At 38.7% G+C, this 50,615-nt stretch overlaps 7 protein-coding genes across 7 annotated transcripts; 5 read left to right on the forward strand and 2 right to left on the reverse strand.

The window, feature by feature from the left end:
- Positions 1–178: 178 nt before the first annotated feature.
- Positions 179–1,009, reverse strand: J4E78_011037 (uncharacterized protein; the record flags this gene model as incomplete). Its single annotated transcript, XM_049371611.1, has 2 exons — positions 179–870; positions 925–1,009. 2 exons carry the CDS (start codon positions 1,007–1,009, stop codon positions 179–181), a joined length of 777 nt encoding a protein of 258 aa, XP_049216667.1.
- Positions 1,010–1,608: 599 nt separating this feature from the next.
- Positions 1,609–4,717, forward strand: J4E78_011038 (uncharacterized protein; the record flags this gene model as incomplete). The annotated part of the gene is made up of 2 exons (XM_049371612.1): positions 1,609–2,843; positions 3,226–4,717. The coding sequence occupies 2 exons, from the start codon at positions 1,609–1,611 to the stop codon at positions 4,715–4,717; spliced, it is 2,727 nt and encodes a 908-aa protein (XP_049216668.1).
- Positions 4,718–7,724: 3,007 nt separating this feature from the next.
- J4E78_011039 (uncharacterized protein) lies at positions 7,725–9,222 on the forward strand (the record flags this gene model as incomplete). Its single annotated transcript, XM_049371613.1, has 2 exons — positions 7,725–8,234; positions 8,284–9,222. 2 exons carry the CDS (start codon positions 7,725–7,727, stop codon positions 9,220–9,222), a joined length of 1,449 nt encoding a protein of 482 aa, XP_049216669.1.
- A 495-nt stretch (positions 9,223–9,717) lies between these two features.
- J4E78_011040 (uncharacterized protein) lies at positions 9,718–12,601 on the forward strand (the record flags this gene model as incomplete). The annotated part of the gene is made up of 3 exons (XM_049371614.1): positions 9,718–9,723; positions 9,751–9,843; positions 9,917–12,601. The coding sequence occupies 3 exons, from the start codon at positions 9,718–9,720 to the stop codon at positions 12,599–12,601; spliced, it is 2,784 nt and encodes a 927-aa protein (XP_049216670.1).
- A 2,253-nt stretch (positions 12,602–14,854) lies between these two features.
- Positions 14,855–16,386, forward strand: J4E78_011041 (uncharacterized protein; the record flags this gene model as incomplete). Its single annotated transcript, XM_049371615.1, has 3 exons — positions 14,855–15,004; positions 15,055–15,900; positions 15,961–16,386. The coding sequence occupies 3 exons, from the start codon at positions 14,855–14,857 to the stop codon at positions 16,384–16,386; spliced, it is 1,422 nt and encodes a 473-aa protein (XP_049216671.1).
- A 3,119-nt stretch (positions 16,387–19,505) lies between these two features.
- Positions 19,506–20,091, forward strand: J4E78_011042 (uncharacterized protein; the record flags this gene model as incomplete). The annotated part of the gene is made up of 2 exons (XM_049371616.1): positions 19,506–19,967; positions 20,026–20,091. 2 exons carry the CDS (start codon positions 19,506–19,508, stop codon positions 20,089–20,091), a joined length of 528 nt encoding a protein of 175 aa, XP_049216672.1.
- A 250-nt stretch (positions 20,092–20,341) lies between these two features.
- On the reverse strand, positions 20,342–21,983 carry J4E78_011043 (uncharacterized protein; the record flags this gene model as incomplete). Its single annotated transcript, XM_049371617.1, has 3 exons — positions 20,342–20,690; positions 20,737–21,748; positions 21,797–21,983. The coding sequence occupies 3 exons, from the start codon at positions 21,981–21,983 to the stop codon at positions 20,342–20,344; spliced, it is 1,548 nt and encodes a 515-aa protein (XP_049216673.1).
- Between the last annotated feature and the right edge of the window lie 28,632 nt (positions 21,984–50,615).

Genomic DNA, 50,615 nt, shown 5'->3' on the forward strand with positions numbered 1-50,615 from the left:
GGGGGGGGGGGGGCGGCGGGGCGGAGGAGGAGAGGAGGAGGATGGGAGGATGGGAGGATGGGAGGATGGGAGGATAGTGGATCTCGTGGTAGTCATGATATCTGTCTCTTCAAGTATGTCTCGCAAGCGCGGGTGTGTAAATCAAAGAAGCTTGTTCATTGCTGGAATGTAATAAGCGTTATGGAAGCTGGACACCAGAGAACTCAGCGCAAATCTCCAGCAGCTTGTCCTGTGCTTTCTCATCCTCTGTTGCTTTGTGAGGTGTGCCTTGTCGCTTGCCCGGGTGGAAATAGCACCCGCTCATTTTGGCCTTCTCTTCCTCCCCCTCAGCAAGCATAACGTAGCTTTCCACCGCCGCATCAACGCTGCCTGGCGCCGAACTGCCACCCATCTTGGTAGCCACCCAGCCAGGATCCAATGCATTGCTTTTCACGTCAGGCCATCTGCGGGCGAAAGTTTTGGCAAGCAAGACATTGTGCAGTTTGCTCGCGCAGTAAGCCGCATTCGCGCTGTATCCGCTTTCGCCACGCTTCTGCCAGAGAACATCGTCTAAACTAGGTGAACCCGATTGATGCATCTCCGAAGAGAGGAATATCAGGCGCTTGGGACGCGTGATTAGTGCGGTGAGTACATATGGCGCGACGGTGTTGACGGCTGCTAAGGCGGGAATCCCTTCGTGCGTCTTGCGGAATGGGCCTTGGTATAGGCCGGCGTTGTGGATTACGCAGTCAAAGGCTCCGAGTTTATTGACTTCGTTTGCCATGTTCTTAGTCTCTGCAAGGTTGGACAAGTCGCCCGTCACGACTGTGTCAGCCCCGGGACAAGCTGTCGTGGCGTCCTTTGCACGTTGAGCGTTGCGCGCATGAAGAACTGCATCGCATCAGCGCCTGGGTGATGTTTAAGACGGGCATCTTAGATACATACCAACAGAATGTCCATTTGCGACGAGACGTTTGGCGACGGCTGATCCGAGACCGTCGGAAGAGCCTGTGATAAGAATGCGCGCCATCGTGTGGTGTGTTTCTAGGTGGTCTAGCGTTCGCAGGCTTGGACAGAATCTTGAAACCCGTGGGCGTGGGGAAGAGGCGTGAGCTTGATAGAAAGTGGCTATTGCTACGGCCGTTATGGCGTCGTTACGTCATGCCACTACAGAAACGGTGGATACGACGCGCTCGCACTCACAGCTCGGAAGTTACGAACTCCCGTGCCTCTCAGAGTGGACATGGCGGGGGAGGGAGAGTTGGCCCCGGCGAAACGCACCAACCCAACAGCCCGCCCGTCTCACGCCAGGCAGCACTCCTCCATCGACACTATTGGAGCACGATAATGTACCTTAATTCATCCCATGTCGGTGCGGCGCATTAGCCAGTGCTTATTTGCGATAAGCTCGTCGACTAGGTGCGCCTCGTAGCGATGTCTGTGCCAAAGAGCTCGGGTTTGACGCATCTCGGGCCAGATTGATCTCGGGTCAGGCGTGCCTCAGCGCACGAAGGCTGAGCTTTGGACGCCTTGGATGCAAGAGCATCACAACTTCAAGGTATATAAGTAACGTGTGTCGCGTCCATCGATATGTCTCAACACATCATCGCCAAACGACTCATCAGAACCATGTCTCTCGCAACAGCTCCCCAACTCAAAGTTCTTGTCAACGGTGCTGGCATTGCAGGATCAAATTTCGCCTATTGGCTCGCCAGAACAGGTCTGAATGCCTCCATCACCGTTCTAGAACGCTCGCCATTCCCTCGGCCCACCGGCCAGTCCATCGAGATCCGTGGTCCAGCCATCTCCATTGTCGAGAAGATGGGCCTCTTGCCAAGCGTTCTTGCACGCAACACCACGGAGGAGGGCACACGCCTGATCAACGCACAAAGCAAGATTATCGCCGAGTTCGGAAAAGGCGGCTTCACATCCGAGTATGAGATCCTGCGATCCGATCTATGTGGCCTATTCCTGGATGCGTCAAAGAGTATGAAGAATGTGAAATACGTGTACGGCGACTATGTCACAGCGGTACAACAAACAGACCAGTCGGTGGACGTGACCTTCGACAGTGGAGCAACAGACAAGTTCGACCTCATTGTTGGCGCAGACGGCTCAGCGTCACGAACACGCTCCCTTATCCTGGATGAAGAGACGCTCAAGGGAAGTTACAACTTCATCGGGCAATACGTCGCGTACTTCAGCATTCCCCGCCAGGAATCCGACACGAAGCACTGGTATTGGTACAACGCACCAAAAGGCCGAGGCTTGATGACGCGACCGCATCGCAACGGCAAGACGATTGGGTGTTACGTCATCATCACAACGCCAGCACATGGACACTACGATCCCCTCGTCGAAGCAGCGATGGAAGGCGGTCCCGAGAAGCAGAAAGAAATCCTTCATACGTATCTCGACGATGCGGGGTGGCAGGCTGAGCGCATCCTCGCCGGCATGGACGCATGCGACGACTTCTATATGAGCCGCTCAGCATACGTCAAGCTTCCTACATGGACAAACAATCGTGCTGTTCTTCTTGGCGATGCAGCCCACGCCACATTCGGTGTTGGCACTACCCTCGCTGTCGAGGGCGCATACTTCCTCGCAGGCGAACTCGGCAAGATAAAGTCCACCGACGATATCCCAGCGGCGCTCAAGCGCTACGAAGAGACGTACCGTAAGGTCCAAGGTCAAGGTGCGGACTTGCCGCCTGGCTTCCCTCAGTTCGCTTTCCCTCAGACTGCCTGGGCAATCAGGCTACGCGACGCGCTCGCATGGACGTTTTGCAAGACGAAAGCGTATAAGTTGTTGCCGGAGGACAAGCCGGATGATTCGAAGCTGCCGCCGTACGAATGGGTCGCTGTGTGAGTAGGGGGCTCTCACGTGTTTTCTTGCTTCACAACAACGATACCAAATGCGATCGCTCTATTATCGCCATCCTTCTCTCTATTCTATATGCGCTGATTAGCAGACACAAATACACCACTGTAACTACCCATATACTCACAGCCTACTTCGCTGTCTCTTCCATGATTCTTTGCGATATAAAGGGCTTCCTGCGCTGTCTCGATATGAGCAACGCACTCTACAACAGCGCTTTGTTACTGCATCATCCTTCGGTTGTTCTTGATAGCACCTCCATAGCCTGGAGCCTTAGCAAATCTAGCATCAGCTTGCGATGACTCTCACCGAACTTTTTCCTGGGACACATGCTTTGATCGCATTACTACCAGAGACGAGCCACAGCCTAAGGATGCCTCTGCTGTACGTGTCGACCCGCCTCACAGAGTGGCCCATCTACCAGTCTTTATATCGCAACATCTACCCAATATGCTTTCTCTTCGTCTTTCTTCTTCGCTACACCCGCGTTCTTATTAGTCTATACGGCACCTATAGATACCGGCCTACACCTATACCGCTCAACCCCACGTACCACATCAACGATGTCACAGTCATAATACCCACCACAGACCTCATGTCCGAAACACTGCATCACGTTGTCCGCTCCATACTCAACCAAAACGTACCCAAGCTCATCATCGCAACCGCCGGCACACAAGCCGCAGAACAGTTTCGCTCTTTCCGAGCTTCGTTCCCAGAGAGCAAGGTCGTGGTGGCCCATCGCGTCAAGGCCTCACGCCGGGAACAAACAGCCCAAGCCCTCAAGCAAGTCGAAACGCGGCTCGTCATTCTCCAAGACGATCACACATACTGGCCCCAATCCGCGCGCTTCATCGCTTCCGTGATCGCACCTTTCGAAGACACCAAAGTTGGCGCTGTGAGCGCCGACCTGCAAGCTCGGCACCGCGGACACCCCTTCTCCTGGCCCGGATTCTGGAACTTCATGGGCATGACCTACCTGATGCGCCGTTCCTACGAGTACCGAGGCACCTACGGCATCGACCGCGGCCTCTCAACGTTACCAGGCCGTTTCGGCGTCTTCCGCACGACTATCTACGCATCGCCCGAGTTTCTCAACGGATACCTAAACTCCTACATGCCTTTCAAGACCGAGCCCCTAAACTCCGATGACGACAAATTCCACACCCGCTGGCTGATTGAACATGACTGGAAAATGGGTCTGCAGGCTGGTGCCGATAGCGTCATGACGACAGAACTGGGCGAGTGGCCCAAGTTCATGAGTCAGGTACTTCGCTGGACTCGAACGACTTGGCGGAATAACCCGGCGCAGTTGATGGGTAGGCTGACGTGGGTGCGTCATCCCTTCATGAGCTGGAGTCTGCTCATGTGGTTCTTCCGTCAATCGCTCACACAGGAATCGTGCATGTATATGACGCTTCGTGGGACGCTGAAGCAGTACGGAAAGGCTGATTACTTCCCCATCAGCGCATCTGCGCTCACCATCTGGATCTTGTCGTTCAAGTTTGTCAAGATTCTGGAACACTTTCGCAAACATCCTCGCGATGTTGTGTATTTCCCCGCGTATCTTTTGTTTGGTCATTTGCATGCGTTTGTTAAGGTTTACGCGTTGTGCACTTGTATGAATGCTTCTTGGACTACGGCGGAGAAGGTGAATGGTAATCTGGGGAAGGGGAAGATGGAGGACGTAAAGACAGAGGACGTGGTAGCGGAAGACAAACGCAAGGAACCGGCTTCGAAGCGGGTTGCTTTGGATGTACCACCAGCTGTTCAAGATCGGCCGAAGCGGCCGGCTATGTTTGTGCGCAGGTCGCGGTATTATTCTCAAGCGCCTGGAGTGGGCGGATGGTTGGGTTGATGACGTTTGGGATTCTCCAACGTAGATTATAGTCGTGAGGATCTAGGGGTTTCAGCCGTGTGAAGACTGCTTTGCATCCTCGATTGAAGACTTTCAAGCGCCTGATTCGTATCAATTGTTTGATAGGGTACATCATTTATCTATAATCAAGCATACATTGGACAGTATCAGCCCAAGTTATCGGTCCAAGACGCTTTCTGAGTGCCTCGCGGGTCGTAGCTGAATCTATAGTACAAAAATGCTGTCACAGCATTCAAGACAAGAAAAAACACGCCGGCTCCCTTTTCCATGCGCTTTCTGTCCTGTTCGTTATCAAGTGCTCGAACAACTTTGGTAGCCGACGATGTAAATTTCAGGCAGATCCCAGTCCAGGCAACGACCATCAGGGAAGTGAAGACGTCGTGCCACACAATCTCAAGACTCCCACGCTCGATGACCGGAGCGATGAAGTACGGGAAGAGCGGCAGAGCAATGAGTAAAATCAACAGGAAGCCTGGCAGAATGACTTGTTGAAACTGATCTCGCTCGACAACCTGATCACGTTTGAGAACGCTGTAGAGATATACTGGCACGCAGAACGCTGCTCCAGATATGGGTACTACCAGACCACTCCAACGCAAGGTGCTTTCTTCAGGTCGGCCGAACGCATCTCTTGTAGCGGCAGAGGCGAAGTATAGGGTGAATGCTACGGATGCAGCGATAGAGATGTAAGAAAGACTGTCTGCCCCTGACGAGCTTATGGGGTCTTCCTTTTCGCTGGACTTAATCAGATCATCGATCTTCGGCCGGTGCCAAGTTACTAGGAGTTCGATGGTCAGGAACGAGGCCAGAAATAGACTTGCAAACGCTTTCGTCCATGGGATCCCGCTATAGCCGTAGAGTTTGACTATCTGTGAAAGGGTCACAGCAAAGACCACAAGACGAACATATCGATTCCTCAAAAGATCTGCGAGATCTCCTTTCCGAGAAGGGTCGCTGAACTCGTCTTGGAAGCGAAATCTGAGTAGTCGTATTCGCGCAGTACGTATGCGAGCCTTCCAGGGGTCTTGAGTCTGATGAATCGGCGGACTCAAGAGATAGTATAGGAAACGCCAGATTATTAGGCCAGCATCGATAGCGCACATGATGGGTGAGCTGCGTAGCTCAAGATTGACGTCGGCATCCACACCACATACAGCCCCAGCTGGCTGTCCCATGGAGTTCACAGCGAAGGCAGCGATACCCCAAAACGCGGAGGCCCAAGTTACATATTGCGGCGACTGCGTCACTTTGCACGAATCGTCAGTCGAGACAACACTTTCAGTTCATCCGACTTACTGATCAATTGACACGGAAGTTCTTTGCAGGGACGACGCTAGAACAGGGCGTAAAGCAAACACACGATGAATTGTATACGAGGAAGAAGTATCGCTCGAGGATACCGTTTTCAAGAACACCTGAGAGCATCATCTCCTAAGACTAATGCACTTGTTTCTAGATCCTAGGACAGATGCGCCGCTACTGCGAACAAGATGCGTGCTGAAGACAATCAGCCGCATTAGCTCTCAGCCCCCATAGAAGTCAAGATCTAGATCCAGGGCGGAACAGGAACGAGTACAGCCGACAAAAAGCAATCCACGTGGAACAACTAAATCATTGGCTGCATGCTATGATTCGCCGACTGGACTCGCAGTTGTGCGTTCGCGAGACCGCATCTCAACGGACCTTACCGTGCATGCCGTAGCGCGCAACACGGGGGGGTCGACAGGGCTGTAATATGATATCATTGCGGTGAAGTGCTGTCAGGGGCCTATCATCTGATGTTAGCCTGACAGCGGCCTGTCGCCATTGAAATCATGACATGAGACGATAGGTGTCAAACAGGAGATGGGTAACTCAGGAGACATCTCTTACACGCCCATCACATGAGGATACCTATCGCAACGGCAATAGGGGTCACTCCTGACTGCTTTTACATTGAATTCTGGTGAGGTATGCTAAGGATTGGACGTGCGCAGGCCCGCGATGGGTGAATGTTCCACATTTTTCACTGCAAGTACACTCAGGAGGTGCAGCGCGGCGGCATATATATGTGTCCCTATTTGCAGCCACCCCTGACGTCTCTACTGTCGTTGTTGGCGTCCCTAGTGCTGCTGTTGCTGCTGTTGCTGCCTTCTTAACTTGAGATGGAAAGAGCCCTCCACGCTTGACAGGCCCAAAATTTGACATCAATCACGCCCCTGACAGCCCTCAGTCAGATATCACCCCCCTGACAGCTTTTACTCATGACACGACATTAGGGAGCTATCACAACCAAGATCAAACGACAGGAAATTTGGTTTTGCAGGTCTATTATAGCCCTATCAACCCCCCCACGGTGCGCGTGACGGTGGCCTTGTGATGGGCCTGTTATCGTGATGGGCCACCCCGCCACCTTTTGCAGCCCGCGGAATCAAGGTTGTTTGAGCTACGCAGGATAGAGCTGAGTACACCAAAACTTGGCAGAGTGATCTGTAGACCTATGCGATAACGTCTGCCACCTAAATCTCTTTGGTGGAGCGATCTTGCGGCCGCGACTGTTGTACGTAGGTGGACGCTCTGTGGAAGGTTTGTGAGCAACAGCCTGACCACGCACAGCAGCAGCACTACCACCACGCTTCTTTGTTGTTCTTGGCTGCAATTGACGTTATGCCTTGCGCTTGCTGGTGTCGTCCAGCTTTCATGATATTTGTCTCCTTACGGGACCCGACATGTCGGCTAAATCCGTGCTCAATCTCTTCGGCGCAAGGGAATCGTGGGGTACTAGTCCTCCGCATGTCTGATACGAAGTGTATATAGTAGCATCGATCGGAGGAAACGGAATAATATAGGACGCGCAAATCACCACACGATATCGATGAAATTTGCGCCGGATGCAGATTGAACGATACGATGAACAGCCTGTTTAAGCCCCACATCTCAACCGCAATGTATACTTCAGCAAGATGCTCTTCGTAGTCTTACTCAATTCATCATCATTGAACGCATCATGTATTCTGTATTGTCGCATCTTGTGGCCCTTGCGGCCATATCGCATGTCACTTCGGCAGTCTCTCTGGAAAGTCGCCAAGCGCAGCAGAAAGTCACCATCGACCTGACGAAGAGATACCAGACGATCGACGGCTTCGGTTTCTCAGGCGCATTTCAGCGCGCAAACCTCATCGTCAATCTGCAGCAGCCCAAACAGCGCGAGGTTCTCGATCTACTCTTCAACACGACCACCGGCGCTGGCTTCTCAATTGTGCGCAACGGTATTGGCTCGACACCCAATAGCAACAGCGATTTCATGAACACGATCCTTCCCAAATGCCCAAGCACACCAGCTGAAGTCACTACTAACTATAGCGGGTACGTCTGGGATGCTAAGGATAGTGGGCAGTTGTTCCTCAGCCAGAGAGCACAAGAGTATGGCGTCAACACCTTCTACGCGAATGCATGGAGTGCGCCTGGATGCATGAAGACGAACAACCAAGACACCAACGGCGGCCAGCTCTGTGGTGTACGTGCATCCCCGAAGTTCCCTCATCGCGTCCGCTAACCTGCCCCAGGTCTCTAATACCAATTGCCGCTCTGGAGATTGGAAACAAGCCTACGCGAATTACCTCGTCGCATACATCAACTTCTACGCATCCGCCGGCGTCAAAGTCACACACCTCGGCTTCCTCAACGAGCCCGACTTATCCACCTCGTACGCCTCAATGCAATCATCTGGTACCCAAGCCGCCGAGTTCATCAAAGTCCTTCGCCCCACACTCGACCGTGCGAACCTGACTTCCGTCGGCATAAACTGCTGCGAAGCCACAGGCTGGAACGTAGCAACCCAACACGCACAGCAAATCGCCTCTGCCGGCGCCGAAAGCCTCGTCTACGCCATCACCTCGCATGAGTATACTTCGCGCATCAGCGGTACCATGCGCACCGCCGCTCGCGTCTGGCAAACCGAGTACTCAGACCTAAGCGGCGGTTGGAGCACAGCCTGGTATTCCAACGGCGGTGCCGGCGATGGCTTCACCTGGGCCAACACCGTCTTCAACGGTATCGTAAACTCCAATCTGTCCGCGTACATCTTCTGGGAAGGCGTCCAGGACCGCGCTACGAATAATAATAACAACGAGAAGCTTATCTTGGTTGATGGCCAGAACTACCAGGTTAGCAAGCGGCTTTGGGCTTTCGCGCAGTTTCGCGTCGTTAGGCCGGGTGCTGTGAGGGTGGGGGCGAGTGGTGGGGCGAATGTCAAGGCTGGTGCTTTTGTTAATGGGGATGGGAGTGTGGCGGTTGTGGTTATTAATTCTGCGGCGAGTGCGCAGAGTGTGGGTGTTGCGCTGGCTGGGTATCCGGATGTGAGGGCGTGGTACACCGATAATACTCACGATATGAGTGCCGTGACGGTGGCTGTGGGGAGTGATGGGACTGCGAGCGCAAGTGTGCCAGGTAGAGCGATGATCAGCTTTCTGTTCAAGAAGGCTGCGAATACGGCGATGTCGTAGAGTAGTGGATGTGGAGAGTGCACTGGCGGTTCGCGGGGCGGGCGCGCTAGGCGCTGAAGCCCCACCAAGTGAAGGCGCCACTTCCGCGTGACATGAGCTGAGGTCAGATCTTCAACCTCGAACAGACACTGCGTTATCCTTCGCCTTCCATCACTTGCTATGTGCCTTCGTATCTGTCCCGTGGAGTCTGTGAGGCCCCTCCAATACGAGCCGGCACGCTCACGGCGCGCTGAATGAAGCCAAAGCGGCTTCTCGACCCCGCTCACAGCTCGGTCCTTCTCCCCCAAGAATCGCGTCACACGTTATCGCATCGTATTCGCACGGCAACATGGCTATCTTACAATGCGAATCAGATTTTGTGAAAAAGTTCGAGCAGTCACCGCCATAACGGCCAAGGCTCGGTCCGCAAGAAGCCTACATTTCTCCGGTCGTAATCCGCAATGGGGAAAGGGGCCGATAGCTAATATTGAAAAGTGGACACCATCTACCATCTCCATGCTGGTGTTTCTATTTCCTATCCACACACAGGGCACATTGGGCAACCTGACCGTGCTATACGAAGTGCGCATGAACATCGACATGTCCCGAAAGCTTCCAGATAACGCTACGGGCTTGGTCTTCGTACAGATATAATGGTCATCATGGCTGCGATGCCAGACACGCATCCACACGCTCGCTTTTGACAATGGGAAAGATCTCATGCGCCATCGCGGCCCTTGTTCTGGGTGCGCAAGTCGCTGTTTCAACGCCAATCTATTCTCGACTTCAACCGAATGCGATTGTACAACGAGCTGCAAATGACACGCCTGTGGCAGGCGGCATCATGCCCGGTGCCTACATTGTCGAGTTCGCGGATGACGATGAGACACCGGAGTCATTCTACGCGTCTCTTGCAGCCAGCGGCGTACAGGTTGAACCTCGCATGGACCTGAGCTTCCGTTTCTTCAAAGGTGTCTCGTTCCAAGTCAAGAGGTCAAGCTCCAACTCGACTGGTGGGGACTTCTTGCGTCAGATGAAGGCAAAACCCCAGGTCGAGAACATATGGCCGACGCGCATCACCACACGTTCAGGCGAGGAAAGTGTTGCAGTACCCTCCCAGCAGAAGCACACCAAGCGGCAAACCACCTCCGAGCGTACATTCTCTCCCCATGTCATGACCCAGGTCGACAAGCTGCACGCGGAAGGCGTCACCGGCAAAGGTTTCCGCGTCGCTATCGTTGACAGCGGTCTCGACTACACCCACCCAGCACTCGGCGGATGCTTTGGTCCGGGTTGTCTGGTAGAAGCAGGGTACGACTTCATCGGCGACAACTACATACCAGGCAAGACACTCCCTGAGCCCGATGACGACCCCATGGACAATTGCGGTGGACATGGTACCCACGTTGCAGGCACCATTGCCGCTCAGCTCGAAGGCAACGAGTATGGCTTCACAGGCTCGGCTCCTGGAGCAAAGCTAGGTGCATACAGGATGTGGGGCTGCACATCGACTTCCACGAACGAGATCGAGCTGATGGCATTTGCTCGCGCTGTCGAGGACGGCGCAGATATCATCTCTTACTCCAACGGCGATGAGTCGGGCTGGGCGCAGGATGTACGTGCTGTCATCATCTCCCGTATTGTCGACTCCGGTATTCCTGTTGTGATATCTGAAGGCAACGGCGGAGGCCAGGGCATGTTTTACGCTTCTACACCGGCAACGGGGTACAGCGTCATGGGTACGGGAGCAGTGTCCAATACGAAATTCCCCACGTTCCTCGAGCGAGGCTCCTACACGACTGGTGCCAATGCTACCAGCAACGGCACGACCGACTTCGGCTTCTTGATGGGTGTACCTGAATTTGCTGCCGACACGACACTCCAGCTGTGGTCTGCTGCCGATGTAGATGACGCTTGCAAGCCCTTGCCCGATGATACGCCAGATCTGAGCCAGCGCATCGTGCTTCTGGAGTTCAAGGATGCAAGAGCAACCCAGTGCTATCCGCAAGATCAGGGCGCGAATCTCGCCGCGAAGGGTGCACGATTTATGATCTACTATGAGCGCAGCAACCTTACGATGCGGGACGAGCCATACGTCTACGCCGACGGGATCGAAGGAGTAGTCAAGGCTGTCCCATACGTTGCTGAGCGTTGGCTTTCCCTCCTGTCGCAGGGCAGCAACGTCTCCGTGACAATACCCGCGAATGGTACCCAAACGCACCTCGAGGAGCTTGAGAACAACGAGACCGGCGGATATGTCGCGGGTGAGCTGAGTAGCTGGGGCCCAAGTTGGGAGCTGAGCATGACGCCACAGATTGTATCACCCGGAGAGAACATCCTCAGCACGTATCCGACGGCTTTGGGTAGCTACCGCGTCATGACTGGTACCAGCATGGCAACGCCGCTGGTCGCAGGTGTCTACGCAATGCTTGGTGAAGTATACGGCAAGTTGGAACCAGAGCGCCTTCGCAGGATCCTCACACACACGTCCAAGCCACTTGCATGGCACGACGGTACGAAGGCATACCCCGACATCCTCGCTCCAGTCGCCCAGCAAGGCGCCGGGCTGATTCAAGCGTGGAACGCTGCCCACACCACTCTTGAGCTCGATGTCGACAGTCTCATGCTGAACGACACAGAACACTTCGTCGGCACCCGAACCTTCAGCATAAAGAACACCGGCTCCACCGACGAGGTCCTCGACTTGGGCCACCGCAAAGCCGTCACAGTATACACTTTCCAGCCCAACGTCCCCGACCTACGTACAGGCGTGTTCCCCAACCCCGCCGTTGAGTCATGGGCTACTGTCTCCTTCTCCTCCGACCGCATCAATGTCCCCGCTGGCCAATCCGCCAAGGTAACCGTCGACATCACACCACCCGTAGGTGTAAACGCAACCCTACTCCCCGTCTACAGCGGCTTCCTCAGCATCGGCGACAAGCTCCACCTACCCTATCTAGGCGTCGTCGGAAACATGCGCGACGTGCCCATCGCAACGGCCGACAGAGTCTACCTTGCGCAAGGCTACTCGCCCGCGCCTGCGAACGTATCCTACACCATCCCACGACCAGACCCACAGAACCCCCCAATGACCGACCGCGGTGACATGCAAAACACACCGAATGTATACGTCGGCACCATTGTAGGATCGTCGTTGGTGCGCGTCGAGGTTGTGCAGGGTGACAGGGTGTTGGGCGCGTTGGCTGGTTTCCCCCAGACGTACGTTGCGAGAGGTGAGGTGCGCGCGTACTTTAATGGGTTGATGGCGGATGGGACGGTGCTTGATGAGGGTGAGTATAGGATGAAGGTGAGTGCGCTGCGCATCTTTGGCAATGAGGAAAGTGAGGAAGATTGGGATGTTTTTGAGTCGGTTAGTTTTAAGGTGAAGTATGCAATTTAGTAGTGTTGTGATGTGGGTTCAAACTGAATTGATACGTTCTGAGAATGTCTTCATTTCACTCCTTCTACTTTGGTCAGCCTTGAACATGCACGATAGTTTGCAAAGTCCTGTCGCGTGGTCAAATGTCAAGGACAGCGGTTCGGATAATGTACACTATATTCCCCCAACGGGTAGCGATATCATAGGCGTGTGGACGCGGGCTCTTGCTCGCCCGCCGTGCAGATAGACTATTTCCAGCGCGGCAACGCCATGCGCGACTTTTTCTGGAATATTACGCCACGGCCCGAAGCCATACCCACGGCGCCGCAACACCGCGCTCAAGCGACTGACGAACGGCTTGTATCGCTCCGGAACTTTCCTTCTCCGCAACTCACCCGGGCGTCGAAACGCGCTACATCGACCACTGCCGGCGGTATCACGTCATCCTCTGCGACAACTACTGGCTCAACGCACGCAAAGCTTTAGCTGAAGGCATACCAACGCGCATCCTCTCCCCGCATCCTGTTCGACCCCACAGACTCTATCCGATGTCCCAGCAGCGGGAATCGCGAGCGTGGACAACGGCCTAGTCTCCGCTCCTCAGCCTCCTTCGCGCCATCTGGTACAAGCCGGCGTCAGTCTTGGCGTAAGGGTCGTGCAATTCTGACATTGAAGGGCTACGAGGTGCGATACATTGTGATCAGCGGAACCAAGGCCGTTGAGAAGAGCGCACGGCGGAGCAGCGGAGGGACACGATGCGCAATCGCACTGCGAGCAGGTATGACGTCGAGCGGATTAGTGATGGCGCCTGAGGGACGCATGTCATGTCAGACCCACTAGGGCTTCGCACGCTGCCGAGCACGCTACCACACGTCTTACCTAACGACAACAGCTGCCCCAGATTGAGGCTCTGCGCTACCATCCGTACCTTGCAACTCTTACCTAACGACAATGCCTTTCCCCAGACTGCCGCTCCGCATCCTCCGAAGTCTTTACATAACAGCAAATCTGCCCCGGATCGCGTCCGCAGCACTGGGTCAGCCCTGGTGTCAGCTTGCTTCCGTGCTGCTTCAACCTGCTTCCAGAAGCCGTGCTCACCGGAGTGGTTGCGTAGCTGCTTGTCCTTTGGCTCGGGAAGGTAGTCGAGTGCGGAGGAGGCCCGTTCTCCACGTGCTTCCTTCCCGAGTATTCCTCCGATACCCTCATATCCAGCGCCAATACTCGGACTTATATCTCCAAGTTGCGCAAGTCTCTCCGCGTCTTGGACGCCCATCGCAATAGATTCCTGGAGTTTGATACGACCATGTATCAGCTTGCGGCATTGCGATATAGCATTTCAGGTACTATACCAGCACACGACCATCTCGGGACTGTTGCGGTTTGGTTCATGGTGTAGCGATACAGGGTCGCATGACAGCCCTGAGGATCTGGATGCTCAAACTACACCTGTAGCGTGCCTGTGTACCATTGCAACCTGTTCACTAATGCGCCACTTCCACGCGACTCCGACCTCCTCTATATGCGCATGCTATCTCTGCAATCTCTTCGCGCACCCACGCATATCATCGATATTGACACAATTCATTCGAAAACGCGACAAGAATGACGCATTCTCGTTATTTCGCTATCTCGGAAAGCATTGTTGAACAGATCTCAGCGGACCCTCGTCCCACAACGTAGGCCCAGAAATCCACAAAAGATAAGCGTCTATTTCACTTGGTCCGAAGTGCTTCGGCCCTGTTCCGGTCCTGGCGCGCGTGCTTGTCGTCGCGCGCAGCAGTGGTGGGCGGCCTTGTCGCGAAGCTTGCCCACGCCACCTGGGATGCCACGACCGATTGCGCTCCCCCAGAGTGCTCTCGAACGCGCTCAACATGCACAGCGCGGGCGCTTGACACTGGTGACATTCGACGATGCAAAAAATGGAGTCATTTTACCGGGTTGGGCCTAGGTCGGCAAAACCTCGCTGTACCTGCACACATTTTTTTCGCGGCTTAGTGCGGCTCCAGGCCAGGTTGCCTCGGTCTTTCGCGGCTCCACGCCTCTCACGCCAACGTGAGCTTCAACCACCAGTGTCCACTACCGCGAAACGACCCACGTACCTGGGGAAACAATGCGCGCGCGGCGACCTCCACATCGTTCCTGGGTCTGTGCCAGCCGATGTCGGTCGGGCCGACGATTCTTGCATATGTAAATGGCAGACGGTCGCCCTTGGAGGCAGGACTCATTCTCGTGCGCCATCTCCTCTTGATACCCAGGAACACTCATCAGGGCGACATGGGCTTCTCCAACGACAAGATCAGCGACGACAAGATGGGCAACGACCTCGAATACGGCGCCCAGCTCAAGCCTGAGGACACCAACCCAACGGGTCAGACCGATGCCGTCTTTGGTGAAATCGTCGAGGGAGGACCCAACTACCGCAGCGTATGTTCCCATACCATCATTCCTACCCAACGCATACTGACATTCTGCAGGTCAGCTGGTGGGGTTCCTCCGTCATCATGATGAAGACTCAGATCGGTCTCGGTGTCCTATCAATCCCCGCTGCATTCGATGCTCTGGGCCTCATTCCGGGTATTATCTCGCTGCTCGCCATCGGATTGATCACCCTGTGGTCTGGATACATGGTTGGTACATTCAAGATGCGTCACCCCGAGGTGTACGGTATCGAGGATGTAGGACAGAAGCTCTTTGGGCGCACAGGCCGCGAGGTGCTCGGTCTTGCGTTCGCTTTACTGTGGACGTGCGTTGCTGGCTCCGGTATGCTGGGTATCTCCATCGGCTTGAACTCGTTGTCTGAACACGGCACCTGTACCGCTGTCTTCGTGGCGGTGGCCGCCTTCGTGGGCTTCGCTATTGCTTCGATCAAGACCTTGGGCAAGCTCTCCTGGATTGCGTGGGTTGGTCTTGTTGGCATCATGTCGGCTATCATCACCCTCACCGTCTCAGTCAGTCTTCAGGATCGCCCCTCTGCGGCGCCTCAGTTCGGCCCCTGGGAGTCTGACTTTGAGCTCTTCAAATCGCCTACCTTCGCTGAGGCATCGGCTGCTCTTTCCAGCATTGTCTTTGCGTTCTGCGGTATCCCTGCGTACTTCAACGTCGTGTCCGAGATGAAGGACCAGAAGGACTACTTCAAGGCTCTGTCGCTGTGTCAGTTCGTCATGACCTCGATTTACGTCGCCATCGGCATCGTCGTCTACTACTACTGCGGATCATACGTCGCTTCGCCTGCGCTGGGATCCGCCGGTGTCTTGATGAAGAAGGTGTGCTACGGTCTTGCGCTTCCGGGTCTGCTTGCCTCCGTCGTCCTGGTCACTCATGTAAGTTCCATCATCCCTCCTCCGTCTGCTTTTTGCGAACAACGTACTAACCTCAAACAGCTCGTCGCCAAGTACTTCTTCATCCGCACCCTGCGCGGAACCAAGCATCTCAGCCACCCCACCACCAAGCACTGGATCACCTGGTTCGGCTTCACCGCCGCCGTCTCCCTAACCGCCTACGTCATCGCATCCGCAATCCCCGTCTTCGGCGGTCTCGTCTCGCTTGTCGGCGCACTCTTCGGCACGCTCATGAGCTTCCAGCCCATGGGCTGCATGTGGCTCTACGATAACTGGCACCGGTCCAACCGCGACTGGAGGTGGAAGGGTATGGTCGCATGGTCCGTCTTCGTCATTGTGTCTGGCACGTTCCTCCTCATTGGCGGTACTTATGGTTCCATTGCCGGCATTATCGACTCATACAACAAGGATGGCGGAACCAAGGCTTGGACTTGCGCGGATAACTCCAACTCCAGCGGTGGTCACTAAGCGTGGCTGTTTGTTGGAAGGAGCGTCATGATTGCATGGTCGCTCCAGTCTTGTTCTTTAGCGTTGCATATGCACGATTCGAATGTATATATCATACCCTGGCTCAATATAAGCCGTATCTGAAGCTTTAAGTTTATTAACGTCTCGCAAAATTGTTGCTTTGTGTCGTTTGTTGATATCTTCTGTTTGGAATGAAAGGTGTGAGTCCTAATCGGCGACTATTTCTGGGGGACACCGCCATCATGCGCCGCGGTAGTCGCCCAAGGGATATTCGGTTGACAGCATATTGTCCCCTGGGGGAACTTCATGTGCGTGGCTTCCAGCTTTGGGGCGTGGGCGGCATTCGCGTCGATCGATCGGCTTTGAGGTTCCTGTGAAAGCAGCAGAATTCCGCATGATCTACCAAGACTGTCGCAAGCTTGAACCGCGTCGCAACTGACTCATCTTAGTGATACCATGGCGAAAGGATGCTACGCTGGTATCGTGGCAGTGCGGTCGTTGTCCAGAGGAGCTGTTATCGCGTTTGGCAGCGGGGTGCTTCGAGGAACGAGCGGAGTGCAAAGTTGACGGCTTCCTGCAGCAGATTGGATTAAAGAAGACGCGAGCAAAGCAACAGACTGGTAGGAACTGATGTATGCAAAGACTGTGAAGGAGAGTCGCAAAGTCGCAAGATAAAGAAAGCAAACGAGATCGCAAAACACATGGCGACAGCAACACAACCTACCTTTAGCCTACTAGGTGCCTTAAACCCGAATATTCATTCTTCGCCTCCGGGTGCGACGGCCTTCTTATCTACCTGCTGTTCTGCGCCCTACGCCCTCACACGCCCTACATGTACTCCGCGTCCCACGCCTTTCCCGCAGGAGATCCCCGCGGAAAAGTGGGTCCCACACACCGACTTCGCACCACGGCACCTTCCCTTTCGTTCACCATGTCTGGAGGGACCTTCCCGTTTCGGTCGCGCTTTCCATGGCCCTTATCTGAAGGCACATTATTGTTCGTCGTGACTTTCCTTGGATTGCCGAGATATCCATGGATGGGTGAGGCACGTGGTGACTATGCGATGGGGGGTCTGTTTACGATGCGGGCTGCCTCACTACCGCCTTCCCTACCAGACGCGACCTTACTTCAGCATCTCTCAACGCCTTTGTCTGGGCGACGGGCATCGTTCCGCGCATCGCGCCAATTGCGCAACAGCTGACGCATCTTTGCAGCGAGAGGTGCGTGGGCTGAATGGTCTAAACGAGAACCACATTCCCCCGGCACTCGCTGAAGACATGGAGCGCACGCTCAAAGACAGTTTGTCAGATCTGGTCCAACGTCTGGGTCGCACCCATCTAAGATGTCGTCTTTCCCTAGCCCAGTGCAGGTGCTGCTGACAGAACGACTTCATCTCCCTATTCGAGACACAAGCCTTAAGCGACCGCAGCTGCAGCTCCCCGAGTCGCACGCACGCTGTGAAGCCAGTTATTACGATCTTGGGGGGCTTCAGTCCCGCGATTCAACGCGTGAGCACGTGGACACGTGTACTAGCAGCCAAAGAACCTTGGAACCAGCTGTTAGCCGCGTCGTGTCCTGGAATGATAATCTTGCTGCTGTCGCATCCTCTGATGTCGCCACCTGGGGGAAGGACATTGTGTTGATCATCCAAGCCGCTGCCCTTGAGACCGTCCTGGAAGCTTGTGGTCGCAGCCGCAGGCAACGTTGTTGCAATCGGTCGGTCTGGGCCTAAAAGCTTAGAGATAGGCCCGCACGTACAAGCGTTTTCTAAGCCGACTTCACAGACAGCTCTAGCGCGGAGTCGAATTTGTCTTCGCATTTCTTGATGTGTTGTCCATCATTCAAGACCCTTGGTTCACGATGTATGCGCTTCGGGTTACAAGAGAGTTCGTCGGTAAATTTTGAGATAAGGTACAGCATGTGTTCCCCAAAAGGCTGAGACACGCCCATCACAGGATCGCTACTGAGTGGGACTAGCGATGTGCAGAACAGAACAACTGTATAGCATGACATGATGACAAACCCGGGGCGACTACCACGTTGCCCAGAGTCCAAAGAAGATGGTCAAAGAGCGCTTTCATCAATGCAACGAAATCCTTCGAGGAGCTGCATTTCGCCGGGGCGGCGCAGCCACCGCAGCGCCGTGATGCTGGTGTTCTGATGGTGTTCAATGCAGCTCGACAGCATGAGCCAAGTCTGCAGCTGGCAGAACTCGGTGTATTGCACAAAGGCTCGGCAGCTTGCCGACATCCGAACTTGAGAAACGGCTTGTTCTTAAAAGGTGCGATATTCAGGTCATCTCGGGTTCCCCTACCGAAAATCCTGGCTCTGACGTGAGTCGTAGGTATTGGAAGGCTCGCCAAGACCACTGCGACAAAGTCGCAGTGATGCATCCTACAGCGTTCTGTCGGTGTCTGCCGTCGTTATTGGCTAGGCCGTCGTGCTGAGCCTGACTGCTGCCTGGCTGAAACCATTTGTAACAGGGAAGTCGGCCCTACGTATGTTACAAAATCGAGTCGGCCCTACAGATGGACCATGCCAAGAAGTCCAGAAAGAGGCGCATACGGAAGCTTCGATTCATGATTGGCACCTTCGACAGGACGCCACGACGGGTAGGACCACAGCCGCGGGCACTTATACCTCGTTACGGGCGTAGTCGTGACCCTCTGAGGCTTAGATTGAGGCTGAACGACATGGTGACATCGGCAGTACCCGTTTCATGGGCATGAAACGGGCACCAGCAAGTCACGAGATCGTTCCCAGCGACTCATCCCTTCATCTCGTCGCTTCAGTTTGCATAACCCCGAATACCTCGAGATGTCTACTCTGCCAAGAGAATGCACCTGGGGAGAGGTTTTGAAGATGTGACGTGCAGGGTACACCAGGGGTCACGACGTCCTCGGACCGACTAAGGGCTCGACTTCGCAGTATAGTGCGTAGAAACGGTGACAGTACTCTGATCATGTTGAAGGATTCGAAAGGTACAAAAGGGGAGGTCCAGTCGTTTACATATCCATCATCCATTCAACTCACATCACCTTCACTTCTTCGCTTCTTCTTCTCAACACTCCACTTCGCTTCTGTTACTTCAACAAGTCCGTGACTTTTCAACACTCAACATGCCTTCTTTCACCACCATCGTCGCCGCTCTTGCCGGATGCTCTGCTATCGTCAACGGCGCCGCCGTCCCTACTCCCGAAGCCCGTGAGAACAGCCTCAGCAAGCGCGAGCCCGTTCTCGCAACCATTCTCGTCGCGGCTGGTACCGCAGCTGTCAGCGCTGTCGTCACCAAGGCCGTCGACGCGACTGCCAAGTTCATTGGTGACGTCCAGAACTTCGATGAAGCTCGCGAAGCCTTCACGCAGCAAACCACCAAGGAGATGATGGCCAACAATCCCGACCCTGCCCGCTTTCAAGCCGCCGCCTGCTACAACCAGGGCTTCTCGGTTGCTGACCCCGCCAACATCGACGGTCAGAACTCTGTCAAGTTCGAGCTTGGCCTTCTCAACACCGACTACGAGTGCATGTACATTGCTGCTCCTAACCAGTTCTTCACCGAGGGCGACGGTGGTTTCATTAACGTAAGTTCTAGCTACTCACGGAAGCTCGTGAAAACTTCGACTAACAACACAACCAAAGCTTGCATTCGAGCACACCGACCGCTGCACTTTCGACGAGGCTACCGCCGATCTTACCTGCGTCTAAGCGACAGCGCTTTGGGAGGAGGATGTTGATTGGGGAATTCGAAGGTGAAGAATTGGGGGCGATATGTTGAAAAGGTTGAATGTGGAGCATGAACATGGCCGTTGATGTGATCGACGTATACAAAGCAGCGTTCTCTTCTTTGTCCAATAGTAAATTAGATCTTTGTGCTCCCGCAATCTCGTCCTTATACACATTTTCATTCGTGAGCATACTCTTTGCTAAAGAAGCAGCTACTGCGGCAAAGGAAATCCTAGTCGATAACATACTTTCCGAATGCTTTCGTGGGCACTTTTCGCTCAAACATGAGATCCAACTCTTCGTAAGTCCTGCCTTTCATTTCAGGAACACGGAAATAGCACCACACCAGACACGGGATGCTGAGCCCACCGAAGAAGAACCCAAGCTTGCCGCCCAGATCGGCTGCGTCGGGGTTGATCAAGTACGGAATTGCGACGGTCATGATGATGCCGACAAGAGCCTGAGCAGCGGTTGCAACGGCGACAGTCTTCGAGCGTACCCTTGTCGCGCTGACTTCGCAGAAGATGGCAAAAGCCACGGGTCCGACGCTCCAGTTGTAGACAGAGTTCCACACCAAGAGCCTGTAAAGTTAGCGCAAGATTCAACGTCAGCATGATGCGCACTTACAATGAAGACTTCGCCCATGTCGCGCCTGTCGTAGGTACGAGGTCGAGTATACCCACAAGAAACATGAGGACCGTGAGGATTGTGAGCCCAACACCGAACAGCGTTCTTCTCCCGAACTTTTGCATCAAGTACCATGACAACAGCACACTGACCCAACCGATAGCCATGAACCCAATGCCCATGTTGAACGCTTGCGCGGTCTCGAGACCAGCGAGAGTGAAGAAGTACGTTCCGTAGTTGATGAGATACACACCACATAGAACCTGGGTGGAATACACCCCGATCGCAATCTCCGTGCGGCGCCAATTGACCTTCTTGAAGACGTCGGCATAAGTACTGCCCGCTTCCATGTCATTCTCCAGTCTATCCGTTTCCATGATCTGTGCGAGCACAGCCTTGACGTTGACCTTGGCGCTCGTGAGCCGGCGAAGAGACTTCTCGGCGTCTTCGAGCCGATTCTGACGCACCAGCCACCATGGACTTTCCGGAGCAAAGAACATTCCCGGGAGGATCACCAAGACCCAGAACCATTGCGTTGCGAACGGAATCGAATACGCCCAGTGGGACTGAAGATGCTGGGTTGCAGCCGCAACTCCGTTTCCAAGCAACTGGCCGGTGACGAAGCAAAGATTGACGTAAGAGGTAGAGACACTGCGCATGGCCAAGGGTGATACTTCCGATGCGTAGACAGGTGCGATGACAACAAAAGTGCCCAGCACCAGCCCAGCAAGAAGCTCTCCAGCAAGAAGAACTTGAAGCGAGCGAGCGAAGAATTGGATAAACACCAGGCCCGCGACAGCGATGACGCATGCATTGAACGTCTTTTTGCGCCCGTACCATTCCAACGGATAGCCCGCGGCCAACGCGCCGACGACTTGGCCGATCGGGTTGCCCATTCCGAGTCCAGTCTGCCATGCAGCGGAGATGATGTACCCGTCCCCGAAAGCATAGCCGAAATCTTTTTGGAAAGCAGGTACTGCGTACAAGTTGCCGAGAAGCTGGGGATCGAATGCTGCACGCTTGTTAGTCACATTTCAGACGTTGGTGGACTTCCTCGTACATAGCATGATCACACCCAGGCTGAAGTAGAACGACCATCCGATTGCCTTGGGATAGAGTGACAGAGCCTCCCGGAAGGTGAGCGCATGCTCCTGCTCGACGACTTCGCGCACTTCTTCTGCGGCGATCGAAAGCTTCGGTGCCATGCTCGCGGTCGGTTCGTCCGGGCTTTTGGTCGTAGTGGCCATGTTTGGCGTTGGTATTTGCCCCGCGTTCAAGCAACAACGTGAACGCACAAGATGCAGAAGCTTGTGGAGCCAAGCGCTTTGCTGAGCTTATATCAACATCTCTACCGGTGGCACTGATACGCGCTTATCAGTGACCCGGGGTTCTGCTGCCGATGCGGGGTTGTGAACGGGAATCGGTCCGCTTCTGGCTGGGATACGACGCTGTTCTTCGCGGCGCATCCTCTTTGCGGTTTGGACGTGAGCCAGAGTTACATTCGTTCGTATGATAGCCAGGATGAGCTGCGGTGAGGAGGTGGCCTGGCTGTCGATTGATAGCCGGCAAGGCTCGTATCGCGCGGCTCGCCCTCGCCCTAGCTATCGCTATCGCACCAACGCTGAGGGACACAATCTTATCATCGAATCGCTGCGATAGCGCAACCTATCTCTAGCGACTACATCGTCCCCCAGCGCCCCTACATGAGTCTGCGCGATGTGGTGTGGGGTGTAGAGATGGCGGAATGCGTGGAGGAACGAGGAAGTAGCGTGGAAGCGGACAGCGATTCTGAGCGCGAGGAAGCGCGAAGAAGACGCGCAGTGAATGTACGGAATGCGTGGTTCGCTGCGGAGATAGGCGGGGGCGGCCAAGTACGTGATGGTTCGGAAGGACTGGTGTTGGACCCTGCCGTCGCTTCGGAGCGCCGTTGGCGGGGCACGATCTGCCGCGCGTGTACTGCAGCGTCCTGAACGATGCACCTCCTTCAGCCCTTCAGGCTTTCCGCCAGCCCAGAGATACGACCATCGCCTACAATGGACCCCGAGTGTACACTACGTCAACGGTGACTAGTCCCCGAACACTCTGCAACCCGACTACACGCCCCACTGCAAAACACCATCATCGCGCAGAGCCTCGCGATCCAGCACGGCAGCGAGCCCAGCCCGCTCGTCACCATCAGCCTCTGCCTGCTGCCGCCCGACGGCGGTGGCGGGTGCAGCCTGTCGACGCTGTACATCCCGAAAGGCCTGATGACCCGACTGAGCAAGCAGCGCCGCAACGCTGCTGGTCTTCCCAACGTAGGGTCGTGCGAGGTATTCGATCTTGTCGGCGGCACGAGCACAGGCGGGCAGGTAGAGAAGTGCAAGGTTAACCGCCGTTATGCTCAACCGGTTAGAGATAGACGTAGACGAATGCATCGCATTGTGCAGCAATCTAGTAGAGGCTGTGTTCGAGTAGAAGTCTTGCTAGCTTTATATTTATTAGCGTAGAAAAGTAAAGATCGCTATTAACTAAGCAATTTCTAAGATAAACGCTTTTTTAATAGACGCTTTAAACTATAGTAAGACTTATAAGTACTATATATAAGTAACTATATAGATAAGGCATCTTACACTAAGTATATATAAGCTCTATCTTTATAATAGTAAAGAAGTTAGCTAGTATTATATACCTAAGAAGCTATATATTATCTAATAAAGATAAAATCTCTATAAGTATTAGTATAACTACGCTTATAATATTAGTAGTAATAGACTTTTTTAATATAGTTTTAATTAGAGTATAGTTATTATATCTAGAAGTATAGAAATAAGTTATAAGAGTTATATAAAGATTAGATAATAATATTATATTAAATTAAAATATTATTATAGAAAGGCTTATAAGAAGTACTTAGAGATTAAATATATATATAGTAGATTATTAGTTTATTATAGGCTTAATATCTAAGAAACTAAACTATTATATAGTTTCTAGCTAAAATACTTAAAGTTCTAACTAAGTATCTAGAATAAAAAAGAAATTATAAGTAAGTAATAATAATATAGATAGTATAATTATAGTCTAAGTTATATAGTAAAAGAGTAAAGAATATAATAATAAGTATTAAAATATATATAAAGAGAAGTACTATTAAATAGATATATAGCTATTAGTAAGCTAGAATATCTATTAGTATTAGATATATAAACTTTAAGTTAAAGTCTACTATAAGTAGTTTATACTACTTTAGTTTTTAGTACTTACTTAGGTTAAAGTCTATAAGATTCTTTAGATAATATCTAAGTTAAAGTTTTAAACTTTAATCTTCTTATAGATATTCTATACTTACTAACTCTTTTAACTTTATATAAAGTAGATACACTTCTATATAAGTAATAATATACTTATATATTCTATATAATTCTAACTATAGAGTAAGATATTTACTAGCCTATAGTTAGAGTATACGTAGGTACTAAGAATTATTTACTTCTTATCTAGATATAAAACCTTTACTATCTAACTCTAATATTAAACTTTACTATTTAGGCTAGATATAAAACCTTTCTACTTCTATATAATATATATCTTTAGTATCTATACTTAATATAAATCTATTATATTTATTTAAGTAATAAAATCTTTATCTTAAATATTAATATATCTAAGTATAAATCTATTATAAAATTTATTACTTTAGTCTTCTATTTTACGCGTGTAATAAGTAAGCTAAAGTCTATAATAAAACGTAATATATTATATATATATAATAGTAGTATATTATATAGAAAGTATATTAGAATAAATAAGTTTAGTTTATATTAAGTTATTTTATATATAAAGATTCTTATAGAAAGTAGAAGATATACTAGAATATAACTACTATACGTATAGAAGAAAGTCTATATTACGTAAGTGTAATATATATTCTAGAATAGAGTTATTATTTCTCTATTCTAGCTATTATATACTAAAGCTTATTAATTATTCTCTATCTTACTATTAATAGTAAGTATACTATTAGTATCTAAATTAGCGTAGTTAACTTTAGTAGTATTATTAGTATTAATAATAGTTCTATAGCTTTTAGTAACCTTATAGAGTATACTTTTACTTATCTTAATATAACTATAGAGTTAAGCTACTTTTACTTTAGCTACGTTAACCTTATCTAAGACTTTAGCTATCTTTAGCTTTTCTATTATAATATTACTCTATAGTACTACTACTATCTTCTTTAAGTAGGCTATTTCTACTTAAGTATAATATAACTCTTTTTAATCTATATATAGCTTTTCTACTAGGCCTTTTACGCGCTTAAACTCTATTTTAATTTCTATAGAAATATACTTAAAGCTTAATATTTTATAGTAGATATACACTAACTTCTTACTATTCTAAACTAGAGTAAAGATAGTAATACGTTTTAATAACTATATAAAAAAGAATAATTAGTGTAGAGTATAGATATAGATAATATTCTTAATAGATATATTTTTTAATAGTGTAGTAGTACGCGTAGTATATTTATACTTAGCTAAGGTAAAACTATCTAGTAGCTTTCTCTTACTTTAGAGAAGCTCTACTATACCTACAGCTCTAGTTCTAGACGCTATATCTATTTAGTTATAGTAGACTAGAATATTAGTAAATATTACTAGCGTAGAGCTTTATTATTTATAAGATAATTATAGGTATATAATAATAAGAGAAGATATAGTAAATATAATATAGAAAGAAACTAGAATAAGAGACGCATTGCTATAACTAAGTTTAGCTTTCTATATAATAGTATATAACGCTAATATTAGAGATTACGCTAAATATATTTAAACTTAGTATAACGTAAAACTATTACATTTACTTATACTCTAAAAATAATATATTTTTACTTAAACACTTCTTTTCTACTATATCTCTAGGCTTTATAGTACTTACTAGGCGCTACCTAACCTAAATATATCTATAACTATTATTTAGATTATAAGACTAGAGTAGAAACTATAAACTCTTTAGGTTATTATAAATATAGTTCTATTTCTTTATATCTTTAAACGTAAACTGTTCTAATAGTAGAGAGTGTTCCTCTATTAGTATTATTATTATATTCTTAATTATATCTAATAGTAGTACTACATGTTTATTGTATATAATAATAAGATTATACTACTTTAGAAATATTACCTTTTATAAGCTTTTAACCTAACTATTCTTAACTCTTTTTAGTAATAGTGTAAAAGCGCTAACTCTAAATAATATCTTAAAATAGCTCTACTTTTTTCTATATATTATAACTTTATTAAACTTTATTTATTTTCTTCTATACGTTTACTTCTCTACGTTCTAACTATATAGTACTTTTAGTAGATATATTTTTGCAAATATTATAACTCTCTATTCTAGTCTTTCTCTACTACTTTTATTCTAGTGCTCTTTAATAATGTATTCTATTTTTAACCTATCTTTATAAAGCTTAGCATATTTAATATAATATTAAATAGTTACGTACAACTTTACACTCTCTATAAGTATTACTTTATTATATTTCTTCTTATATACTTTCTAAGATTATACATTAAGACTATAGATAGAAACTATATTATTATACGCTAGTAACGCAGTGTTATTACTCTACGTTATAATCTATAGTAGCTCTAGTCTCTTAGTAGCTTACTACTACTAAACTTTTATTAGTACTAACTAGTTCTAGAACACTTCTTTTAAGGTAACGCTACGCCTAGCGTAAATTAAATTCTCTACTATAGCTAGGCCTATTTTTCTTTATCTTTCTACGTACTCTTAGTATATAAGCTACTCTTTATTTATTCTAACTTTTATATTAGAGTTATTTAGTAGCTTCTAGGTAGAAGCCTAGTACTTCTTCTAGTGCTTTAATTTCTTAACTTAGTATCTTTCTATTACTTATTTTATGCTACTATCTAAGTCTTTTCTTTAGCGTTATTATTTTTTTAGCTAGATTGTTATTTTATCTACTACGTTCTTAGCTACCTCTAATATTATATTATCTACAAAAGTAGTACTATCTATATCTACTTCTATCTTACTCTCTCTAACTTTAGCTTTATTCTAGACTAATATTAAAAGTACTAGTATTACGCCTATAAGTGTAAGTGCGTTATACTTATTAGAAATCTATAATACTAGATTCTTTTACGTAATATACTTATATATCTATACTATAGTATAGAATAGTAACTAAGATATTAATAACTTCTAAGAAGTGCTACTATTATAAAACTCTAACTAGTAAGTATTAGCATACTCTTTCTTTAGAAATATATTATTTACTATAGTAGTAGATTTATAGATGCTATTATTCTAGCTATCTTAGTACTTACTAGACGTAGTAATAGATAGAAGTGTAAGCATGCTTATAGAAATAGAATATTTATGTTATATACTAGCGCCTACTAGCTTATAACTCTCTTTTTATATCTAGTAATAATAGAATTATACTAATTATTAATCTATACGTGCTAATTTAGTATCTACGTTAGACTAGTGCGTACTATTTTACGCTACTAATTACTAGTGTAGCTACTTAACCTAAGTTTTAGACTATAATACTAAAGTTACGCTATTTTTAAACGTATAACCTCTATAGTTATAAGGTTTAGAACTACTTATTTACACTTTAACTACTTTAGCTATACATTTCTATAGCTATATTAGAGTTAGTAAAATCTTATTCTTTTTTTTTCTAAACGCTAAGACACTATTAGATAGACTTCTATAACGCGTCTCTTTACTATTATAGTATTTTTTTAGTTTACTCTAAACGTAATCTTATCTATAGTAACTAGCTTATCTATTCTATATTACTCTACTACTACTTATAGTAGTTACTACGTACGCTAATTTATTTACTTATTTATTTTAAAATTAGCGTTATAATTAGGCTACTATTAACGTTATATTAAATTCTAGAAATTTCTTTTAAAAGACTAATCTATTGCTATAGAAGCCTAGCACTATTTTTATTTACCTACCTACTCTTAGAACGCCTACTATTAATTAGTTATTATACTTATATTTATACTATACTTTCTTTTATTACGCTTTTCTTTTTACTATTACTATAGAATTACTAAAGATTTTCTACTATTATAAGAAATAGAATATTCTTATCTATAAAACTTATAAGATTACTATTCTACTAGATAAGTTAGTAGTTTACCTTAGTATATACTAGAGTCTAGTAGTAGATAAACGTTACACTATTATTAACTATCTAGCTTTTATTATTCTATCTTTACACTAACGTTACTCTAATTTTATTCTTTTACCTATTCTAATTAAACCTATTAAGTTTATTTTTATAGTAGATAGGTTAATATATACTATAATAGAAGATGTCTCTTCTAGAATATACTAGCACATTACTATAGAAGATACTACGTAGAAATACTTATAAACTTATATCTATATCTACTATTACGCTTCTACTAACATAGACGTAGCTAAATTATATAGTCTTAGTATAATAGCTTTCTTCTTAAACTATACTACTACTATATCTTACTAGCGTCTATTTAACTATATAGCGTCTAGCACTACTACTATATTCTTTTTTAAAGTTACTTAGCTACGTTCTACTACTATAGCGCTTAGTAATAACGCTTTTAAAGCTATGCTAGCTAGTACTAAAAAGTGTAAATTAGAAGAGTTTACTAGTATTTATAATATTCTTTCTAAAGAGAGTAACTAGCGTTATAATATAAGCTTATAGCTTATCTATATAAATTTTACTATTTATATAGATAGTAAATTTAGCGTAGAGCTTCTTAAGCTTATAGCGCTGCTTTTTAAAAAGATAAAGCCTCTTAAGTAGTTTCTAGTAAACTACGTTTTAAGTATAGTGTAAATATAAATAGCTATCTATAACTACTTTTCTTACTATATCTAGGCTATAGTTATGCGCAAAAGAGAATTCTATAGTTAGCCTACGCAGCTCTTATAGTTATATATATATAACTCTATTTTATATACTAGCTCTTTTTAAGCTATTATTCTTTACGTATAGCGCTTATAGTACTAACTATCTAGCTACTTCTTTTACTTCTAGCTTACTCTCTAATAGCTTATAGCTTTCTAGGCTCTTAAGAACTATATTACTTCTCTTTATACATTCTATCTACTTATTAATACTAGCTCTAACTAGATAATACTTACTATAATAAAAGTTTTTCTCTATAACCTATAGCTCTTATTACTATGCTAAAAAAGTACTTTAGATAAAAAGAAACTCTTACTACTTACGCCTCTTACTATTCTAGGCGTTACGCTAAATAGATATAAGTAGGTCTAGTCTTACGCTACTAATCTATTAGCTATAAAGAAATTTACGTACTTAGCTTTTATTTACTAGCTATAGTTAGACTTTAAGTCTACTACTACTTCTAATAATAATAATATTAATAAAGAGAAGTTTACTAGCGTATTAACTATAGAAGAATTAGATACGCTATAGAGCTATACTAATAATAAGATAGAAGCTACGCTTCTAAAGTAGAGTTATTTATAGTTAATAGTTAATTATATAACACTAATATAGTAGATTATTTTAATAGTAAAGTATGTAAGCTGCCTCTAGTACGCTAACTACGTAGATAGATTTATAACGTAGTCTAGTAACTAGCTTACCTACTATAAATTTACGTTAAGTATATTAAATTTCTAAAATATAATCTACTATCTCTAGGCTTAGATTAAGAAATAACTATATAATCTTTACTACGTTAATATACTTAATAAACTTTCTTCTATTATATATACTACTCTTAGTAGTATAAAGTCTATATTATAACGTAATAACTTATAGTTAGTATTTAATAAGTCTAATAATAACTACTTTATCTAGCTTAGAGAATAGATTATATATTACGTGTAGACGCTAGCTACTAATAAGAAAGTAGCTACCTAATAGCGTTTCTTTCTTAACTTTACTTTCTATAACTCTAACTTTATTTATTATATTAGAGACTATATCTAGCGCCTAAATAAAGATATAGTAGCGTTAGTGTACCTAATCTTAGGCGCGCCTACTTATAGCACTAAGTTAATAAGTTACTATATATAAAATACTATAAGTAGTAAAATATATAACGTTTTCTTTCTTAATAGGTTAGTATCGCTAGCGCTATAGTACTATAAGAGTTTTAATTATAATAAGACTCTAAAACTTATTTACTAATTTCTACTATAACTTATAAGTAATATTTTTATCTATTATATATAAATAGTATTACCTTTTTATAGACGTTTATAGTATAATCTTCTAGTGTATTATTTATATAATCTCTTTATAATAAGTTCTATGCTTTTTCTATTCTATACTAGTATAGTATAGAAAATAGCTAATTACCTTAGTAATAGACTCTACCTTATTACTAAGAAAGTGTTAGGTATTAGAATTAAGCTTTGCGCTATATAGTATATCTATATTACTATTAGGCGTAAGATTAACTATAAAGATATAGCTCTTTATATTATATTAGTAGTAGAAGTTTAGAATATATTTTAGAAAGAGAAGGCTAATATATTAGAGAAGTAGGCTAGCTATAAAGTATAGATTAGAACGTCTATATATACGTAAGAAGTAGGTAGAATTTTTATAGTATAGTATAAATATAATCTAAAGGTAAGTACCTAGTACTATATATTTCTTAGATTTATATCTATTAAGATTTTAGTATATAATAATAGTAGTAATAGCGTAAGCTAGTTTAATAACCTAGCTACTACTACGCTAGAGAAAACGTTATTAGACTATTACACTAATCTCTACTATAGTATTAAGCGTAAGTTTAATACTATCTACTTATCTAAACTTTTTATTTATATCTATAGTATAGCTACGTAGTTTTATAAGTTATAAAAGAAGATTTTACTTAAAGTTATTTAGAGTAAGTTAGCTACTATAGCTTACGTAGCTACTACTAGTAGTAGTAAGAGCTTAGTATTTAAGCTCTCTATAAAGCTTCTAGAGTATAGTATAATATTACTTATAGTGCTACTTATAGCGCTAAAAGCTAATCTAGTAGACTATCTTTATAGCCTTAGTATACGCTCTATCTTATAGAACACTAGTAATAACGTAGATAAAACTACTAACGTTATTATTACTATACCTAAATAAGTTATAACTTTATTCTTACTAAAGGCCTTTCTTTAATACTAATAGTCTACTTAACACTTCTTACGTATTATTATTAATAAAGTCTACTATATATTATAGGTAAACTCTATCTTTTGCTTTTATATCTAGGCTCTAGGCTACCTAACTACCTATAGTGTACTATTAACTTTTCTTATAGCTACTCTATCTTCTAATAATAAAGATAAAATTTAGCGTAAATTATGCTTTAATCTATTTTCTATTTACGTATTTTAAGAATTAACTAACTACTCTAATCTAGCCTATTATATATACTATATAAATATACTACTTACTAGTAATAAAGCTATCTAAAAGTATATTACTATAAATATTAATATTAATAAAGGCCTATAAGGTATTATCTACGTAACTAATTACTCTAGCGTTATAGTAATAAGTACTAGACTCTAGTGTTTAGGTATCTATAGTAGTATAACGTTATTAGAGTAAGAGAGTATAATATAACGCTTTCTTGCTAGAGATAGCTGCCTTCTTATTACTAATACTACCTATAGATATAGTGTTTATAATCTATCTATAGTATTTATCTATATTTATAGGCACCTAGATAATTCTTATAACACTATTTAGTAGTTAGAATAGTATAGCTACGCTAGCTAGGCTGCATTAGCTATTATTATACTAGCTTCTAGTTTTTACTTCTTTCTCTACTATGCGTCTCTGTATAATTAGTGTTAGATAGCTATACTTACGTTATTTATAGAATAGATAGTTATATACTATTATTATAACGTTATTCTTAAGTATACTAATAGTATAGTTTAAGGTAGCTTAGTGTATAGCCTAGATAAGTAAAAATATAACGTCTACTTATAGTACTTATACTTAAATAATATTATATTTAATATAACGTTAGCTATTATAATATTACTATAGTTAAGAATAGTGTTATCTTTCTCTCTTTATACTCTTACCTCTAAAGTAACGTCTATTATATTTTTACTCTTTACTCTATCTACGTTAGTGTTTTATAAAATACTTTACTAGATATAAGCTACGCTTTTAACACTATCTTCTACTATTATCTAGACTAGTTTACTAATACCTTTCTATAGCAGCTCTAGTGCACTATTTATAAATAAGTAATAATAATAGCTAGATAACATAGTTACTAGCATAGTAGCCTTTACCTGCGTAGCTAGATCTATATACTACGTATATATTTCTACTACTATAGTCTACTAGTAGACTTATTATATAGCCTACTTTGTCTAGAGCTTATCTTAGAATTATATAGCTAGTAATTCTATAGTATTAAGTAACTATAGTAGAATTTAGTAATAAGTAAAAGAGTTTAAAAAAGATTAACTTAGTTAGACTAACTCTAGTAGATATTACTTCTATTACTAGATACCTTTTTAATATTATAAGTAATAGGTAAAAGTAGTTACTATAAGTTAGAACGCTAAGATATAATAGTCTTTAGGCTATAACTTTTATTATACCTATATAGACGTTATTACGCCTATATTTATTTTTCTCTAGACTTATAATAGACGTTTTACTAAAGTATAGTGTAAGTGTATAGAAGTAGTTAACCTCTATAGTAGACTAGACATATATCTCTAGCCTAAATCTTAGGTAAGATACTTTTTACGTATATAGAAAATAGACTAAAATTACTATATTTACTAACTATACGTAGACTAGCTATACTTTATAGAAAAGTATTTTCTTAAGAGCTACGTAGATAAGTTATAGAACTTTATAGATAATCTTAATTTAGATAAGTAAGCGTCTAATAACTTTGCGCCTATTCTATATCTATTCTATATATATAGCTCTATAATCTAGATCTTACTATAAGAAAAGAGTATAAGATAGAAAAGTAGTAAGCGTAATACTATCTTATATTATTTTAGTTTACTTTAGTAAAGAAGAATTCTATCTATAGAAAAACGTCTAGATAGATATACTTATAGGTAACGCGCTGCAAGATTATAACCTTTTATACTCTACTATTTAGATTAACTCTTTAGCAATTATTAGTTATATTCTTAATCTTTTATTACTATATTTATTACGTAAATTTTTTAATTTAGCGCTTTACTACTATAGCTATATCTTATCTCTAGATAACCTATTATTTAGATTACTTCTTTATAAAGCTATAGCTATAACTACTTTATATACTATCTTTTTATTACTAATTAGGTTACGCCTCTTATAAGTAATACTTATAGCTTTAGCACTAACTATCTTACTTCTACCTCTTAGATTAACTCTTTATAGATAGATAGTTACTTACGTATTTTACTTATTTTATCTTTAGTCTATAGATTATCTACTTTTTAGAGCTAGATTTTATTACTATAGAGCTATATATTCTTTACCTAATACGTAGACCTATACGCGTCTTATTACCTAGTCTAATATTATTCTATTAATATAGTTTTTCTCTTCTAACTATAATAGAATCTTAAAGTAATAGAACTTTACTTTCTACTACTCTCTAAGTAGTAGGCGCGCTTTCTATAGCTAAGGCGTTTATATTATCTTTTACTTTAACTTTTACTATAAGCTAATAAGATAGCGCGTAGCGTGTAAGGCTATTTAACGTCTTAATCTTATCTTTTACTTTTACCTTAACTTTTCTTATTAGCGTCTTACTTACTTAGCTAGCGTAGCGTTATATCTAAAGAATATTATTTACTTCTATTAGTTTATTCTTTTATTTTCTACTCTTCTTTAACTAATCTTATTATTAGTCTATTAGTTATCTTTACTATCTACTTTATTTATCTAACTACTAGTTTTATAAAAGCTTAAAATAAAGTTTACTTACTAATTTTATTAATAGTGCTACTATTTATACCTAGTAATAATAACTCTACTACACTAACTAGTAGTTAACTATAGAATAGATCTCTAAAGTATAGCTTCTCTACTACTATTATTATAAAGTAGTCTACTAGAAAGCGCTATAGGTAGCATAATATTAAGTATAAGAACTAGCTAATAGAATCTAGCGCCTCTTCTTAACGCTAGCTTCTTAAACTATTATAGACTAGTAAAAAGCTTTCTAATACTATAGATATACTATAGAATAAGCTAGAGCTCTTTTTTAGTATTACTACAGCGTTTCTTATAGACGCTATATACTATAACAACACTATCTAACGCTTACTTAATTATACTTTAAAGACTTTTACTAAGATAGATTTAACTCTAGCGTAGAACTTACTCTATTAGACTAAGATAGTATCTTAAGTTAATATAATAGCTAATATTCTCTTTAACTAGGCTTAACCTTTTTACTATACTAATCTAAGAAAGTAGAATAAGCTAAACGTGCCTTAATGCCTTACTTATATTATTCTTAGCCTTACTAAGCTACTATTTAAGAATAACTAGGTACTACTAGAATATATAAATATTTTTTCTAAGCTTTAGAATTAACGTTTATAGTAGGTTATTAAAATATTTAAGTAGAATTCTAACCTAATAAAAGTAAGCTTTAGCGCAAAGAACTCTACTCTATATCTATACTAGTCTATTACTAATCTATCTAGTAGCTATAGTAAACTAAAAGGCTATAATATTTACTATATTAATAATACTAATAATAGTAACGTATCTAGTTAGAATAGTGTTATCTAGTTATTAGAAGTTAAGGCTAAATCTCTTACTATAAAGAATATTAACGCTTTAACTACCTATAATAAAGCGTTCTATTATTACTAAGAGTATAAAAATTCTAACTTTACTTATTTTCTAGATCTATCTTATCTCTCTAACCTACTAGATAATAAACGTAACTTCTTTACACTATAGATTAATAAAAATACTCTTTAAGTTATAAAGTTAGCTTATATTAAAGCTCTAAGTAATAAGCTATTTAAAGTTAATTAAGTAGATAGTAATCTTACTACTTTATCTATAATACTAGAAAATAAATAGTAAACTATTCTATATATTCTAAAGAGCGCTTCTATTACTTCTCTAATAACTTTTAATATTCTTACTACTTAACTAGCTCTAAGCAACCTAGCTATAAATAGTAACTATTTCTTTACTCTAGAGAATAGCTACTTTAGTAAAGAGCTTAAGCTTAAGTAGGCTAAAGTAAAATATAATAAGTAGTATAAGTAGCTATAGTAAGTATTATATATTAACTTTAGCTAGATAGATAGGCGTAACTATGTTTTCTTTCTTAGTAAGTTAATCTAGCGTCTTAGCATAATCTTATTATTTTATACCTAGAGTATTTAGTTAGAAGTTATAGCATACTTAGACGTAGTTAGTACTAATAAAGCTACTAGTTTTAATGCTAGTAATCTTACTTAGCGCGCTAATAAGGCTGCTCTTAACTAGGTAATAGATAACTTCTTATACTAACTATTTACTAAGCTAGTAACTAGTAGATACTAAAAGGCTCTAAGTATACTCTACGTTAAGCGTTAGTCTAAACTACGTCTTTCTAGCTAAAAGAAACTATATTTACTATAGGCGTAAACTACTACTACTATAAGTATCTTAGACTAAAGCGCTATAGCTACTAGTATTTATTAAAAAGAATAGAAGTAGACGCTAGCTACACTATAGTAATAGCGGCGCAATAAGTACTATAAGTATTATATCTATAGTATCTACCTTTATAACCTTATAGGCCTAGGTAAAACTATCTTTTTTATTATCTTATATATAGCGTACCTAAACTTCTAGAAATACTATATTAATTAGACAACACTTTAACTCTTATAGATATAGATAGAAGCTAAGATCTAAGTAGCTATTAATAAATTAAATATAATTTACAACCTAAAGCTTTTATAACTTTATCTTATTCTTACTATACTCTATTTTATCTAATAGACTACTAGAGCTATAGCTAACTTTTTAGAACTACTTAAAGTCTTTATTTATAGTACTTCTAAGCGTAATAAGACTATAAAACTAAAGCCTAATCTATAGCTATTTAGTACTACTAAAAACTATCTTATACGTAGTAAAGATATACTTATAGAGAATAATAAATTAAGTATATACACTATTATTATATACTTCTATAATACCTAGGCTACTTATTATAGACTTTACGCTATAAACTTTTTTTTTAAGATACGCTAATTATTAAATAAGATGTATAGTAAGTAGAGCTAGAGACTTCTAAATATAGATAGCTAGATATATAAGTTAAAGGCGTCTAATATTTTATAAGACGTTCTATCTACTAAGTAGCTAGGCTCTATACGTAATATGTTTAGTTAGATTATTCTAGATAAAGTATATATTATTAAGTATATAATAACTATAGTCTATAGTACTATTAGTTAGCTTAATACTTTATAGTATATTCTTATAATAGTAATATCTATTCTATAGGTAATTATAGATTTCTTTAGCCTACTCTTACTAATAGAATATTACGTAAACGTAGATGCTGTAAGAAAGTATATTAGTAATAGTAGTAATATACTATTAGATAACCTATACCTTAAGAATATAGTAGTAGACTATAAGCTATATTATTTAATAAAGGTTATCTTTAACTAGTTTATTATAAATAATACTTTAGCTAGTAAGAATAGCTCTATAGTAAAGTAGATTTAGACTAAACTTATAATCTACTATAACTTCTAGTTAAAAATAGAAATTAACTACTTTTATAATACGTATATACTTACTAACTCTATACTTAATACTTGTCTTATATAACTTACTTACGTAAAGAATAAGTTCTAGAAGAATATAGTAGCGCGCTTTATACTATTCTAGTTAGAGTAGCTTCTTATACATAATAAGAAAAAAAAGCGTAGCTAGCCTAAGAAGCTATAAATTAATAGTGTAAGCGTATATATACTAAACCTATTATCTACGTCTTATCTATTTAAGTATATACTTAGCTTATATAAGGTAGCTAGTAGTAAAAATAGCGCGCTTACGTACTTATTTAGTCTCTATAAATAGAAAAAGTATACTAAGGTTCTTTATATAATATTAAAAGAAGCGCAGAACGTAAGTAATATATTATTTCTAGATACTAGCTAACTTTTTGTTAAGAGTCTCTATAAGAAAAGTAATATTAACTATCTAAATATAGCTACTAAGGTAGCTTTTAATATAGCTAATATCTAAGCCTATTTATTAATGCGCATCTAAACTATACTAAGCACTATAGCTAACTAGATTATTAGAGAAAGTAATAAGGTGCTTATATTTACCTATAATCTGCTAGAGTAGATACTAATTATGTGCATTCTCTGCTACTATAGCATTTATTTAGAAGCACTTCTAGCTACTAAATATAAAGCTAAATAATAGATATTACTTTTTAATTAGTTTAATAATAAGCTTTTCTATTAGAACGCTGTTATTAACCTATAACGCGTAGAATAGAAGGTAAAAGTTTTAATTCTTTTCTATAATATAAATTTAGAGCTTAACCTATAGAAGTACTATTACTATATACTTACTTTCTAATCTACGTCTTACTACTTAGTATAGCTCTAGGCTATAGGCTATATTATCTACTTAGGCTAAAAACAGGCCTATACTATTATTACGCTCTTTATAGAAAGAACCTAGAATAAAGAGATAGAGTATACTTTGTTAACTAATACTCTTTCTACGCTTACTGCGCTTATATTATCTATTACGTAAGACACTAATAACTAAAGTAATAGCGTTAAGATAAGTAATACTACTCTAAACTACTTTATACTATATAAAAGTGTACTATAGAATAATTATAATAAAGTAGCTCTTACTACTACTTATAAGAGCTAGCTTCTAGATCTAGATAAAGTATTAAAACTGCTGTTTAGCTACACTACTAGTAGTTATATTAAAGTTACCTAAGGTAAGAGTAGTAGAGTTATAAACTCTAGCTAGCCTACTACTAAGGCTATTATTACGCGCTATAAGCTTTCTTCTTCTTCTAATTCTAATCTAAAGATTCTATACGCTATATATATATACACTAATAATAAGCTTACTACTCTAAAGTAGTAGAAGTAGAAGTAATATAAGAAGAATGTCTAAGTAAGAGAGTATAACTATAAAGATAGTAAGATAGAAAATTCTCTAGTTTTTACTTTCTACTAGCGCGTAGTAGCTAATAAAGAGTATAGAAAGAACTAACTTTATTTCTACTTTTTATAGTTAGTAGTAGAGCGCGTTATAGACTATCTAAGTAAGTATATTATAAAGGCTGTTAATAAGTAGAAGCGCTTATTCTAGTAGAATATAAAGAAACTACTAGGTAACATTAATATAGACGCCTTAATAACTATAGCCTTCTTCTTAACTTATAACGCTATTTTCTAGAGTAGTTATTCTATATAGTATAAGTTCTAGAACTTTATCTAACGTGTAGATTTAGATAAGAATAATAACGTATTTTCTTTAAAGAAGAACTAAAAGAAGTACTAACTTAACTAATTCTACTATAGCAAAATTATGCGCCTATTAGATCTAACGCTAGCTACTTTTACTAAGTATACTACTTTAGATAACTTTAAAGTAATAAAGAATAAAATTAAAGCTTTTATATAGAGTTAGAACTTTATAGAAGATATAGATAGTAAGAATGCTAACTAAGAGTATAATATAGAGCGCAAGCTAATTATAGAAAGTAGGTATATATAGTATAGTAATAACTAGTTCTTAGATATAAAGCGCCTTATTACTACTAGCCTAGAAGAGAATAAGATAGATATATTATCTAATAAGAAGTTTATAGAATAGAGTTCTTTTATTAGTATATTAGGCGTATAAAAGAAGTACGCTATATCTAGAAGTAGAATAATAAGTAAGAGTAGTTTATGCTCTTAGTTGTAGTAAATAGAGTTCTATATCTAGATAGCTAGTATATATAGTATTCTATTTTATGTCTAGTAGCGTAGCGTAGCTAGCTAAGTATCTATTTTATAACTATTATAAAAGAGTTGCTATACGCTTCTATTCTATAGTAATACTATAGAATACTTATATCTATCTACTTAATTACTTATAAGATTACTTTATATACTTTATAGTCTATATAAATAGGTATCTACTCTTTTACTATAGTTATATAATATATATAAAGTCTTTAGTAGAACTAGAGTAGTAGCGCCTTTTTTACCTAGTTCTATTAAATTATATAAACCTAATAAAGAATAGCTTACTTTATATTAGCGCTAGTTCTCTATTCTATATTCTTTCTTATCTTTTATTTTTTTTCTTTCTCTTTTCTTACTACGCTTATTACTATAGCTTTGCGTTTAGTTAAGTTATTTAGCCTAAATAGGCTTTTTATTAACTATAGCGCACACTACTATAAGTAAACTACTATTCTATTTAAGTATATATATTAGGTATACTATAGCTTTAGGCGTCTTGCTAATCTCTTTCTAGGTAAGCCTAGTATAGTAGAAATTGTATAGCGAAATTACGCTATAGATACCTTTAGTGTAAGTAGAATACTTTTGTTATCTTAGCACTACTAATACAAAGTTAGTATTATACTATTTCTACTATTAAAGTAGGCATTAATTACTAGAAAGTTAGCTAAAGTAGTACTATTATTATAGTAGACCTTTTAGTAGCTATAGTAGAGGCCTATTAGAACTTTCTCGCTAATCTTATTATTAGTAATAGTAACCTCTAGCTAGATTAGCACGCTAAATAGGTGTAAACTAGCCTTATAGAATTATACTAGTAGTACATCTCTAAGAGTAATATAGGTTTTACTAGCTCTATTAATCTAGGTAAGCTTAATCTAGAACTTTTTATAGTTATCTAATACTATATATCTAAGAAAGAACTACTAGCTATAGAAGAGAACGCTAGCTAGGTTTTATATTTACGTACTACTATACTACTACTCTATACTATAGAAGAGATTTACTTAGTAATTTATATATATACTTTTGTAATTACTTACGCTACTATTACTAGCTTTCTCTAATACGCACTTAATATTATTCTAGATATAGCGCTAAACTATCTAAGCGCTTATATTATTAAAGTAATTATTTATAAAGAATCTAAGATTTAACTATAGCTTTCTATTATACTTAACTACTAAACTAGATATAGAACTAAAGCTCTAAGAAAGCAACGTATAGAGTATTAGGTAATTTAGAATAAAGGTAACGCGTTAGTAGTTAAAGAATACGTATCTATTTATTAGTCTAGAGCTATAATAGTAAAGCCTAAGTTACGCTTTACCTTAGTATTTAAGTAGATCTAAGCCTAGGTTACGCTATAGCGCTGTTATATAATAATATAGAATATCTAGTAGAATAGAATAGTAGCGCTAGGTTAGCTAGTAAGATAAATAGCTTTATATATTTTCTATAGCAAATCTAGTAGGTAGTATTTCTACTAGTAGGTATAGAGGCTAAATAATAGCGTTCTACCTTTTCTTTAAGTCTTACGTAGCCTATCTAACTATAAACTAACTATAGAAGCTATACACTTACTACCTATTCTATATTATATTAGTGTCTACTACTAACTAAACTAGGTAGATTTAACTCTATTATACTTAATACTTATAAAATATAACTACGTTATAGAGTGCGTACCTAAGCTTCTATACGCTGTACTATAAAGCAAATCTATATAATAGATAAAGCCTTAGTTCTTATTTTAATATAATTTTTCTATAGTTTAGGCACTCTATAAATAGCTCTATAGATTAGATTCTTATCTTATAAGGCTTACCTTCTTTCTTTTACTATAATATAACTTACGTAAATAGAAGCTAATATTACTTAGTGTAAATTTAGAGAGGTATATATAGCTTCTCTTATAAGTTTATTCTAAGTTAAATTATTCTATAGATTAGATTACGCCTTAGTAGTGTTCTTATAGTATACTTATACTCTAGTAGTATTACTTATTACGTTAGATGTAATGCTATTATATAAGTATAGCTTCTTAGCGTTTATAGAACTATAGTAGCCTTTTTATCTTTTATTAAAATAGTAATAATATATATTACTATAACTTTACTATGTTCTAAGGTTTTTCTTTTAGCTTAAGTAAAGGTAAAGTTATTTATATCTTATAAAGGTAACTACGCTAGTAAATCTACTAGTAAAAAGAATATTTCTTCTCTTGTTTCTCTTAATTAAATCTTTCTTTCTATTCTTATCTACGCCTTTAATAGTAGAACTCTCTAGATAGTATACTACGTATACTTTCTCTCTTAGCGCGCACTATTTTTCTTATTATAACTTTATCTAATCTATCTAATAGCTCTATTCTCTTAGTTTACTAAAGTAACTATTTCTAGCGCTACTTCTAGGTAAACCTCTCTATTAGCTCTACTATTTCTACTTACTCTACGTATAGTTAACTACGCCTCTTTATTATAGCTTCTAAGACTAGCGTAGCCTATATAGAAGCTAGAGATATAAACTACCTTAGTAGAACTATTATAAAAGAACTTCTAGACGCTATTATATAGAATTCTAAGAAGACTAGCTTATATAAGTTTATTATTACTATCTATATATTACTAGCTTTATTACTACTATTTTAGGTGCTATGCTAATATTACTACGTAGTTATTTAGAAGCGTTTTAGCTCTAAAGACTAGTCTAACTTTCTTTAAGAACTAAGTAGTAGAATTCTATTAATCTTTAGTAAGGTAAACGTAAAGTAGTAGAAGATATTTCTTAGAGTTATAGCGTCTTAGTTTACTACTTTTATAGACTACGCTAAGTTTATATAGTAGCTACTAGGTTTATATTAAATATATTCTAATAGATTAATCTCTTACTAACTATTAGCCTAGAGAAGCTTCTTTAAAGAAGGTTATTTAGTGTTTTAGTAGTAGTGTAATAGGTAGAGCTATGTCTAACTAGAGCGCAGGTTCTATAGTTAATCTTAGTTAGATAGTAGATTATCTATATAGTAGATAAAGTATAAAATATAGATATATAACTTTTACTCTTAGATAATAAAGTAGTGCTATAAAACTTATTACTATAGCCTTATTTTTTTACTTATAACTATACGCTAAGCTAAGCACTACTAGCGTATACTATAACTTACCTACTTCTCTTCTTTCTTATTTATTCTTTTTCTTTTTCTTTCTACTATTCTCTTTTTCTATTAATATCTTTCTATTAGTTATTTAGAATAGCTCTACTTACTCTAATAACTCTACTATGTCTTATATTCTACCTTCTAAGTCTAGCTCTACTTTCTACCTTAGACGCTAGTAAGTCTAAGTTCTAATATATATATAGTATTAGCTAGATTAATATATATATAGCTATTATAGAACTAACTTAAGTTTATACTAATAGAGAACCTTTCTTTTACTCTAACGCTCTACGCCTTTAGTTATAGGCGTTAGATTACTATAACTCTAATAGCAATATTAAGAAGAACTTATTCTACTAACTCTTAGTTTATACGTTTATAACTTTTTACTCTTAGAGTAAAATAACTACTAACGCGTATTAATATAGATATAAACTCTCTAGTATCTTTTATTATATTATCTATACTTATTACTAGCTACTATAACTTTAGTTTATTTCTACTACTATCTAACTCTAATAATAATGTTACTTTTATTAAAACTATTATCTACTAGTAACCTAAGCTAAGGTCTATACGTAAGAAGCTAGTTTCTATTATTTTATCTATAAAAGCTATTATAAAAAAGCTAGAAGTTATAACTAAGAAGAAGAATAGTAATACGTAGGTCTAGAGATAAGATTAGCCTACTGCCTAAAGAATCTTATAGCGTATATATAGTTTACACTATTTTCTATTATATTTTCTATTTAAATCTAATAGAAACCTCTATATAGAGATAAAGATAAACTACTTTACTTTTCTTTCTATTAAAATATAACCTTTCTTTACTTTCTTCTTTAACGTTTCTTACTTTTTCTCTTAACGTCTCTTTACTATCTCTTTTACTATCTCTTTACTTTCTTTCTTAATATTTTTTCTATATACTTTTATCTAAGCGCTAAGCCTATTAGCGCACCTAGCGCTACGCTTTTAATATAAATTTACCTAGAAGTTCTATTCTTTACTTTCTCTTTACTAGTACTTAGCGTAGTATTAGACTTATTATATTAGATATCTGCAAAGACGCTGTCTTTAGTAGACTTTTATTTTCTACTACTATTATTTTACTAAAACTCTAAGTTACTTACTAATACTCTAATAAAACTAGGCTATATAGCTACTTTCTATATTTATATAAAGATTACGTCTTAGCTGCGTCTTTTCTATAATTTTAATAAGAGTAAGGTATTTATTTAAGTAGCTTACTACGCTATAGGTTTTAACTATTAGCTTAGTAACTTTTAAAACTTAATAACTTAGTAACGCGCTAAGAATTACGCTAATTACCTAGCTATATAGCGTATAGTTTAGAAATAATAATATATAGTTATAGGTAAGGTAACCTACTATATTATTAATAGTATGTAACTTTATTAGTAATAAGTCTAATATTATACTTATAACTTTTATTAGAAGCTGTAACTAGTAATATAGCTATAGTTTCTAGCCTAGAAATACTTTAGCTAAGCGTATTTCTTTTACTTTTTAAGGCTAAATACTTTATTCTAGTATATCTAGAGAACGTAGACTTCTAGTACTATTCTTTAGCCTATATTAACTATAGCTTATACTATACCTAGGTTATATAGAAAGTAGTAGAGTAGGCTTATTAGTTAGATAAGTTTATTCTCTCTCTCTATCTAGTTCTACCTACGCTCTAAAGCTATCTTATAGTGCTATATATTCTTACTTCTATGTCTACTTTACTACTTATTAATCTAAGTAACGTTATTAAAGTTATACTAATAACGTTCTTAGACTATTACTATAGGCTTTTTTATACTTACTACCTTACTATATAGAACTATAATACGCTCTAGAGCTATAAAGTAAGTAAAAAGATAGAGGCGCGTATAGTAGTAGAAGAAACTAAGAAGTAGAAAAAGGTAGAGCTAGTAGATCTATTCTATAATTTAGTTATATTAGCTAAGGTATATTTAAACTTATAATTTATGCGTAGATAAGATAGAGGTTAACTCTAGTTAGAGATAGAGAGATGTTAGAACGTGTCTTCTAGTAGAAATAGGTGTAGTTAGAATAGAACTTCTAGGCGTCTAGAGATAGTAATTTATAAATCTCTTTACGTACTATATACTTATATCTTTATTACTAAGACTCTTATAAATACTAGTAGACTACTTTATATCTACTTTATACGCCTTATTATCTTACTCTTTTTTATTCTTTCTTTTCTTTTAGTTCTTATACTCTAGACTAATACTAGCGTAAATTTCTAGTATAATAAATATAACTACGCTCTATATATCTAAGGTAAGTAAAGCTAGTTAAAATAAAGCTATACACTTACTCTTTTATAAAAGTTTACTCTAGAACTACTTCTAAATAAGCTAGTTCTTTCTATTTTAGGTCTCTATATAGAGACACGCTGCTTTAGCCTAGGCCTAGAGTACACTAACCTTTATACTAACTACGCTATTATATCTATCTCTATTCTCTTAGTATTACGTAGTTTATATATACTTACTTTATTTACGTTTAATTTAGAAATAGCTGCCTAAAAGAAGTTAGGTACGCTAATAACTACTCTTTACGTATACTATACTAGAATCTTAGCTAGTTATAATAATAACGTATATATTAACCTTTTTATTACCTTAGTTATATAAAGTTACTAAAGGTATTTACTTAAGAGCTATACTTACTATACTATCTAGTGTTCTAAGGTACTTTTACAGCTACGTACTTACTAGATAAATACGCCTTACTTAGAATAACTACGTAACTTTTCTATAGAAGCTAGCTATTATTAGGCCTTAGTAATACTTAGTAATCTTTATAAAAATTACGTAGAGTATAGCATTATAAAGTAATAGCTTATTAATATAGCTTATCTAGATAGTATAAATAAATATAAGCGTAGAGGCTATTAGAACCTATATTTACTAGTGCTAATAGCTATAGTAGATAGCTATCTTTATTATAAACTTATAGATTAGTATAAAGCGTAAAGCGCCTTTATAACTAAAGTAGTAGTTTAGCTTTAATACTTCTATAACGCTATACGCTAGCGTTTACACTACTATTCTATTCTTTATATTTACGTAGAACTATTATATATACTATTTTACCTAAACGCTACGTTTAACTTCTTTTAGTAGGTTTGTAAAATGTTTAATAGTATTAACTATACTTTTTACTATAGTCTTACTAACCTATACATAGCTATTATATTTATAGTATATCTAGAGAATAGCGCTAAGCTCTATAACGCTATAGTAGATTCTATAGAGCACTTCTAGTTAGATAAGGCTATAGTTACTATAGTTATAGATACTAATATACTGCGCTGTAATTAACTATATAAGCGCTTACTATAGATTATTAGCTATATAGATATAGAAAGTAATAAGAAATTTCTAGGTAGTAATAATAGTTCTTTTAGCTAGAGATTTGCCTTTAATAGTAATATAAAGTCTAAAGTAGATAGTATTAAGATAGAAGCTTCTAAGGCGTAGCTAGCTTATAAGTATATATAGTAGTATAGTTAGTAGTAATAAAATAATATAGGCTAGATAAAGTGTAAGTAGCTATATAGAAGCGCTTAGAAAACTAAGAGAGTAAGGTTAAAGTTCTTAGTAGTAGAATTAGCATATTCTAGTAAATAGAATCTACTTTCTTTATTATCTATAAAGAATATCTTATATAAGATACTTATTAGGTTTTACTAAGGTATGCTATATCTACTTACTTGTGCCTTAGTATAGATACTTACCTACTTATTCTCTACGTTACTCTAAATAACGTCTTTATCTAGCTTCTTTTATTATATAACTATATTATCTTTACTCTAGTCTCTTATTAAAGTGCTAGATCTTACTAGTAATAGAAAAGATCTATTTATTAATATTATTAATTTTACTATAAATAAAAAGAACGTGTATTATTCTATATACGCGCTTTAGATACGCTCTATAGCGTATTATATGTTCTTAACGTATATTTAGAGTTATACTTAAGACTAAGTCTATTTTAGAGAACTTATAGCGTAAGTAGACTTATAGATTATAGTTCTATTATTTATAATATAGAATAATAACTAGTTATAATATAACGTATTTCTCTCTTCTACTAAGTAATTACGCGTTATAGAGCTAACCTAAGCGCTGCGCTTATCTAGTTATATAAAGAAATATACTATGTTAGTCTATAGCTAGCAACGCAACTATAGTAAATATACGCTTCTCTTTAGCTTAAAGTAGCTTTATATTCTTTTTTCTACTATAAATTTTACGCTATAGAAATAAAGCAAAAGTGTATTTATTATAGGCGTACCTTTACTTAAGAATATAGTAGCGTAGATTAACTTACTATAGCAGCCTATATTATATTATAGCGTAGTAACTACACTATTTCTATAGGCTTTATACTACTTTTTATAATAATAGAGCCTTTTAGTATATATACTTATAGCTCTAGCTAATTATAATAGAACTTATTTCTTTAGTATAAAGTTTATATATTCTATATAAGTAGCTTTAGCGCTATAGCCTATTAAATAGAAGTAGCTAATTATAAGTAGTGCTAGTACGTATTTTATACGTAATTCTACTATAGACAGCTTCTATAGCCTTACATATATAATATAAGACCTATAACTTAATAACTTACTTTATCTAAAACTAAATTATAGTACTTTTTTAGTATATTTTCTAATATAGAACTTACTATAGTAACTATATAATATAGCTTATAGCCTTAACTCTATAGCTAATAAAGTCTAAAGAGCGCTAAAAACTTATATTTATATATATTACTTTAGTGCGTAGTCTATTTACGTAAGTAAGAGTAGCGTAGCTACTAGTAGCTACTTCTTTTTAAAGAAGCGTAACTAGAATTCTTTTTTCTTTCTATAGGTCTATCTTTACTAATACTAACTTTATACTCTTAGTTTATTAGTATATAAAAAACTAGTATATACTTATAGGCAGCGTATAAATAGGTTATATTTTATATAGCTATATATTAGTTCTACTAACGCTACTACTATAGCCTAGAGTTATATTTTATGTAAGAGCGTATATATTAATAATTATAAGTATAGTATAATTCTACCTATACCTATAGAAGATCTATACTTTAAGATAAGCTTAGTAATTTTCTTTATAGCTTTGTTTAATAGTCTTCTTCTACTACTATTTATTTTTTCTAGTAACTACTTTAAGAGGTAGAACGTTTTTTAGATATTTACTTAGATATAGGCTGTAGCTTAGGTTAATAATAGTTATTACCTCTCTTCTCTTCTACTAAGAAGATATATACTTATAACGTATTATAGAAATATAAATAGAAGTAGCTAATATATCTAATAGAAGCTATCTCTAATATCTATATAGTTTATTCTTTATATTCTTTATCTTTCTAAACTTTATGTAATTATATATATAAAAATACTAAAGCTATAGTAAAGTCTATCTATACGTTATAAGAAAGGCGCGCTAGTCTTTCTAGCTATAGTTTTAAGTATTAGAATAGGTAGCGTAGTAAAGAAACGCTATTAAAAATATCTTATAGTTAATTCTATAACGCACTAGCGCCTACTACGCTTAGTAGAGCCTAGTATAATATTACTTATATAAACTCTCTAACTACGTATATAACTAATCTAGATAGCTTTATATATATCTTTTATTCTTATCTTTAAAATAGAAAGACTAAAAGAGTATATAGCCTAGATAGTAAGATTCTAAGTCTAAAGATAATAGCTCTATAGCTCTAGATAAAAAGAAAAATAAAATAAATTAAAATACTAGTACACTAAACGTAATCTATTTATATATTATAGAACTTAGATATATTTCTAGTACTCTTATTAGCGTCTACTTTATTTCTTTCTATAGCTTCTCTTCTTTAAGATTTAAAAGCTACTTTTTATATCTTATACTATAAGCTTTTCTAACTATCTAATCTATATCTATAATAGTTCTTTTTAAAATAGAATTACTTTCTTTTTATAAGCTATAGCTATTCTTCTTCTTTCTACTCTACTAAGAAGACACTAAAATATAACCTATTCTAAAATTAAGTTTAAACACTAGTATATATTAAGTAGATATTATTATTACTATTAATATAACTAGTGTATAATTAGAGACATAGTTTAAGAGTACTACGTTTCTTACACGCTCTCTAAATATATTTAGTTATTATAGTAATTTTTTTAAGTTAAACCTATATAGTTTTTACTATATATTAACTAGAACCTATTTTCTTTTAGACCTACTACGCGTAGCTTAGGTTTTTAAGAGCGCACTAATTATAAAGATAAGAATAAGTATCTATAGCTATTAGAAAGCTACTATTCTTCTATATATATAGCCTTTTACGCAAATTATTTTATTTAACTAGATAAATATATTATAATAGTCTTCTAGAAATTTATACGTGCTACGCAGTCTTTTTATAATAGAAACTTAATCTATTTTAGACTTACACTAAGAGCGCACATTTTTAATCTAACTTATTATTTTTATTACTTTATATTTTTAATCTACTATGCGTAGCTAGCTTTTATAAAAGAGTAAGAATAGTAAAGATATAAATAAGTTTATATTACTATTAGAAAGCTAGTATTCTTCTATACGCATAACTTTTTGCGTAAATTATTTTATTTAACTATATAAATACGTTCTAATAGCTATCTAGAAATTAGTACGCGTAGTATAGTTTAGTAAGAAGGTAAGAAAAGGTTATTATAGGCTTAAGCTTTTAAAAATATTAGAAAATAGAATTACACTTAAATATGCGTTTAATATCTTAATATTTTTAAATAAACATACTAAACTACGCTTATTACTTAGTTAGTAATAAAAACTATTTATATTATTTTTATTACCTAAAGACTAACGTATACGTTATAATAACTACTCTTTAGCTACTTCTTAGAGCTATATAAAATCTACACTAGTTTTTAGAAATAAACTTATAAGATAGTAATACTATTTCTTCTAGAAGAATATAAATAGATAGGTATAGATTTTTAGAAAGAAAATCTACTTTTGTAATAAGAAGATAAAAGAAGTATAGTAAGTTAGTTTATAGCTACTTTATACGTATTATAATATTTTAGTAGCGTTTATAATATCTTTTTTACTTTTATAAAGAAGTTACTTAGAACTAGCTAAGAGCGCTATAATAAGCATATAATAGAAGACATAGTTTAAGAATACTATATTATTTCTATACTCTCTAAATTTATAGTAACTTATTATTAATCTTTTAGATTATATTCTATAATTCTTATACTTTTATTAGTAGAATAAGTCTACTATAGAGTGTAAGAAGATAAGAGTAGAAAATATAAATAAAGAGAGTATATAGTTTTTAGAGAGCTAGTTCTATAACATGTATATATTATTAGAGTTAAGGTAATTTTAACCTAAACCTATTACTTCTACTACTTTCTATTCTTTATAAAGAGTATATATTAGGTAAATAGAAGAGATAAAAGAGATAGTACTGCCTTAACGCATAAAGATATAGCTAGAAGAAGCTAGCACTACTATATATATATGCTTTTATAGTCTAGACCTTTTAGTGCTTCTACATTATTATATTATAAGATAGCACTATAAATCTTTTTCTATAAGAGCTTCTATAAGCTACCTCTACTATTTCTAACTTAAAATAGGTAATAAAATACTTATAGTATGCTCTTTTCTAAAAGAAGAACTAAGATTATTATATATTAGTTATTTTTCTAAAACTAACTTAAAGAGATTTATATAGATTAGATAAGTAGTATCTAAAGTATATTAATAACTAGTAAATAGCTAAGCGTAGCTAAAAGCGTCTAGTTACTAAAGATAGAATTAAGTAGAATAGGCTACCTTAACCTTCTCTTTATTCTTATCTACGCTAATAGTTCTATATTAAAATTAAAAGCTTTTTATTATATAACTAGTAAGTGTAATAGAGAAAATATATACTATAGTAATAATTAGATTTAACACTCTAGACAGCTAAAACATTAATATACGTACTTATATAATATCTACGCTATTATTTCTATAACTAGTAAAATTATTATATATATACTATATTATTATTAGATCTTAGAAGTAACTTATATAACTTTTTATCTTTAGTTTTAAGTATAGCGCGCGCTGCGTGTAGTAAAGAGAATAGAATATAAAGTATAATAAACTAACTTATATAGCTAGTTACCTCTCTAGTGCTATCTTTTCTCTATAAGGTTTAAGACGTTCTCTTTTAGTATAATAAGGCTAGTAAGACGTTTCTATCTTAGCGTATAGAAGATATAGCCTTAGAAATACTATGTTTTTCTTACGCTTTCTAAACTTATAAAGTCTTAGTAATAACCTTTTTAAGATAAACTTATCTAGCTTTTATAAAATAGTTTTAGAAATAAGCGTATTACGTAGTGTAATAAAGTAGAAGTAGTAGAGATAAAAAGTAAGATTATATAGATTTATATAGGCTAGTTCTACTACATATATATATTATTATAGTTAAGGTAATTTTAATTTAATACTATCTAGTGTACTATATCTACTTTTGTAATTATACTATTATTATTACTATAATATATAGGTAGTCTTTGTTTTAATAGAAGCCTAGTAGTTTAGGGTTAGGGTTAGGGTTAGGGTTAGGGTTAGGGTTAGGGTTAGGGTTAGGGTTAGGGTTAGGG

Source organism: Alternaria triticimaculans (genome assembly GCF_023758025.1).
Source record: "Alternaria triticimaculans strain BMP 0046 chromosome Unknown scaffold_54, whole genome shotgun sequence".
NCBI classification, from domain to species: domain Eukaryota; kingdom Fungi; phylum Ascomycota; class Dothideomycetes; order Pleosporales; family Pleosporaceae; genus Alternaria; species Alternaria triticimaculans.